This window comes from Triturus cristatus, chromosome 8 (genome assembly GCF_964204655.1).
Source record: "Triturus cristatus chromosome 8, aTriCri1.1, whole genome shotgun sequence".
NCBI lineage: Eukaryota > Metazoa > Chordata > Amphibia > Caudata > Salamandridae > Triturus > Triturus cristatus.
Window position 1 is genome coordinate 607512027 of NC_140591.1, and position 72089 is coordinate 607584115.

Here is a 72089-nt window from a genome sequence, read left to right on the forward strand (position 1 = left end):
CGTTCATACTTTACAAGCATTAGAGTTTCAATAGTGACCATAGTCTCACAAGACAGTGTGCTCTGGGTGTCCTAGAGGTTATGTATGTTTTAGCAGGAATAGTGGGGAAAAAGCCAATGTCTGCTGCTTGCTGTGCAGTCTTAGGGCCTTATTATGACTTTGGCAGTGTGGGAGTGGGACGCCATGCCAGCACCCCGCTCACACACCACGAAAGTCATATTGAAACCACGCTCCAGATTCCGACTGGTGTCCACATTTGGCGGTTCTGCGGCGGCTGACCTACGGCAGTGTAGTGCTAAACTCATACGTGAGCCTTAGCAAGGCACCACAATAGGAACGCTCCTGCAGGGCATGAACTGTCACGTCCATGCCCTGAAAGAACTGGGTATGCATGCAGATAGGGGGAGCCCACTGAATGCATCCCCTGGCGCAGAGGGAACAGGGGGCCCTGTAGGGCCCACTTTGTTTCCTCACTGCCACACTTTTCATGGCGGTCGCACTGCCATGAAAATACTGGCAGTGAGGAAACTAGTAATTGTAAGTCAAGATAAGTGTTCAAAATTCCACAATTATGCAATATTAGTGTGCGCAAGAGATCAAGAGCTAAATAATTATTCAGACTTATTTGATACTGAGTTAAATTAGGCCATTGGGCCTCATTCACATTGGCCGGATATTACAGGCTGCATGGTCTTTTATAATATTTGCACATTCTATTGTTACTGCCACAACTCCCTCTCAACATAAGGGTTCAAATGTTGGGGTGAAAAAACCTTTCTAGTTCATATTTCCCTCTGCTGTTAATTACTACAGGCGTCAGAAGGAAAGGGAGGAATTTTGGTAATCTGTGTAATGTTGAAGTAATGGTCCAATACCCTTATTGACTCAGATCGTATTGCAGAAAGGCCAAAGTACCACAAGGCTGGTGGAAGTGGTAGTAGTAGCAATACTACTACATCTGCAACCACTAGTAATGAGAATAATATTAATAATAACGACAACAATAATATTAATCATTACAATAATACTAATAACAACAATAATAGTAATACAAACAATAGCAATCTTAATAATAACAGTTATTATTATCAGTCAAATTATTGTTATTAGTGTTCTTTTTATTATTAATGTATTTATTTTATTTATTAATTTATAGTCTTATAAAGCACAAAGCTACCCAAAAAGGGTTTCCCAATGCTAAGTACAGACAGAGAGACAAGAATACCAGCCTAATGCAGGGAGATCTAGAGGGGTTTGCCGGTGCTAGACCAAAAGAGGCCAGAGTAAAAACTTAGTACAACTAAGTCTTCAAACCTTTGCAGAAAGACAAAAGAGAAAAACAGTTTCTTAGTGACTCGGCAAAGGAGTTCCACAGTTTCGACATAATACTGCAAAAGAACGTCCTCCCATCCGAGCCAATTGGAATCTAGGCACAGTGCATAAAGCCAGGTTCGCAGTTCTCAAAGTATGTTCAGGGGAATACGGTTTCACTAAGTCATGAAAATATGCGGTCCTATCCTTGATTTAGCCTCAAATTTATAGACCAGAGCATTAAATTGAATTCGTTTTATAACAGTAAGCCAATGAAGCTTAAAAAAGAAATGTGAAATTAAAGAGTGTTTTGGAAGCCAGAACAGCAGTCTGCTACTGAGTTTTGGACCATTTGAAGACATTGAATAGACTATTCCCAAATACAATATGTTGCCATAGTCTAATCTGGATAAGATTACATCTTGGATCACAGTCCTTTGGGTGGATTGGTGGATCGTCCAAATAATCTTCTTCATTCATTGAAGCACAGCAAAACAGGTGGAGGGGACCTTAGAAGTTCTTAGCCTTGGGGAACAGATTAGGAAGAGATCCTAGGGAGTCTGGCCAAGTTGGGGGCCCCAAAGTTGGGGGTTCTTACCCAGGACGGTGACCTCCATCTTCTCACCATTGAACCTGAGAGAGTTAGCACTCATCCAATTCGCCACTCAACTCAAGTCCAGGTTAAGATGAGATTATCCGTGATCCTGTGCAGATAACCAAGAAAAGATAATTTGGGTGTCATCAATTTAGGAAAAAAGGGTCAAGCCACAGCTCTCCACTATGTCTGTTTGTGGGCAAACGTAGATGATAAAAAGCAGAGGACTTGCACTGAGCTCTGAGGGACTCCAGAGGTCAAAGTACACGTTTCAGATTGAACAATGGTCAAAAAAACTCGAAACATATGATCCTTTAAGAAGGATGTGATCCAAGCTTAGGCTGTTCCCCAAAGACTAAGAGATGTCAATCTTTGGAGCAAGATGGCATTGAACACAGTTTCAAAGGCTGCACTATAATCTAATAAAATAAGCACTGCCATTAGCCCCTCCCCCCATCCAGGAGTTGTCTGAGATTTTCAGTAACTCCCAGGAGGGTGGATTCAGTACTGTGTCCAGCGCTGAATCCTGACTGTGAGGGATGAAAAAACTTGGAGCCTCAGCATGGGTTGTAAGCAATACATTCACTCATTTCTCCAGAATTTTCAAGAAACCAGGCAGCAAGACCCATCGGAGTGGAAAAACCATAGAGTGCCTCCAATGGAACAAGACCCTCCTGTAAAGAGGCGTTCAGGAGATTCAACACCACCTGCAGTAAAACTGGATCTAACAGATAAAGTTTAGGGGTAGTAGTGAGTCCAGTGGAGAGCTCGATCTGAGGGACTGTGGGATAGAGAAGTCGAAAGGTGGCCAAGAGGACAATATAGGAGTAGCATCAGAAGTCTTCACACTGTCACTATACTTTGGTTGTATAGAATTGAGGGAGTGACTTATCACAACCACATCTTTCAGTAGTCAGTTGTCCTTAGACAAATGAAGATGGATAACTGATACCTTTTTGACAAAAATTGTGCAAGTTCCACAATCTGAGATGGCGAGAGAGCTTGAGAAGCTTTGCACGGGTCATAAAGTTCTCTTACCACCTTAAAGAGCATATTAGGACAGCTCTGAGCATTGATGACTTTTTCAGAATATAAAGTGGCTTGAGCCATTCTGCAGTCTGTGATCATTTTTTATCGCTAATCTGTATTAATATTATTATTATCGTCATCATCATATTAGTAATAATAACCATCATCTCATCCACATATTAATCCATTGCCTTTACATGGAAGATCATACCCCACTTTTCCCATTCCTAAGTAAAGTATGTCATTGGTGTTACTACCAACCAAAGCAAAGGTACTACATGTACTTTGCCTCAGAAGGATGAAAGGCTGAGTCTGTCTTGCTGAGATTCAAACTCGTCGCCTGGCGATCATCGCATTTTGCAGTGGCAAGCTTTCAGATTGCTGAGCCATTCTGACAGAAATGGGAATGAAGGACAGTATAAAAATTCTATCTAATGTTTGTAATATTACTGGTTATGAAACTGAGTAATATGTAACTGTATACATTCACTGACTGAGCTAATCTTTTGCACTCATTACACCTTGATGCCACCTCATTAGTGTAAGCATATGAGATTTAGACCACACATAGCCAGGCCATGGTACAATTTGCTGTTCCATATTATAGTGTATCTGCTAAAAGAGATATTCAAATGTGGAGGCACTGAGAATGTAATAGCTTCCCATGCGCTCTATAGCTGTCCAAGGTAAAAAAAAAACACTGCTGGGCAGTGTAGAGAAAATAAAGTTTTCTGTTCAATCACCCTGGTAAACCAATCTAATAGTAAATGTATGGAATAACTAAATAAGTATATGAACATGGCATGGCAGGGCTCAGGCTACTGCCACCAAAAAAGCCAATTCTCACTCTGTCACTCTGTGAGGGGTAATACACATACCACAGAGCCAGAGGCTGGCCCAGGATTTGCAAAAGAAAGAGATTAAATGGACCCTAAGGGGCATACACTTTACTATGTCTAGTCGCATCCATCACTGTCAAGAATCATAATAATCATAATAATCAGCTGGTAGGAGAGCCTTGAGGCAAATAAATGCCCATGTATTGTGCTGCTGGCAGACAGTCATCCAATCCTATATCTGCAGTCATGTACAATACATTGCCCATGATCATAAGACGTGGTAAGCAAACCACTCTATCATGTTATCCTAAGGTGACCCACACCGCAGTAAACAAAGGCACCGCACTTTGCTGTGACTGACACACAAGAAGCAACACAGAGGACACATCAGTACCGGCATGCACAAACTACGTTTCTCCCAAGAAAGCAGACAGAACAAGTCAGGTGCTAGGTGGCGATCTACTTGATTTCACTAAATTCTATATAAAGAACCTTGCAAATGAGGTTCTGCCACACCAGAGGCTGCTCACCCAACCTAGTGAATCTCTATTTCTAAGTAGGTTGGCGACATGTGTCATGAAGAAGAAATTTTCTCATTTTCTTCATGTCAGTACTTCTTGAACACATGGGCCAGCAAGAGAGGAGCTATTTGAAACCATTTCTGTTATTTCCACTATTTTCAGGGAGAACCTTCCAAAATCTTGCTATTTACTTTCTTTCCTGAGAGAGACAATTCACTATTACTTTAGCCAGCAATTTACCACAACCTATCGGTGGAATCATTGGTCAAACCAACAGAACTGGCACACTGGAATTCCTCTTTATTGATTGTCACAACTCTAAATTGGTATTTATTCGGCTCTTGACGAATGACCATATCTGCTTAGAATTACCATATCTGCTTAATTGTGGGTGTATTTTAATTTACCACCCTTCTTGCCAATTCTACTTCAAATCCCAACTTTCAGGGCTTGTCAACGGCCCACAAACACACTCAGTCCCAACCAACGTAGGATTCCATGACAACACCATTAACTGTCTTCAGTTCTAGCCAGTCCTAAAACCATACTACCATACAATACCTTCTGAATAAAGGAAGCCCACACTAGAAAGCACAACAATCAGTAATACAACCTAGAGCACTTACCTATACTAAAGTAAGACAAACACACAATCACCTGTGTCTTGATCTCGCTTGTGCAAGAAATCTTCTAAAAAACACATACCCTGAATGTACCCTTACATGGCCTGATTCATAAAGGTAAGTTATATTTTTGAATAAGTATATTACTTTTTGGCTGCTCACAAACTCCAACACTAAATTTATTCCAAATTTGTAATTTAAATGTCTCCACCAAATTGACGGACATGGGGGCTATTCATAAACTGTGTGTTTTAGTACGTTTTGTACTACGACAATAGTACTTCAAATGTATTACAAAATGCTGTTGATAAACTGCATTTAAAGTACATTTTGTAGTACTACAAAACACACAACAAAAGGCAGCTTTTGATTAGTCCAAAAGGTGTAACACTTACACTTGCAAAAACCTTTTAGGATTGTAAAATATATACCTAAATAAAAATGTGAATACATGAATAGTTATATCCTGGACAGCAATAGAATCGCAGTTTGAGCAGATAGAGTGGCAGCTGACACAGAATTTCTTCGCTATCAGTAGCGCATAATGAAATCTACTTAGTTCCTATTCATCGCACACCAGCTTTTCGACAGGTGTAATGCAATATAGCATAAACAAATTAAACAAATATCCACAGTAATAATAATGGCCAGTGGGATGAAACAGGGCAATATTCATGGCACATGGAAGGCAGGAGGTTGCATTGGAGTAAAGGAGGTTACAAGCATCAGCAGAAACTCAATACAAAAATACTAATAAGGAGAGAGACAGCATGGTGTTAAGGTGGGTGGTGATAGATCTTGATAAGGGTGGATTGCCCATCCTTGCCTAGTGCAGTATAACGTACTCTATTATGGATCCCAAAACACTGCTGGTAGAGCAGGTGATAATATTGGACTTATTATTAGAATTACCATGTGGAACTGCCATCCCATTTACCTGCCATTATGAGTTTCAAGCCAGAAACGAGAAATAGCATGTGGGTCCTGGAATTACTGGATGATTCATCGGATGATTTTTCCAAATTCTGAGTCCTTTTCCACCCACATTTTCCCACTACGTTTAGCAGGGAAATTATGTAAGAAGACATGCAAGTGGTATTATCAGGTGCAATTTCACACCTTGTAATAGTACCATGTGGGGTGGTAATTCCTTGCAACACATGTGGAATTTCCTGTACGCACAACTCCTATTGGAAGCCCGAGGTTACCCTTCGTCATGGAGAAGCATTTACATCTACCAGATATGCTGGTGGTCAGAAACCCTGTTTAGGATAACTGGCAGACTAGTATGTTTTTGGGAAAAGGTACATACACTACCCCTAAGATGCTGGGTTATATCACTGACCCTCATATGGACACTACTAATGGTACAGGCTGTGTAATTCCACTTTGGGTGCTATGCCCTGGTAGAATTCTCAACAGCATTGACGGATATTGGTGAATTTTTCACTGAAATTGTCTCTACGTCATAATATGTTCTCCCATGAATGATACTGCTATTTTGGACAAGAGGCTTCCACCTTCCTGATAGAACATCCCTAAATGTGACTGATTTCTGCTTACATGAGAGATGGAAAATTCTCCAACCCAATTCGTAGTCAGAGTGCTAGTTTCCTCGACTTACTTTATTTTCAACATATTTTTATCAACAGTTGTATGAACTTCATTTCTGAGGCACTAGAATAGGTTTTCGTGGAAGGAAATAACTTTTACAATGACGTCTTAACCACAAATTACCTTGACCTCGAATAAGTCTTTCCCACGAAAGTCGTTACGTCTTAACCACGAATTACCTTTACCTCGAATAAGTCTTTCCTACGAAAGTCGTTACCACGAATATGCCTTTCCTACAATTTTACTACAAAGCATGCCTTTACTACGCATTATCTGTGTCTACACTTACCACACATGCCTTTACCATGAATTCATGTGTAAGTATATAGGCACATATATAGGTGAGTATATGTTATGTATAGTTTTAAAATATTAATCAATACATACATTTTAATACTATTATTATAATTTAAAATAGTTTTTACAACAGTCACACTAACATTTAGGGATAGGGTGCAAGGGGTATAGGGGTATAGGGTGGGGAGCGTATTAATACTCGGGTATTAATTTTGTATACCTAAATTTTAATGTGTAAACAATGAAATACTTAGTCATTTATATTAATATTGATTAATTAAGATATTTGTCCGTAATTGTAAACTAATTAGGGGGATTGGGAGGGAAAGTATATTAATACTCGGGTATTCATTTTTATACCTGAATATTAATATTGATACATTTAGATATATAGTATTTATTTTTAGTAATATTAAATTAACATATTTCTACATAATTGCAACACTAACTTTTAGGGATTACATGTAAGGGATATAGGGGTATTGGAAGGGGAAGCACATCAATGCTCATGTATTAATGTTAATATTTGAGTATTAATATGTAATTTTTTTAAAATATGCTGATTAATTTTAATATCAATTAATAAATACAATTTAATTATTTGTAACTAACATTTATGGAATAGATGCAACATATATAGGGGTATTGGGTGGGGAAGTGTATCAATACAATTTTAATATCTGCATGTTATTATTTATACATTTAAATATTCAGGGCCCGATTCACAAAGCTAATGTCACAAAACTTTATGACTTTCAGTATTCACATAGGGCATTTATGAGTAGAGAAGTTAGACTTTTGTCTCAGTTACATTTAAGTTTAGATCTTACATTTAACTGAGACCAAAACTGAGACAAAAGTCTAACTTTACTTCTCGTAAATGCCCTTTGTGAATAACCAAAAGTCATAAAGTTAGAATTTCATCTCAGTTTACCTTTGTGAATGGGGCTCATAGTAATTGTTTTTGGTATTTTCAAATTAACATATTTTTTAATAATTGTAACACAAACTTTTAGGGATGGGATGCATGGGATATAGGGGTATTGGGTGGGGAAGTGTATTAATACTCTGGTATTAATTTTGAAAGCTTGGTATTTTATATTTATACTTTTTAAGCCCTATTATGATGTTGGTTGGAGTTGCCTCCGAGCTACACCGTTTCTGTGTGAGAACCAACCAACCATAGGTCGGCGATTCTGACCAGACTATTACAATGCCTATCGCGATGCAGAAACCCATTTCTAGTTTGTGGAAATCCCTGCACCGTGTGGCAGGCACCTCATGGTACCCCCATCGAATAACCCCACAAACCAATTCAGAGCAGGGATTTTAAAGAGGGCACCACAGGTGCCCTCCAGGCCCACAACCATAGGCCGCGGACGGATGGGGGCCCTGCCAGGGGCCCCCCAAAGTTGCTTTCTGAAAGCCTTTCCATGTCGGAAAGGCCAACATAGAAAGGCTGTAGGAAACCAACATCATACTCCCAATGGCAGAAACAGGTCATTAAGGTATTATGATAGGTCTCCAACTGGCCGACGGGCTCCTTGAACCTGTCGGACCACAATCGGATTGACCGGCCAGTTTACACTATGACTGCCGATATTGAAATACGGCGGTCAGACTGTAAACCTACGGTGCCGGCCAGTAAGCCTCCAACGAGCAGTTGGAGGCTTACCGACAAACATCATAATGAGGCCCAAAGATAGAAAGTAATTATTTTTACCAATTGATTAATTAACATTTTTTAAAGTAATTATAACTAATATACTAACTTTTAGGGATGGAATGCAAGAGATATAGGTGTCTTGGGTGGGGAAGTGTTTTAATACTTAGGGATTCATTTTAATATACGAGCATTAATTATCATAGACAAAACAATTAATTTTAAAAGTTGATAGTTAATCTAGAACATATTGAAATTAATTAGTAAAAAACCTAAAATATATTTTTTTAAACCAATTTTAGAAACAATTTATACACATACATTTTTGTTATTAGCAATTATAACATAAAACACAAATAATAACACCACATTTGTATTTCACAATTTTATTAAAACAATATTTACACATCTGAAATACATTTTAATAAATGGGACAAAATATAGTATATTTAAAAAAAGAAACAGATTATATTTACAAAGTGTTTTATTGACTTCAGTGGAGAAAATTGACCTTTTTTCCTTTTTACATTAGATGGAGCATCATGGCCAAGATCGGAAGAAAGAAAGAGCTGCAGTCAGGTAAGAACAATTTACTTTACAGTTTTAAGTATATAGGTGGTTACATTTATTGTAAGGAGAGAGGGAGGAGGCAGTCATATTGTGCAGAAATGTGTTTTTGATGTTTTAACCACTTTTTCATTCACATACAGGTTGTGTTTGTATGCCCACATTGGACGATTGGTTTTCTTTCAATCTTGGTTTAACAAGGTTTTTTTAAAAAAAAAATGTTAATTACTTTTTTAAACCTATTTGAATCAAAAGCAATATTTTGTTTGGCGTCATGTTGGTTAAACTGTTTGGGGATTACTCAGGACAAAGACCTCATGGCTGCTGGAGAAATCAGATTTAGTGGATCGCTTACTGCAGGATTATTTTGGGGGAATTTCAATATGGAAATTTCATTTTTTAGGCTCTGTTTTTAGAAACATATATTTCCTTATGGATTGTGAATTTTGGGATTGCTGATTTTTACGAACATGGATATCCATTGGAATTTTCCCTGCAATTACTTTTTGATAATCGTTTTGTGGCGTTTTTTTCCATAAACGTACTAGCTTTTCGGGATTTAGGGCGCTATTACGAGTTAACCCGTGGTGGTCCGACCATCCACACTGCGGGGCAGCCTGCAGTATTATGAGTGTGGTGGTTGGACCACCAAAGGACCGCTGCAATCACTGAGTATCTAAGATCCTGTGACGATTCCACAGCAGTAAGGGCCACTTATATGTTGGTGGTGGGTCCCTACCAGGACCCCATGCCACTCCTAGACCTGGGGGTGCATGCGGGGGGACACATGTAGTGTCCACCTGGTTTTGAACCCCCAGTTTCTGCACAGTGTGACATGTATGCCACACCATGCAGGAAGGTGCAGTCGGCGCTCTGAAAGCGGCGGTCTGCAGGCTCTTCAATAAGCGTAACAGACCGCTGCTGTCAGACCACTGCAGGCCAGCCCACCAGACCAGGTTTTAACTTCTAATCTGGCGGGTGGTCGCACCATGCTTTTGGTGGTCGTACAGTGGATGGCACATTGCGCCATCTGCTTTAGGACCGCCAAATTCGTAATAATGGCCATAGTTTTTGTATTTCATTTTTTCTAATCAAATTATTTTGATTTCCTACAATTGGCTTGAGGGAGATGGTTTAGAGCATAATATTTTTCAGGAGTTGGTCTTTTCTTTGGATGTTGGTGTCCCTGTATGGATTATTGGAATACTTCAAGCTCTTGTTGACTGGTGTTTAATAAAAAAAAGTCACGAAAAGTTGAAGAAAGAAGACAGCTACAGGTAGGAACCCAAAAAGTCCTTTATTGTGTAAAATTCAAACTGAATTTAATAGTTTTGTTAAAACAGACAAGTAAGTCAGAAAAGGAATTAGTATGTTTTAGAAATGTAGTATGTATGCACAATTGTCTAGATCGTCTGAAGCCACCATGAACAAAAACTGTTGAATTTTTCCCAATAGTCGCTCAGACATCTCTGTACATTTGTTAGATACATGTGGGTTCAGACTATCTGACAATGATTGCACTATTCTAATTTCTTGGGAACCTTGTTCCTTCTTTAAAATTTCAAAAAAATGATAAAGGTTTGTGGAGGTCTGCCAATTTCTTTATTTAAGGAATTATGCCACCTCTGAAGGGCATTATTAGGCTTTGCAACTCCCTCTAAGCAGGTTGCATAACAGTTCCACCCGTCAATGGGGAACCTTGGCTTCTTCCTGGGACCCGATTTGCTTAGATGGCCAAGACAAATGTCTTCAAAGTAATTTAGAAGTGGGGCCAATTTGTCTTCATTTTGGGTAAAGAAGTCTGATTCAGTGATTGATGTGTATAACTTATCCACACACTCTGGAGGTACGAAACATAATACAGATAGTATTTTTTAATTCATACTGGAGTTTACTGTTTGTCATGTAATCCACAACTAAGGATGTTTTTTTCCAAAGTTTGATCAATATGCCTGAGTGAAAAGAACATCCTTGATCAGGGTACATTTTAGAAATGATATTAATCATTGTCAATTTGAAGTAAATTATCACTTTCCTAGGACATTTATTTATTGTTTTGGATTTTATCACTGTTAAAAATTCAGTGTATGTTGAGGATAGCTTGTCAGGGATTAAGCTGTAAACTAATGGGACAGTAGTATTATTTTTGTTAGCATGAATAGTGTAAATGTGGGTGAATGAACGGGGTGTGGACTTAAATGTTTCATCCATCATCCAAATTTCACTATTCTCAAGGGTTACACGGCTATGGATTATGCGAAATATTAGTATTCATTTCTGAGGGTTTTTGTTGTAATTGAAAAGGAAAGATTCATCAGTGAAAGTAACATTTAGGTCCGGGGAATGTTAATTTCTGAATAGGTTTGTGGGGTTATTCGATGGGGGTTACTTGCCTGTTTTGCCTCTGCAACATTCTCCTAAGGCTGAGTATGGCAGTTATACTACTCGGTACATGCATGGGAATGTTTTGGGATAACTCCCTCAAAACTGTGCCACAGGGCTCATTGGAGGTGGATGCAAGTAGTTTAATTAGTTCTCACAAACTTCAATCTCCATTGTAGAGGTAGAGGGGTTATGCTCTATGGTCCTTTCCACAGTGTCATCCAGAGTAGCCGCTCTACCTGTCCAATGGGATTAAAAATTCTACACACACCTCCAATAACATCTGGTGCTCAGTTAACCTCTCCTTACAATGAAGACAGCCACCATACTTTAGGAGCCTATTGCCTCTCTTACGTAATTAGCTTGACGAGCTGATTCCTTAATCATTGATTCTGCAAAAAAATGAAAAGCACTATAAGAATGTTTTTTACTGTATTGCTTTTCGTTGTTTGCTTTCCTGTAACTAAGAGATATACAATAATTTGTTGTTTTTTGGCCACTCTGTTGAAAAAGAAAAATATTTAGATTAGATGATCTATTTAATTCACTTTTTTTTTTTACAAATGTATTAGTTATTTTGTTAACCTTAAAATAAATGTTGACAGCTATGCTAGGATAAATGGACTGTGAAGCTTGTTTTACCTGGAGATTGCTCTGTTGTGGATTTTTGAAGGAAGAAACTGGCAGCTGGTCTTTGACCTTTGGCGTTGTTTTTTCCCAGATGGTGGAAATTTCTGTTGCTTTTTTATCTGCTTAAAGATAGAAAGATGACATCTGCTGATTGTTTTCAATTTTTTTTCATATTGTCATGCATGACTTGTGATTTATACGTTTTTTTCCATTACGTACATCTGAAATGGTGATTTCTGTGTAGAATTTGTTCTGCAGCTTGTAGAATTTTCTATATTCTTGTTGGTATATGTATCTGTTTGAATCATAATTTTTTTTCTCCAGATTTCAGGAGTTATTTTACCCCCAATGCAGTCACTGCCCAGCACCTGTCCTGAGGTAAGCCCCCAGCGAAGTCAGAAAAGTATTTTTGCCCCCGAGTCACTGGTCAGCACCTGCCCTGAGATATGCACCCGGTGGAGTTAGAATAATAGTTTTTGCCCCCTAGTCACTGTCCAGCACCTGCCCTGAAGTATGCCCCCGCCGGAGTTGAAATAGTATTTTTGCCCCCAGGCACTGTCCAGCACCTGCTCTGAGGTGTGCCCCTGGTGGATTTAGAATATTTTATAGACCCCCAGTTAAGTGTCTTATTGTTAGAAATGAGGTCTCTAGTAGGCAGTGGTTTGCAACTTGTCTGAGTGGGAACCCTCTCTCTAGTCAGGGTAAGGGAGTCACAGCTAAGTGAGCTCCTGCTCACCCACTTGGTAGCTTGCACAGAGCAGTCAGCCTTACCCAGAGGGAATGTGTAAAGTTTTTGTAGACACACACAGTAACACAGTGAAAACACTACAAAAGAAGTCCACACCGGTTTAGAAAAATAGACAATATTTATCTGAGTAAAACAACATAAAAATGACAAAAATCTAACATACTCAAGTCAAGATATCAATTTTCAAAGATTTGATAATGTTCAGTTCTTAAAAATCAAAACGATCAGGACAAGGTACCTTAGATGCATCAAAAATCAAAGATGATGTGAGGCCCAGGGGAGGTGATGTGCCGAAAAAGCAGGTGATGTATAGGTTTCTTACTGCTACAGGGGAGGTGAGGTGTCGGTTTGTTACTAAGGAGATGTGATGCATCAGTTCCATACTGTCACAGGGGAGGTGATGCACCATTTTAGGAGACACGTGACTTCGGGCCATTGCTGCGGTGTGTCAATGATGCATCGAAAGTCAAGCCGTGCTGCATCGATTCCTCAGTGTTAAAGCAGTCAAGGCGATGTGTCACAGACTTTGGTGATGCAGTGCTCGAGACTCACGCAGTGGCAGATCTTTGGAGGTGTTGCGACAAAAAGCTGCATCCTGCGTTGTAAGCTGCGGTCGCTGTGCCCAGCGGGATCCACACTCCGGTGCAGGCAGCAGTGATGCGTGAAGTTTTGCGCAGCGCTGAGCCAAGTCCGAACAACATTTGGGATCAATGAGTGGATTTTCTTCTTGGAATCAACAGAACTCACTTTCAAGGGCCCATGAACTGCATTATGCACCACTTGGCAAGACTGGATGCTCAGCAGAAGAATCCAGGTGCTGGTAGGTGAAGTATTTGATGGCCATGAGACTTCTTAACAGGGGGCAATTTCAGCTCAAGCCCTTGGAGAACCTTGGAAGCATGATGTAGAAAGAAAAGCCCAGTCCTTTCACTCCCAGGACAGAAGCAGCAGGCCAGCACAGCAAAGCAAACAGCAAAGGGGCTGTCTCTCCTGACAGCAATCCCGCTCTTCTTCATGACCAGCATGCGAGGGAGCTACTTTTCTGTCATATGGGTACTATTTTTCTAATTGCATTTTCCGGTGCTCTCTCACTCTCTCTCTCTTTCTCTCTCTCTTTCTCATAGTCTCTCTTATTCTCCGGCTGTTTCTCTCTTTTTCTCACTTTCTCTGTCTCCTTCTTCTCTCTGTCCATATCCTCCACCCTGAAGTCAATTTTTGGTTCTCCAACTCTGACTCTGTATTGCTCTCTCCCATTCTCTTCTCCATTGGAAACAAACACTGTGAATGTTTGTTGTCTTTTTGTCTCTCCCCTCCCCAGCCACTGTTTTCCTACCCTTGCACTCTTCCAGCCGTTTGCCACTGCTAGTATTGACTTTGCCAATAACAATAGAATTCGCTCAGCTTTGGCAAACCCAACAGTGATTGTTATACTTGCTATACTTTTAAGATGGCTGCCATGCTGTGAAGGCACCCACTACTGATGTAACAAGCATCTAGGAATTATATAAATTCACAATCTAACATGGCCGTCCATCAGTCCTGGTTTCCTTACCATTTGTACCACAATTCTATAAACATAAGCAAACCTATACTGGTAGCTAACAAGCATTGGAAAAGCAAGACTGATTAGCTTTTCATTGTTTGTTCAAATTGTAACATGAATCACATAAAAGGTGATGCTTGCAATAAGTCTAACCACTGGTAATTGCTCAAAGTATCATTCCAACCCATTGTTTTTTTGCCCACCATGCTGCCTCATTTTGGACCCAGCCATATGCAAATCAGTCTTGAACCTTCTTCAATAGTAACAGTCCAGCTTCTGGACCGGAATTAAAGTAATCCATCACTCTTTTTTTATTGTAGTTGTGAAACTCTCGGGCCAGATAGTCCTAACAAATACCGTTGCCTTGCCATTGCTGTTTATGGGCAGAAATATGTTGTCTTCCACAGTAAGTAAGGATACGAAGAAAACCCTTCTGTCTTCTACATTTTTAACATCGCAATAGGAAGATTGAAATAAAGCATAGAGCAAAAATCTTGTACTACACAGTCTTAATCTGATTTGGCCCTTCTTGATGAAGCGCGATCTTCATCATTTAAAGCATCTCTACTTCAATTGGTTTCTTAAAAAAGTATCTTGGTCATGTGGTTAGATGATTAGATTCAAATGTCCACAGTTATGATCAGACTTCACAAAGAAGCATACTACAAGAGATTGGTGAGAGTCCAGTGTCCTTATAAAAAACATTTGGCCTTAACATATCAGTGGACGCTTCCCTAAAAGGAGATATGTCATAATATACCAATCACCATAGATATAGTTTCAAGGAATCAATAACAACGTAGGGACTAGGGTGCTCAACTTGTAAGCATCCTTTCTTTCGAAGGATGCACTATTGGTCCTTGTGCAACAAATTTTGACTCAATCCCCCTATGTTAGTAATGAAGTTGAGAATATAACTTTTATTGCAGACATGAGTAAATTAATAAGAACATTACAGATTGAAGCTAGCAATAAATATGAGTGGACCCCTTCAAGTCATATCTATATACATAACAATATATATAAAGTAACAAAGTACTATTTCAAGAACAGGAATCGCTGAACAACAGAATGTATTTGTGCAGTGTGCATTTAGATAACAAAAGTTAGAGTAATTCTTAATTAGTGGTGAACAAACCTTTTTACTATTATTTAACCCTGGGCGTAGTTCGCGAAGTAGCACTTCGCGAAGCTACGCAAAATGCGCTTCGCACTACGCGAGCTACGCGTAGCACTTCACGAACTGCGTAGTACCCTGTTCGCACTGTGCAAGATGTCGTTTTCAATGATTGCACAGTGTGGACAAGCAACCGGCACTGTGCAACCATTGGAAACGGCATCTTGCACAGTATGAGCTGTAGTTTTCTGCTGCTCGAGTAGATTTTAACTCGAGCAGCAGCTTTCTCAACGCGGACTGGTAGCTTCTCATCGCGAGTGGTCGCGATCATACGCGACCACTCGCACTGAGAAACATGACCTCCTCGCGTTGAGAATCTCACCAGGAAGTTTATTTTCCAAAATGACCGCTGCACTACGCAACACTACGCTACGTGTGTTTGCACTGTGCTACGTGCAATTCGCGTAGTGTGAAGTAGCGCAAACTTCGCAAACTATGCGAGTGTAGCGTAGTGCTTTGCCCAGGCTTACTATTATTGCATAGTTGAGTAAAATCAGGAAACGTCAGCCCAACTTGCTGCGGTAAAGTAACAGGACACACTGGAGCAGGATATCGGGGAGATCAGGCAGGTCACCAGAAAGAAGTCCAGGGTACAAATTCAGCATGGAACAGGGCAGTATGATGCAGGCCTTGGATGGCATGATAATGCAGGGGAGGGTGTTTGGTGGGTAGCAGAAAAGTAACATACCAGCAGTGGCCATAGTGAGGTGAAGAGTGGGGTTAGAAGCACATTGTGGATGGATGTCCGCAGTTAGGAGCTAACCCAGTAATGAAGCATGCTACAAGATGTTCGTGAGAGTTCAGCCTCCAGATGTAATCCTCAAAAAGTGTCAGAATGACTTGCATTCCTCCTGACTTTGTAGACCGAGAGCATGCATGACAATAGTGAAAGAACAGACGTCAAAATGCTGGAGCAAATCTTTAGAAGTCATCCACCTACAGCAAAGAGTGATGAAAGCCCGAGGGAGGAACAATACCATCTGAAAACACAGAACCAAGGCAATATAGAGGAAGGAGCTGGGGCTCACCTCTGGAAGCCCCGCCCCCGCACATACCACAGGGGGGTTGTGGCTTTCCAGGTGCATGGAAGGTTAGCCTTGGCATACAAAAACAAATCCATGCTGTGAAAACTCAGTGGGCTACATTTACATTTCTTCAAGGTTTGGAAAGCAAAAAGAAGGGTGACAAGGAGAGTGGTAACACAGGGCCTGATGCAAGGGAAAAACAGCATACAAACCTTATTGAGATTGGTATGGGCTGGGGCGTGAACAAATATTAAAGAAAGAAAACACAAGCCACTAAAAGGAAGAGAAAGAGGTGGGAGGGAGGGGACATTAAGGTAAAAACATAAAGAAACAGAGAGAATATTATGAATTAGGAAATAAGAAAAATATCAACAAAAGGAAAGAAGACATAGAATATAGCCTAAAGCACAGTGTGATACAGCTGTGAGTTTTTTTTCTCTTTTAATATTTTACTTACCTAATTCTTTACATTTCTCAAGGGGCTTCCGGAGTGCAGGTGAGCCTATGCAAGAAGGGTGGAGCAGTCAGCAGCCAAAGTTCTGACAAGGACAATAGAGAAAACAAAGGGACTTACTTGTTTAAAGTAAAGACTTGTTGAACCTTTCAGAAAGAAAAGGGAAAGCATTTTGGACAATTATTTGGTGATATATATTTCTAATTAAATAAAAATATAAATAAAATTCTCTTTCGTGAAGAAAAAATTGGTGTTTTGGGCATCAATTTGGTAAATGGAATTCCCACCCTCTACAAGTGGTCAGAACTGAGATTTGAATTGGCATCCGAATGAAAGCCTTAGTCCGCCAACTAGTCAAAGGCCATAAGAAACAGGAATGGCCCTTAGAAAGATAAGTAAAGAATGCTGAACAGGATCAGAAAATGTCCAGCAAATATTCAGAACCAAGAACAACTTAACCAAGTGGGACTTGCTCAGACCCCCACTATGGATAAGCTGATGGATGTACTTGCTCAACCCCGAGGCAACACTTCTACACCCATTGGTTCTGATTTTTTTTGTTCCAGGAGAAAGCCTTGATTACTTCTTCAGTAATTAAAAAAAAAAAAAAGCAGCCAATTCACCCTCCAGAAAAGTGGAGAAATTGTGTGGGTCCATTACTTGTGGGAGACATAAAAGTCTTCATGGAACAACCTATAAACTGAAATTAAGAAAAATATTTTAGAATGTATGGGTATAGACGAGGAAACATATGGACTATGGTTCCAACAAGAACACTGTATTCCTGGAGATAATCTCTGTGCCTTATTTTTTAAAATGAAAGACTCAGGGGATAAATGGCTCAAAGCTAATTAATCCACAAAAGAGGAGATAGTGGAGGAAATAAGTTTAGAGCAATTTTCCAAAGTCCTGCCCTAAAGCATTGAAAGGTGACTTAGACAACGTAATAAAATACATTTATGTGCCACCATTGAAAAGGCTAACACTTTTTACAGAGATCAAGAGGTTGGAAATCAGTGGAAGAAGGTATAAAGAGTCCCCTTCTCTTAAAGCCTCCAGGAAAACTAGAGCACCTCCCTGCCTCAAAGCTTCATGGATAGTTTGGGAAAGAAATATCCCAACTTCCCTAGTACTAGTCCACCATGCTTTGACTGCAGTGAATGGGTCCATGTAACCCATTTCTATTATAAATAAACATATAGATGAAAAAGAGCCAATAGATGTCAATTCTGATTCCCACCAAGTGTGTTATGTCGGAACCAATCACTAGGTTGGGCAAAATGTAAATCCCGAAATTACACCATTATGCCACTTTGTGGAATTATGCACCATTTGGGGTAGAAATGTACTGCAAATTATGACATTTGCAGTAGAACTTTATTGCACAAATTTGCAAACAACAGAACATGAGTGGCTCTTGTTCATGGAGCATTTATTTTATTGCGTTCTCGCACCAAAACTTAATGCAAGGATGTATTTTGTGCTAATACATAGCACACAATTACAGATATCGATTTCACTAAATAATGCGTATGTTGGCCATAATTTCAAATAATTACACAAAAGCAAACTACGCAAATTTTACACACCCCTACCAATCACTAGAGATCATTTACACATACAAACTAATGGGCTTTCCCTTCAGACCTTACTGGATAATGGGTGGATGCAGTCTGCAGAACAGGACACCTTTGTTCGAACTGACCAAATACTTCCTCCACAAAAGCTCCTGCTAAAGTGCATACATGGGCTTACCAGGGAATATCCCGTGGTCAAATTAAAACTTAACAGGCCCTCAAAGTGTATGTCAGTGCAGTCTCAAATGGGTGTGGTCCTCAACATTCTTGAATACATGATTATTGGAACTGACGCCCTTCAATTTGATTCCTTCTCAACCAAACAATTACATGGGGGACACTTAGAATGGGTTACCCATCTCTTTTTTCTCAAGAGGAATTGACTTGTTGTGCTTCTAAAATCTACAAAAGTAGGAAATAAGGAAGTTTAGAAGAAAAAGAAGGGCCCATCTGAACTTCTGAATTGCTAGACCCAAGAACCAAGGAGCAAATCAGATATTTTAAGGTAATTCAGAGAAATTACCCAAACTTACAGATACCTGAGAATAGGTTACCCAGAGACAGAAGTAGACCTTATTTCCTTTTTAGGATCAGTTACTCTTCCTAGCATATACCCATTTGTTAGGGGAATATTTTGGGCATCAGAAAACAGAGAAAACCATTTCTGGCCAGGATTGTTCAGTCAGGTAATAAGAATCTGCAGAGAATGTCCTACCTGTCAAAACGTAAACCTCTATAAACCACCAAATGCTCCAGAGAATACCCTTTATAAATAATTCATTTCAAAGGTTTGGGGTAAATCTAGTTGAACCTTTACTACCATTTAGCAATGGATACCTCCATTTTCTGGTTATAGTAGATTATGCCCAACAGTATTCTGAAGCTATACCCCTTAGGCAAATCAGTACCACTCAAAGAGTTACCACCTTAACTAAACTCTTCTTGTAAATTGAGTTTCACAGGGAAATCCTCACTGACCAAAGCAGAACTTTTGTTTTGAAAGGAATTTAACAAAACTGTCAGGAACTAGGTATTAAAAAGTTACACACCTCTGCCAATCACCTTTAGGCCAACGGGTTAGTCAAAAGTTATAATGCTACTATGGAGTTAACTTAAAAAAATATGCAAAGCCGAAGGGAGAAATTGGGTTAATATGTTACAATTGCATTTTGTACCAAACTCAGGCTAGTCTAGGATGTTCCTCTTTTGAGCTCCTGTTTTGCAGAAAGCTCAGAACTTTGCTTTAAATGAGGGAAGAAGCCTGAGAAGAGCAGAAAATGACAGTAAATCCTTAATAAAGTACACAGCATGGCTACAAAGTCGGATTGGGGAATTTAGGGCTTGATTCACAAAGGTGAACCTACACTTTTGTGTAAGTTCATGATTGCTTGCTGCTCACAAAGGTATTTTACGAGTAAAATATCTTTAAAACAACTGTAGAGTCTCCGCACAAAAAAAGATAGGACAGTCCTATCTTTTTATGTGCTGAGAATCCACAGTCATAAAGATACTACTAGTAAAATTCCTTTGTGAATAACAAACAATCGTAAACTTACACAAAAGTGTAGGTTTACCTTTGTGAAACAGACCCTTAAGGAATTAGGGAGGAGAATTGAGAGAAAGCCCAGACAAGACAACAAACTTACTATGACCGTGGGACTAAGCTCTGAGCATTTCAACAGGACAATTGGTTGACCCAATGAATACACTTGAGTTTTAACTTTGTTGGCTAAATGGCAAGGACCTTATAAATTCAGACACAGAATAAATAGAGTAAAATACCAACTCAAACTCTCAGGGGAAAAAATGATTCCTATATTTTTCAAGTTAATCACCTGAAGAAGTGGGAGGGTATTTTTCTTGCAGAATTCCAGGTAGTGTTAATAAAGGAAATGAAAGCCCCCCTTCCCGTGAGCTAAATATAGCTACAAATGTATCAGATGCTGAATATCAAGGGATATCTAGGACCTTAAAATCATTCCAGGGTAACTTTTGCTCATATTCAGGTAGAACCCAGCTAATTGAACATTACATTTATACAGAACCAATAGAATTTATCAAACAGAAGCCCTATTGAATTCCAGAAGTTAGACGTAAGCCATTGCAGAAGAGGTAGAGAAGATGCTAAACATAGTGGTCATTGAGCCGTCCACCAGCAATTGTATTAGTCCCAAAAACCGATGAAACCATTCAATTCTGCATCGATTTTCAAAAGGTTAATCAACTTTCAAAATGTAATGCTCTTCCTCTACCTCACATCAACAAGCTGATAGAACAGCTAGGGGAGAGGAAATATTTCTCCATGTAAGACTTGTTATTAGCAGATCCCATTAAATCCCAACAAATGAGGAGAAAATAGCTCGTCCACCCCTGTCGGATTTTATCAATTCACTGTCCTTCCCTTCAGTTTACCTAGGGCTTCTCTGACTTTTCAAATGCTGATGAATCAGTTACTTAGCAAACATCAATGTAAGGCCTTAGCCTATCTTGATAACATAATTATCTACTGTAAGACTTGGAAGTAGCATAAAATCCACTAAATTACGGTTCTCACTTCCTTAAAAGAAAGAACCAGTTCTTCACATAAACCCAGAAAAACGTATGTTAGCTACAAACCAAGTGAAATATTTGAGGTATATTTGTGAGCTTTCTTATGTTTTGTAGGTTATTATAGGAGAGTTATTTGTCAATTTTCCAAGGTTGCAGCTCCACGCAAAAAAACAGATGCACCCCAACAGATCAAGAAAATAACAATAAAACTATAATGGCTTTTAAGGAAATAAAAATTATAATCTCCTCTAAACCCAGTTTACAGTCACTGAGTCCTCCAAACTCTTTATTTTACAAACTGATGCCTCTGACCTCGGAATAGCAGCAGAATTGTCTCACATAGCAGTAGAAGGGGAAGAGAAACGTGTTCTCTTTATCAGCCGGAAACTGTTTGAGCAAGAACACAAGTCCACTATGGAAAAGGAGTGTCTCACCATGAAATGGGCAATAGAGAAACTACATTATCATTTGGAGGTTAGGGTGTTCACTTTGTTACAATTATTACCCGAAGACTATGATGGTTTATAACATTATAACCTTATAAGTTCCAATTAAAATGTAGATGTTTTTCTCAAGGATCCCTATTACTCTTCCAAAACAGAAGAATTTTAAGAGTTAGGTGTGTAACCAAGGCTTATCTGATTACCTGGATGTGGTCCCCTGGTGCCATCTTGGTGCTCTTGATGCTGATTGGGGTGTATAAAATCTCCCTACTTCCACGGATAGAGTAATTCCACAGTTACACGCACATACACTCACCATACACTAGGGCCCATTTCACTAACATACACTCAAATACTCTACCAGCACTGAACCTGTGGAAAGAAAACTCCTAAACCTCCTAAACCCCACATCTACACCGAGGTCGATAAGACCTAGTTATTGCAATTGTCATAATCTAAACAAACTATACAACAATAATCAAAATAGAGTATTCAAAAATTGACAAGAAATAATCACCAACACCGTATTTAAAATTATGATTCTTTATCTAAAATTAGTCAAAAGAAATTAATCAGAATAAATCATTTTCTCATAATTACCTATTCTAGCTAAATGTCAAAATGGGTCATCAGGACAAGTCTCTCAGTAGAAATCTCCCAAGTCACCGTCCTCTCAGCATCGATCCTCACCAACGCAGGTTTGGGAAGCAAAATCCCGAATGCAATGACACGGACCCTCTCTAGTCTAGTATATTTATAATGAAACTTGCAATATTAAAGAAACATTAAATGTTCTACACATCCGCCGAACCGCTGAGCAGAGCGAGCAGGAAAGGATGTAGCATCGCTACATTTGGAAAGTCTCCGCTCAGGAAATCACAAAAATAAAAAGACAGAACAGGAACCAAAAATAAAAAAGTATCTTTTAGCGACCACATTTCCTCAGCGATGACACAATGCTCAGAGTTCTTTCTTAACAGCTCCTTTGTCCTCCAAGGCTGTCCAATACATCTGGAAACCTGCCCAGAACTGCTGCTGTCCTCACGGAAAGTTTTAACCAGGCAAGGACTGTGATCAAATGTCTCGTGATCATATTCAGCAAGGCCCTCTCATCACAAATTTCTCACTCGAGGCCAGGCTGCAAACGGCGGACATTTTTAGTTAGGCCAAAATGGACCATCTTAATTAAAAGAGACAAAAACAACGTTACCACAGCATAATGATTAAACAGTGTTAACCCCACTCATACCCTTATGTGTATGTAATTATCTAGCTTTTGCAACACAGAAAAGCATTAATTCAAAAGCGTTTCGTGCTTTAAAATAAACAGCACTCAGCAACGTTTATTTAATAAAACATGCACATTATCAATAGGCAACACATACGCGTTCCCACGTGTAGTTCTCTCTTGTTAATACATACATGTTGATAAGTAAAAACACTTACACAAAACAAATAATTAATAATTAATAATTAATAATGTTAACTTATGACAAATAGACAAACCAGAGCTTCAAAACCCAATAGATTTTTTATTAGAAAATCCTGCTCCAGCAATCCCCCCTTTGGTGATTTTATCACAAAATAACCCCAAAAAAAATTTTTGTGAAAATTTAGTCCCATTTTAGGAGAAATTGGAAATGTCTTTTCCCTCCTTACACAACACTACACACCAGACACTCTTTCATCATCCCTCTTTGTTTCTAAATAGACACTCTCCCTTAATTCTTCTAATTCAATTTCTTGTGGTTCTCTTTTCAACCTTTTATTTCTCTTTTCATTATTTCTTTTAATTAATTTCTTTTTCCCTCCCCTGTTTTTACAACACAAACACACCAATCTCAATATCAATAAAGCAACAATTATACAAGTTAAAGGAAACAATATCTTACCTATAATAGTACTACCTATTTTTGCAATAAAACTCTTAACAGCTATCACCTTATTAGCTAATTTAGTCCAGATACTTTCAGCTTCAAGTGGTACTAATTCTTCATGCAAATCAGTAATATTTTTGATATAGACCTTCAGGTCTTTGCTTTCATCTGGAATGTAAGTGCAACAATGTTGAACTTTCAGCATTCCACAAACTCCACCCTCCTTAGCCAATAGAATATCAAGAGCAAGTCTATTTTGCATAGACATGGCACGTACGGCAATTAATTCCGTATTCACCAAAAGAAACCCTCCAGCGGTATTTGTCGATAAGCGATCCACCACTGTTGACAGTTTCCGAATCCCATAAGCATTTAAAAAATTCCCACTGCTGGAATTAAAGCTCCAAAAATGTCACCCACTATTTCAGACCAAGTTTCCCTCTTGAAGCGCATTAGTAAATTAATATGTTCTACATCTTCTATTCTATCTATATGAAAAATCTTTGGAAAAACCAGGCCCACATAACACGTGCCATACCAATGGTCAGGCAACTTGTAATAAGCCTTGTTCCCACAAACATAATACACTCCTGGAAAAATTGTATCTTCTCCACCTCTGAAACCCCATCCTGTTGCAATGAAGTATGTATCATGACATTCACTAGTCCCAACAAAATATGTATCATATTGGGATTTCCCTCTTGTAATGCACAGCTTACCCTTCTGTGGTGCATCTAAAGCTAAAGTTGGACTAGCTCCATTTCTCAATTCTTTTCCCATCTCAATGTCCCAAATTGTCTCACTCACTTTATATTTCCCTGCCTTTTCATGCATGCTCAATCTCCTTTCCTCCACCATGTTCAGGAAAGCTTTCTCCTCTTCTTCCAAACTACAAGTTAAATTATTCTTAAAAATGTAATCTAATGTTAATTCTTCTTTCTCAATAAAAATCTCACCAAAAATGTTAGCTTCTTTAGCTGGATTCAGCTCTTTGTTCATTGGCAAGTGCCCAAAAATACTATCTTTGTTTGACATCTTATAATCTATTTTCCCTAACGAATAAAAAACACTACTTAATACACTACAAGAAATTCCATACGTAGCTGGTAAATGGTGATAAGTAACACCCTCTGAAACGGATGCAGGTAATTGCATACAAACGTAGCAATCCCTTACTTCCATTGTTTTCACATATTCGTATAACAACTTTGAAAAAACATTACTAGAAAAATCATTAATTGACCTATCTTTATGCATGTAAGTATTACTAATTCTAGTTGGAACTACTTTTTGCAAATTCTTCTCTGCATTTGTCTTATTCTCAGTATGTATTTCAAATGTACCTATTGAAACTCTAAATGTAACTAATAAAGCTAAAATACCCCATAGTAGCATTAATAATCCAGTACAGCAGCAGCACATTCTACACCATCTTCTTAAAAAGGCACATCTACTTTGATTATTCTCTATATTAGCCATTTTATTACTTTGACCTTGTCTTTTGACTTAGCCTCTACTACTCCACTACTGTAATTTCTCAAACTTTGGATTACTTCAGACAGCTGAATTTCAGACTTTCTCCTTTTCACTTTCTCCAAGTGATTTCTTCAATTCACTCAATTTGGATATTCATCACTTTTCACTCCTCCTTCTTCAGCAACATCAAATTGTATCAGATCATCAACAACATCCTGTGCATCCGACTCTTCTCCAATGTCAGTCAGAATAACTTTTAAGATTCCAACAGATTCTTCCTTTTCCTCAACCACTTTTCTCAAGATCCCCTCCGGATTATCTCGAGTCACTGTTTCTTCTTCTCCTTCTTCAGACAGTGCCACATAAGACCATTCCGGTGATCTGTACTTTTGGTTGGGTCTTCTAATTCTTTTTATTTCCTCAGGTTCTCTTGATTCCTTTTGCTCCTTTCTTTTTACTTCGTTTTGACTCGACACTTCATTCACTTGTTCAGCTTTCGATGTATTCCCTCTTATCAGTCTGTATCTCAGCCTTTTTACTCTGTTGTTAGGCCAAAAATCTCCTCTTACGACCTTTTTCGGTCTTGTTTCTGTATTATTTCTTTCTCCAATCCAAGTTCTCTTTCTCAGAACTCGACCCTCTGATTTTCCATTCTCACTTTCATCCGATTCTGTTTCAAATGCCTCTTGTTCTTCAACAATTTTCTTTCGCTCTTGTTCTTCAGCAGTTTTCTTTCGCCCCACAGTCTTTTTCACCACTATTTGAGACTTCCCTACTTCTTTCCCTCCTCGGGTCTCCAACACGCAATCTTCTTGCTGTCTACTTGTCCCTTCACCTAGCTTATTAGAAGTGTTCCCTACACCTCCTCGGGGGTCTTCCGCAATCTGTCCCTCTCTATCTTCTTCTGACCCTACTTCTTCAGATATAATCTCAAGTTGTTCTTCAATCTCCTCCTCTTCTTATTCAGGAGTAATTTCTGTGGAACTGCTCTTTTCTTTTCTTTTTCCTCCACTGCTTTTTGGAACTTCAGGCTCTCTTTCAGAATCAGATCTCCTTTCTGAGATTCTCAATGGTTCTCTTGAACTTGAAGCCTTTTCCGCTTCTTTTCCTTAACTTTCATTTTTTCTCACTTGTTCTTGGTCTTCATCATCACTGGAATCTGACTCTTCAAAATACTCTCTACCAGTCCCATCCTTTGGGTTTGGAACTCTCAGAGTATGACTCGCATGCACCCAGTTTTTCACACCAGCACACTTCACTGCAGTCGTCGTAGTTAGAATGACTTGTCTTGGTCTTCCCCACCTCGGAACCAAGCAATTTCTTCTTCTGCGAACTTTAATCCTCACCCAGTCTCCTGGACTCAGATCATGAGCTTGCTTCTTCTCAAGTGTAGTAGCTTCTTCTCCAATCTGGTGAAACACAGAATGAACTGCGTCAGCCAGGCCTTTACAGTAACCCAAAATCATGTCATCAGTTATTGTCATCAACTTATTGACAGGTACATATGCATGTCGCATTGCACGTCCCATTATTATTTCGTGCGGACTTAAACCAGTAGTTCTATCTGGAGTAGATCTAATAGTCATTAGCACTAGAGGCAAGACATCCGGCCATTTCATGCCAGTGGCTAAACACATCTTACCAATCCTGTTCTTGATTGTGCCATTTATCTGCTCAACAACACCAGAAGCCTCTGGTCTGTATGCACAATGTAGCTTCTGCTGTATACTTAATGCTTCACAAATCAAACTCATGAGTTCATTATAGAAGTGTCCACCTCTATCAGACTCAATCGTTACCGGAAATCCGTACCTAGGAATCAACTCTCTTAACAGTAACTTTGCCACTGTTACTCCATCATTTCTCCTAGTCGGATAGGCCTCAACCCATCTTGAAAACAAACAGACTACCACTAGTACATATCTCAGTCTGCTCACTTGGGGCATTTCAATGAAATCAATCTGCATTCTTGTAAAAGGACCTCCTTCTCTGCCTATTGTTCCCAGACTCACCACTGTCTTTTTCCCAGTGTTAAATTGCTGGCAAATCAAACATCTTTGACAGATACTTTCTGCAATTCTCCTGAACTTTTCATTCTACCAGGTTTGCTTAAAAGACCTAATCATCGAATCCCTTCCCAAATGTCCCTGGCCATGATACATCCTTGCCATTGCTGACAGCATGGAGTTCGGCATTACTGGTCTGCCATCTCTATAGACCCAAACATTGTCTGTCTCTCTTGGGGCACAACCTGCCTTAATCCAATCTTTCTTTTCTTCCTCCTCTGCCTCATCCTGCAACTGTTTCACTTCATCCCATGTCTCTAAGACATTAGTAAACATCACAGAACAAAAAGACATTTCTCCTTCTCGTTCCCGATTAATAGACTGGTTATTTTTGGCGCAATATTGAGCAATGTCATTTGCATAACGGTTGCCCACTGTCACAAAATCATCTCCTTGTCCATGAGCAGCACATTTTACAACTGCTAATTCTTTAGGCAGCTGTATCGCCTCAAGTAATTTCCCAATCACTTCAGCATTCTTTATTGGAGTCCCACTCGACGTCAAGAAACCTCTTTGTAGCCAAAGTTGGCCAAAGTCATGCACAACTCCAAATCCATACTGACTATCAGTCATCACAGTCGTTCTCAAATCTTTCCCAATTTCACAAGCTTTTGTCAATGCCACTAATTCAGCAACTTGCGCAGATTTCACTCCTTTCAATGATGATGTTTCCATTACTTCTGAAACCTTACACACTGCATATGCTGCACATAGCACACCCTCATCATTCCTCAGGCATGATCCATCCACAAACAACACATGATCACTCTCATGCAAGGGAAGATCCCTTATGTCTGGTCTCGGTTTTGTACAGAAATCAAGCACATCCAAACAATTGTGATCATCTTCTGTTTTCACACCCACATTTTCAATATCCGGCAACAATGTCGCTGGATTCACATTCACACATCTCTCAAGAGTCACATTTGATGCTCCCAGAATGACTTTCTCATATTTAGTCAACCGACTATGTGACATGTACTGAGTTCTGCTTCTCGTCAAAAGAATTGCCACATTATGAGGTACGAATACCCTTACAGGATATCCCATTATGATTCCCTCACTCTGTTCTAGGCTTCTGCATGTTGCAGCCACAGATTTCAGACAACCTGGTAAACCCACAGCTACAGGGTCAAGTGTCGATGAGAAGTACGCAATAGGCCTTCTCAGTAATCCATGCTTCTGAATTAACACTGAAAGTGCACATCCATTTCTCTCACTGCAGTACAATTCAAATTCTTTTTCATAATCTGGCATACCCAAAGCAGGAGCTTCACACATTCTGCTTTTTAACTCTTCAAATGCTGCCATTTGTTCTCCATCTAGTTCCAATGGGTCTGTCATCTCACTTTTTGTCAGCTTAATCAGTGGCTTTGCTATCAACGAAAAATTAATTATCCACTGACGACAATAACCCACCATTCCCAGGAACATTCTCACCTCTCTCTGGGTCTTTGGGGCCTTCATTTCCCTGATAATTTTGATCCTGTCATCAGTCACTTTTCTCAGACCTTTCTCAATATTGTGTCCAAGATAATTCACCTCTTTCTTGCAGAATTGCAATTTGGCTGGAGATACTTTTAACCCTCCATCAGCCAGATGATTCAGTAAAGCTATAGTATCTACTTCACAAGCTTCACGTGTCTTTGACGCCACAAGTAGGTCATCAATATACTGCACTAATACTGAGTTTTCAGGCATGATCAAACTCTCCAATTACTTTTTCAACAACTGATTGAATATTGAAGGACTCTCTGTATACCCCTGTGGGATACGACACCATGCTAAAATACGCTGGCCAAATCTAAATGCAAAAATCGGCTGGCTGTCATGATGCAATGGAATTGAAAAGAAAGCATGACACAAATCAATCACTGTATACCACTCAGCATCATGTGGAATCTGATACAAAATCACTGATGGATTTGGCACAATAGGACAACATGCCACCACAATTTGATTAACTTTTCTCAAATCCTGTACAATCCTGAACTTCCCATTAGGCTTCTTTAGCCCCATTATCGGTGAATTACATGGACTACTCAGTAGTTCTCTCAGAACTCCCTGCTGAATCATTTTCTCAATTATAGGAGTTATTCCCTCAATTATTTCTGGTGTCATTTTGTACTGAGGAATGTTAGGATAAGTAATTCCCTCTTTCACTGAAATTTTCACAGGATCTACATTATTCATCAATCCCACATCCTCTCCAGTAAAATCCCAAACTGTCCTTTTCACTGTGTCTCTCAGCTCTTGAGGCAAATCCTCCGGATCAAACACAGCATATGCACCAATTAACTCACTCTCTCTATTTTCTAGAGTCATTCGGTACAAAACATCCTCATCTGGTGTTTCAAAAGCTATTCCATCTGGTGTACAAAAAATTGTACAATTCATTTTACAGAGTAGATCCCTACCTAACAGGTTCACTTGACTTGTGTCACAGACAATAAATCTGTGCATGTCTGAAAATTTCCCTATTTGTACTCTTACTGGTTCAGTAAGACGTGTTCTGATTTGTGTATTAGCTACACCAACTACTTGGATTGCTTCATCCGAGAGAGGAAGATTTCTAATATCTGTTGACCTGACAGTTGATCTTGTCGCACCTGTGTCTACTAAAAAAGTAACACCTTCTTCATTTATTTTTCCATCCACAAATGGTCCTGCCTGGTCTATTTCTAGAGTTGCACCAAGTATGCACTCTTCCTCCTCTCTTCGGCACCGTCAATAATCACCCTCAGATTCACTTCCTTCATTCTTTAACAAGTACTGTTGTACCTGGTTAGAACGCCTTGGTTTGTTTACCTGCTCATCATTGTAGAATCCTGAATCCGGATTATACTTTTGTGCTCCTCTATTCTGCGGCAAGGGCGGTTTTGGCTCTTGACTCTGCTGTCTCACAACTTTCTGCTGTTGCTGCTGTTGATTATTCCCCTCGTTCTGCACCTGTTGATTTAAGGATTTTCCCTCATTATTCACTAATGGTGGATTGGTACACTCAGATCTCCAATGTCCCAGTTGGCCACAGTTGTGACATGGGAACTTTTTTTTAGCTTCTTCAAGATTCCCCTTTCCTTTCCCTGCATACCTAGGTCTATTCCCTGCATCATTTCCTGCATTATTCGCCTGTTCCACCAACTGTGCTTCCTGTCTTTCCGCAACTTTCACTTGTGCCCACATTGCTTTTTCTTTCAGCTTTCTCTGTTTTGCTTCAATCTCATCACTGAAGTATTTTGCATGTCTCAGAATCTCATCTATTTTCTTACTCTGCCAATCCACAGTATGCTCACGAATTCTTTCACTAATCTCAGGTCTCAGGCCATATACAAATCTGTATACAAAATGACTCAAATCCTTGTCACCCAGGTGTTCATCTCCACTGAATTGCTTAAATGCCAGTATCAGCCTCTCGTAAAAAGCATGAACTGATTCTTTTGCTTCCTGATGTGCTCGATCTATTTTAACCCAGTCTGTTTCTTTTGGAGGTACTTTATTTTTCAGGTATACAATCACCTGCTCATATTTTCTCATTACTTCTGGATCTGGTGCTCCTGTTCTCTGAACTCTTGGATATTCCTCAGTAGGCCAACTCACAACTATTTTACACTCAGCCCACAAGTCTGCTGGAACAATTATATCAAACAGACTATTCAGGTCAATCCACAGCACTTTTGACAATTTCACAAACCTATCTACCTTCCTATACCACTCGACGGGCTTTTCTCTCAATCGAGGGAAATCATTCGTAAATGATAAAATATCCTGTCTGGTCCATGGAACATGTACATATCCTCCTCCAGGTATTTCTCTCATAGGATAAGTATCCACTGGTTTTTCCTTTTCTCTCACAGGAAATGCTGAATAAGTCCTATCCCCTGATTCTTCTCTCTTTTTGTACCATCTATCCTTCCACTTCTCAACATCACCCCATTTTCGCAATAAAGCGATCATCTCTTTAATCTGTCCTGTTCTACCAGTACCATTCAGATTCTCTATGTCTTTGTCTGTGAAATCCATCCTGTAAGACTTCTGCAAAACTTTCACTTTATCAATGTCAACTCCATAGTCATTTGCTATTGCTCTTAATCTGTCATGTGTATTTCTCGCTCTCCAGGTGATATTCTTACACATAAACAATAATTCACCATCATGATGATTTTTTAGAATTTCTGTTGGAACTGTCCCTGCAACAAGCTCTTCTAATTCTACACGTAACCTAGCAACATCAATTGCTTGTGAATCTTTATCCCTCTTTTGAAGAACTTTCATCCATTCATTCAAATCTTCAGCTGTTATTTCAGTAGATTTTCTCACTGGAACCACTTTCTTCTGCGGTTCTAAAATTGGCATCCCTGAACAACTAGCTTCACCAGCATCCAGTCCTGAATTAGACTCCTCTAATCCTTCACTACATGTGTCATGTCTAAATTTTCCTGCCCTTTTTCCTGAATCTACTGAAGGACCAGCCAAACTTGTCAGTCTATTCCCAACATATGGAATAACCAAACCATTCTCACCCGTCCTCTGCTTATCAAAAACAGGCATAACCGGACCTATGGTTACGGGTACCGTAACAGCGTCTAGATTCTTTGTCAGCTCTTTGATCTTTTCAGTCAACTCCGATGTAGTTCTGGCTAATTCTCTCGTATTTTCGCCACTGCTTCTATTCTCTCTTTCCCTGAAAGGATTACCACTTCTTAACTCAGGTGTCACATTTTCTGTCTCAATGATACGCACTGTATCTCTTATCGGAGAAACAACTGGTGTACTCTCTTCTGGTTCCGGTCTATATGGAGGTGGTCTTTTGTAAATCATGTCATTCAAAACCTCATCCTCATATTCATTAACTCCATATCTTCTCACTTCTGCCTCAGGGACCCTTTCTGCTCCCTCTTCAACTGTTCTCACAGGATATAGTCCCTCTGACATACTAGCATCTCGCCATCTCGTCATTCGATCATGATGAGTTTCACGACCATGTCTCCTCCCGAACATAAACCTATAGTTGCCTCCAGACCTCTGTTTCTCTCGCTCATGTACTTCCTCTTCCCATTCCACTAAAGCCTCGAACTGTGTCGGCCTTGGTCTTGGGTCAAGACATAACATCTTTTCCCGTAAATTTTTCAACACGGCCAGATTAAATGAACCATGTTCTGGAAATGCTAAAACTCCATCTTCTTTGGTATACCTAACCCAATTTTCCAACCATATACAGGTATGATACCCATATCTCGCAGCCATGAAGGATGCAGGCGTTTTCGATGGAGGTAACAATTCACCCTCTCTCGTTTTAACATCTTTATCCTTGTCGAACCAATTTTTAATCATTCTGAACAAAGATTTTTTCTTTTTCTCTTCTTGGTAATACATTTTAACGCTTACCAAAACTTTCTTATCCCTTCCGCAATACAACTGCACAATATGATTTTTTTAACCAATAACAGCGCGACTCACACTAACGCACCAATCCTGGAACGTTACGTCACTAGAATAGCTCCACCAATCCTTGCGCGGCTCACACCAACGCACCAATCTCAGCGCAAGCACTATTCTGATCTAATATCCAATCAGAGCGCGGTCTGTCTGACGTCAGCAGTCGCTGCAGTCGCTTCTGTCTCCTGTCTCTTGTCACTCGTCTACCCCTCCTTTACAAAATTTCTCAGTAGACTCCGTGTCAAATTTCTACAAAATCTATTAGTTACAACATATAAACATCTCCATTGTCTGCTTCGCTAACCACAGAATAGTAAAGAAAATCTATTTCACAAGAATCAACGGGATTCTTTCATACATTCCTTAATTGTTTCCTCTAGGACTTGTCCAAAGAGTCTTACAATCAACTAAATATACAAACATTCACGCACATTCATACAAGAAAATATAGTACATACACACAGAATCCTGCTTTTCCCGAGAACAGCGAACAATCTGCTCTACTACAGAATTATAACACACATTAACCAAGCAGCTTGCTTTTACCCAGTTTCTCAAACAAGCTCAGAGAATACCTATTACTTCTCCCGCGATAAGCTTTAACGGCGAACCTTACGGATCCCTGGGACTTAAAACCAGAGTTTCACATATAGCCTTCACTACCATACGCACTCCTTATATACCAGAAATATTTCTAATAGTAACAGACAACAATGTCACTTATTCCGAATCCAGACAATGTGACGCGCAACTTCGATTGTCACACGTTTTCTTTTTCCTGCATACATACAGGACCAACAATCCCGTCTTTCCCGAGAGCAGCATATACTTCCCTCTGCCCTACTACGGAACTGCTACTAGCTCCCAAGTTCCAGAAGCACTACATATAACTCAACATGACGACTCCAACATATAGTATTAGTACATATACCAACATCAATCAATAATCAATAATCAATAAGCTAATGTACAAGCAATCTAATGAGATCAAGACAATCATCAATAACCATCATCACTCTGCTACCAGGAACTTGATGCAGATTGGGGTGTATAAAATCTCCCTACTTCCACGGATAGAGTAATTCCACAGTTACACGCACATACACTCACCATACACTAGGGCCCATTTCACTAACATACACTCAAATACTCTACCAGCACTGAACCTGTGGAAAGAAAACTCCTAAACCTCCTAAACCCCACATCTACACCGAGGTCGATAAGACCTAGTTATTGCAATTGTCATAATCTAAACAAACTATACAACAATAATCAAAATAGAGTATTCAAAAATTGACAAGAAATAATCACCAACACCGTATTTAAAATTATGATTCTTTATCTAAAATTAGTCAAAAGAAATTAATCAGAATAAATCATTTTCTCATAATTACCTATTCTAGCTAAATGTCAAAATGGGTCATCAGGACAAGTCTCTCAGTAGAAATCTCCCAAGTCACCGTCCTCTCAGCATCGATCCTCACCAACGCAGGTTTGGGAAGCAAAATCCCGAATGCAATGACACGGACCCTCTCTAGTCTAGTATATTTATAATGAAACTTGCAATATTAAAGAAACATTAAATGTTCTACACATCCGCCGAACCGCTGAGCAGAGCGAGCAGAAAAGGATGTAGCATCGCTACATTTGGAAAATCTCCGCTCAGGAAATCACAAAAATAAAAAGACAGAACAGGAACCAAAAATAAAAAAGTATCTTTTAGCGACCACATTTCCTCAGCGATGACACAATGCTCAGAGTTCTTTCTTAACAGCTCCTTTGTCCTCCAAGGCTGTCCAATACATCTGGAAACCTGCCCAGAACTGCTGCTGTCCTCACGGAAAGTTTTAACCAGGCAAGGACTGTGATCAAATGTCTCGTGATCATATTCAGCAAGGCCCTCTCATCACAAATTTCTCACTCGAGGCCAGGCTGCAAACGGCGGACGTTTTTAGTTAGGCCAAAATGGACCATCTTAATTAAAAGAGACAAAAACAACGTTACCACAGCATAATGATTAAACAGTGTTAACCCCACTCATACCCTTATGTGTATGTAATTATCTAGCTTTTGCAACACAGAAAAGCATTAATTCAAAAGCGTTTCGTGCTTTAAAATAAACAGCACTCAGCAACGTTTATTTAATAAAACATGCACATTATCAATAGGCAACACATACGCGTTCCCACGTGTAGTTCTCTCTTGTTAATACATACATGTTGATAAGTAAAAACACTTACACAAAACAAATAATTAATAATTAATAATTAATAATGTTAACTTATGACAAATAGACAAACCAGAGCTTCAAAACCCAATAGATTTTTTATTAGAAAATCCTGCTCCAGCACTCTGACCTAGAGACTACAAGAGAAACAGAAAGAGGGCTATAAAAGCCGGTCTCTGTGTGCACAGGAGGAGAGTTGCGAGGACACCCAAGAGAACAACAGTGGGAACTGTCCCATGCAATCGATTGGGTTTAGCCAAACTCTCAGGTAAGCAAATAGCATATTGTATCACAAACAAATGTCAATGTTGGCCCCAATCTACTCAGGGCAAAGTCAGATAAAAGAATATCACTTAGGCCCTCATTACGACTGACCCTAAAGTTCCAATCCTTGCACAAACATCTGCTTGCTCACAGATAGGAATAATAAATTATGTGAACTTTATCATATCAAATCATTACTAAGCGCAATAAAGTCCAAACCATGGAGATACGTTTTGGCTGATTAAACCTGCCAGAATTTAACATTGGGAAAATGCATGATAATTACCAGCAGTGCAGTATGAAGAGAGAACCCACTGAATCCCCAATCCAGCAGTTATTATTAGGCTGAATCAGGAATGCGTCGGTCCCTAGTGAAATATGCCGAGTTGGTTCTGATATGTGCAGCAGCAACATGCATGCAGTGAGACTTTTTTATATTCTCTTTCCTCTTATGCCTAAAACAAAGGGCAACTCTAAAGGGACATCAGCCCTCCTTTTTTTTTAGTATAACCCTGGCTGGAAGCTATCAGTAGCTGAACACATAGGTGCCAATGCAATGCGGAAACAAAGGCCTACAGCTTATTATGAATTCACAAGTATTTAAGAGAAGCTACGATTTGGAGGCAGGTTTTTGGCTGTGCAACCCTTATACTAAGAAATATTCATGCACTGTAAGAATGTCTGATGAATCAATACGTATGAGTAATTACACAAATAATTTAAATAGTACTTGCTAATTTTTTATTTAATACTTTTAAAGCTAGCCATCCCACTGTAGGGTGTCAGAGTGCTATACATCACACAGCCACAATATACATTGACAATAAATCATGCAGTGTGTGTAGTGCAAATCAATGCACAGGATTTTACATAAAAAAGAGGGTTTCAAGGCGTAGGAGTCACTGGGGGGCGTGGCCAAGCCAGTGACCATTATAGCCGCAAGGCGTTGAAGCCCCAGCAGAATTGGCCGATACTACTGCTGGAATGTGCCCCAATCTGCCTCAATCCCAGGTGTGCTCCAGCTCCCTGCCACCTGATGGTGCATGGCTGGAGGTGATCAGGGGTGATTTTGTGGTGCGATGACTAAACAAGCAGTTGAGTAACAAGCGGTTTGTCCTACACCTCGGAGGCCGCTCAGGAATAGGGGCCACAGGTGAGCCTAAGGTAACGAGGCCACCAGACCTCGCAGGGTCACCCTGCTCTTCCCAGGCACTTATGAGGACGCCAAACTTGCCCTGCCCGGGACCACCTTGTTTCCCGGGGCCATGCACCTGCCGAAACACTCCAAGCCTGTCGCCGAGTACCAGATTATGCATAACGAGACTGGGGCTGAGTCACCCATCCTCCTTTTGCAGTGATGGTAGATTTTGTGCCCAACTGGCGTCACCTGACTGGGGTATCAGACTCCCTGACTCCCATTGGTGCATCACATTGATGCCACATTAGTGTCCCCGGGGTCGCTACATCGATCAGCAAAATGCCTACTATATTCCCCTGCAGCTTCCGGAGTGCTTCCTGGATGGGCTGTTGGCGGGCGCTTTCTCTTCTTTTCCCAGGGATAACGGTCCGACTGATGCTCATTGCTGCAGACTAGGGACAGGGCCCACCAAGGCTGCTGCGCGCCAGTTCCTTCATGGATCGATTTCGGCTGGGGTTGCATTGCTGGTGAGACTCTTGCATGCCTGCCGCCTGGGATGAGACTTGTGACAGTAACTGCTGCATGCTAACACCTGTTGCCTCTTGCTGACACTAACCCTCATTGTGAACTGTCCCCCAGCCTACGCCACTTCCTCTTCACTACTTCCTGTGACTAGGCCTAAGCATCACACTGTGAATAGCAACACAAATACCATGCTGTCCTGGCTACCCAGGATACCCCTCTCATGATGCTTGGGAGTTGTCCAACGCCATCATGTGAGGTCTCCTTCATCCCCGCAGTTGCATAAATTCAGGGGGATATCAGCTGCTTGGTCGGACGGCAGTTATGGACTTCAAGCCACACCCTGTAGCGCCAGACAAGCTGGACCCCTGACACCGCTTGGTCTAATCAGCTGCCCATCTGGCAGAATCTCAGAATAACATTTACTCCTCTGTATCTATCCCCATTCATTGTGTGTGGGGATCCTAAACATTGGAGACTCACTTTTGACAAGCCTGAGCAGTCAGACGCTGCAGAGTCCACACCAATTTTTTGTTTAAATCTTTTCATTAACATTTATATTTTTAACAGTACAGTACAATAATAGTCAAATAACCACAAATGCCAGGTATGAATATGTCAGTAAAACATATGGCACGGTATTAGCAGCGAAGGCGGGAGTGTACTGTGTCGGATATGGTGTAGTAAGGTTATCAACAACCTCAGAACACTTGAGAGGAAGTGTAAGCAAATGTATAGCCAACGTGCTGCGTATTGTGATGTTATACTACAGGGACTGTGATTCGCCGGGGCGTGTGAGGATTGTATGAGGCAGCCCCCTTTATGGCATCGCATTAGCGGAAGTGGAGTGCCATCTTGCCGCTGATGTGACCTCCACCTCTTCCTGTGTGTCTGCTGTGGGTGTAGCTGACTTCTGCAATTCAATCACCATAGCCCCCTATTCTGTAGCAAGAGGGAACTTGCAAAGTCCCAGTATGTCCTCACTCTGCAGAGCCATGCCCTTTGCCTTGGCCCAATTGAGCATAGAGCGGCGCCAGGCCAGCGCATGAAGTGCAGCCAGAGCTTTCCATCTTTTGGTGATCAGGTGCTTTGCCGTGATTAAGCCCAGGTCTAAGAATCCTGTGGTAGCCTTGGCTGCAGAGTCCACACCCATGCTGGAGTAGGTGGTGGTGGCGGCTTGGAGCCTGAGCAATGGACTGGCATGGATGCCATAATGGCAGATTTAAGGTTGGACTTTTGAGCCATTGATACCAGATTTGATGCCCTTGCTGGGTACCTCGATAATATGGGTGAGCGGTTGGATAGGCACAATGCAAGGTTGGATTTGGCTGAGGAGTGAATATTGGGCCTCGAATATGGAACAACTGCTGAAATTAATGGCCATCAAGAATGAAGATCTTGAGGCGTGCAAAAACATATGCATTCTAGGGGTTTTGCAGAGTTCACCCACATAGGATGCCTTGATCTGTTTGTCGAGGTATTGTTGACTGACTTGCTAGGCAGACAGAACCTTACATCTACCTTTGTAGTTGAGCAGCCTCATCACTCTCTGGGCCCGCGGCATATGCCTGGAGACCCCCTGAGATCGATAATCGCCAGACTGCTTAATTTCTGGGACCAAGATGTGGTCCTCAGGTTGTACTATGCTACGGCATGCTTCACCCGGCCCGCCTCAGAGTGAATGTGGACAGGAATGCTCACTTTTTCGACACCCCGAGGGGGCCCAAGAATTCTGCAAGCAGCACACTCTGAACCGTGCACCCTAATAGCACTCCACTCCAGAATGATCCCCCCAGATTTACACTTGAGTGCCAGTGTGGACCTATTACCCACAGGATGACCCAATGGGTCACACTGGGTGACTCCAAAACATCTCCCCACAATGGTGCTGTGCGCTCTAACCCCCAGCCCCTCTGCTCTCATTACAGCTGAGAAACGCTCTTTAACTTTGGCACGACCTTTATCGATGGAGATTATCAGCTGCGTATCATCAGCATAAGATATTACTTTGAATCCAAAGACTCTGATGATCTTGGCAAGGGGGTCATTTGGGTGTTGAAAAGCGTCAGGCTCAAGCATGAGCCTCGTGGCACCTCCATGTCAAGGTTCAAGGTGCAAGATTTAAAAGAACCCAAAATATTTGTTTGGTTCTATTGCTAAGAAATTTCTTGAACTATTGTAACACTAAATCGTGGATCCCAATCTCCTTGTGCTTCTGTATCAGCCTGGGATGAGACAGAGTATTGAATGCTGAGGAGCAGTCCAACAGCACAAGCAGAGAAGGAATGTCGGGTTCGAGGGAGCATCTAACGTGGTCAGTGACCGCAGCCAAAGCTGTCTCATTGCTGTGAAAAGGCAAGAAACCAGAATGAGACGGGTTCAAGATTTTATTGACCTCAAGGTAGGCCATAAGTTGCTTATTTAGCTGATCCTCCAAAAACGTACTCAATAAAGGAAGCAAATAGATTGTTCGGTAATTAGTTAGATTCACAGGTGACAGGTTAGCCTACTTTTGGATCAGCATTGCTTGAGCCACTCTCCAGACCAATGGAATCATTCTGGTGTTGACAGATAGATTAGAAAGTGAGCAAATTACAGGAGAAAGCTGATCAAATAGTCTAGCAATGATCCCAGGAGGACAAATGTCAGAAGGAGATCCTGACTTCGCAGTGGCTAATATTCGCTGAATTAACTCCAATGAAAAAGGGCTAAACTTGCTAAGTTTGTAGCACAGTTGGAAGCAGATGAGTTGGCATTAGTCTCCTTGGAGACTAGGTCAGGCAGACTAGGGAAATTTTGTTAAATTAATGATGTCATCAATATAATTCGCAAGGGAGTCACATAATTCTTGTGATGCAGGTAGTTCTGCTGCTCAGGCACAGGGGTTGACAAAATTGTTAAGAACCATACAAAGCTCTTTAGAGGAGTTGCCCGCCTGCCTAAGTTGGTTGTAGATATGGTCCTTCCAGGCTTTTTCAATATTACGATAGAAAATCATTAAGGATGCTCTTTAATTCAACTTGATCAAGTGATCTCCACCCTTGTCTTTCCATTTTTTTACAAGAGGCTTTCTCTGCTCTCAATTTAGTTGTATACCATGGTGCATGAGTGCTGTGTTTGAATGGGACACCGAATTTTGGAGGGGTAATTTGTATCAAATGCCTGATTTAAAGTGTTATGATAGTTTCAGAGTATTTGATCCACTAGATTTACTGTGATATAAATAGTTATCTAAAGTGGTTTATGTAAAAAAGATATTGGGAGATGACTCCTACAGTTCTGCCGAGTGTCACACAACTGGTGTTATACTAACACATGTTAAGGGTATTTCCCACATTACCACAAGTGCATAAAGTTATCACACTATTAATTTAAGTCACATGATGTCTCCCTCTACCTTGTTCCCAACGAGTTCATTTCCAGTTGCTTGAAATAGTCTTCCTCCATTGACCAGTGACTGATGAGGCTGAGGATCCCTACAGCCAATAAGATTACACAGCATATGTCTACAATGTCTACAATGTTCATTGGCCTGAGCTGTTGTGTACCACGAGGCTTTAGGGCTCTTGATTGGATAATCTTTGGTGACATGTGCCGCCTCTGGAAGTGGGAGTTCCTCAGGGATCTATATTGAGTCCGATCCTTTTTAATATCTATATGTCCCCTCTGGCTGCGCTAGTCGAATCTTTTGGAGCCCAGATTGTTTCTTACACCGATGACACCCAGCTTCTTTTCACGTGCAGTAAAGATATGGATTTCAATGGAGACCGTATGAAGAGCTGTTTGGCCGCGGTCTTTACATGGTTCCAATGTAATCAGCTAAAATGCAACTCAGATAAATCGGAGGTTCTTTTCTTCGGTTGCCCTCCTGATCCATGCTGGAGGTCTTGGTGGCCTGCTGATATGTTTCCCCCTGCTGATGTGGCCTCGGTGGCTAAAAATCTTGGCGTTAAGATGGATAATTGTCTCACCCTGAAACCTCAGATTATGAGCCTAGCTGGTCAATGCTTTGGTATTTTAAAAATGCTAAGAAAATGTCTTCCTGTTCTTTCCATCGCCCACAGGAAGATCACGGTGCAGGCCATGATAGGCTCTAGGCTTGACTATGCCAATGTCCTGTACCTGGGTCTTCCCAAGTTTCTTCTCTCACGCCTACAGGTTGTGCAAAACTCGGCCGCTCGGGCTATCTTTGGCCTTAGCCACCGTTCCCATGCCACTGGACTACTGCAATCTTTGCACTGGCTCCCCATTCAGAAGCGCATTGAATTCAAGGCACTTACCATGGCGTTTAAAACTCTTCATGGCATCGGCCCCCTCTATATGAGAAAGAGGATTGGTTTTCATCGACCTACCAGAGCCTTGCGCTCTGCATCACTGTCCCTCACCGTGGTCCCGGCAATCAGGCGCGCCCGGATCGGAGGGCGTTCCTTTAAATACCTAGCGCCACTCGCCTCGAATGCCCTCCCTCTGGCGCTAAGAAAGTGCGACAACTTAACGACCTTTAGAAAGAAGCTCAAAACTCGGCTGTTCAGCCTGTAAGTCTTCCTCCCCGCAGAAGCTTTATGGTCTTGGGTCTGTCAGCGCCGGGACACTCTGCTTGAGTAGCTGAGCGCTTAACAAAACTCTTGATAACATAACATAACATAACATGTACTCATTGGAGCACGGCCCACCCTCCTCAGGATCTGTGGCCCTCAATTGACATGATGACTGTAAACATCAGAGCAGTGCATGTGCAGGGAGAGGCCCAGACCAACATTCCAACACAAAGTAAGGAGATGGTTATGTTTGTTCGACTTCAAGGTAGGAATCGTTTTTCTTTTAATAGCAAAAGAGTACTGTTTGTGTGCAGTTGTGGTGCAGGGGCCCACTTATTGCGTACACCAGATTTCCCTCTCCTGACAGTGTTTTAGTTTTACTTCATGTTTATGTTTATGTTTATATGTTTCTAAAGCGCTCGAATGCCGAGGCGTCTTGGCGCTGAAAATGTAGTGGCAAGGGAAACAGATACCGACCGCTTATATAGTTGCAAAGAGCTTAGTTTTTAGACTTTTCCTGAACATCTGATGTTTGGGTTGAAGCCTTATAGTCTGGTGCAGCTTGTTCCAAAGTCTAGCCACACCGTATGTAATCGTCCGGCCACCCCAACCTTCTCTTCTAATCTTTGGCACTCTAACAAGACCTTGAGTAGCCGATCTTAGAATGCGCGACGGCACATAAGATACAAAGAAACTTTCCAGATCCTCTGTGGCACCTCCATAGATTGTCTTATGTACAAGTGTAAGCGACTTGAATTCTATGCGCTGTTTTATAGGCAGCCAATGGAGAGATCGTATCCCGGCTGAGGTGGGCTGTCCTCTACGTAGGCCCAATACAAGCCTGGCTGCTGCATTCTGTAATGATTGCAATTTCAGCAGTTGAAATGTGTCGATCCCCAAAAACAGGGCATTGGAATAATCCAACTTCAAAAGAAAGAGAGCCACCATCACTGTTTTTTGTGAATCCTGAGGTATAAAAGGGAAAATTTTTCTCAGCGTCTTCAGGAGAAAGAAACACAAGGACATGAGACTGTTAACCTGTGCACCGAAATTAAGCTTATTATCGAAGAGAACGCCCAGATTTCAGACCTTCTCTACTGGGGATGGACATTCTCCCGCCTCTGATGGCCACCACGATTGGTTCCACAGGGGTGGACCCGACCCAAACTCCATCACCTCTGTTTTGTCTGTATTTATTTTTAAGTAGTTCCGACCCATCCAGGACATGATTTCCGTGAGAGAAGAATGAAATCTACACGCTGTGGTTTCGAGCTGATTGGTGGTAGATATAATGAGTTGAGAGTCGTCAGCGTACGAAACCAAAGCAAAACCATGTTTCCTGACAAGGACGGCCAGAGGTGTAACATATAGATTAAACAGGGTTGGAGTTAGGGCTGACACCTGTGGAACTCCGCAGGGGAGGAGAAAGCTGTCGGATTTCATACCTTCCCAAAACAGCCTCTGCTCCCTATTTTCTAGAAAGGAGGTTAGTAGAGATAGATTGGTCCCTCCTATCCCTATATCCCTCAGCCGCTGCACCAGAACCGTGTGGTTGATGGTGTCGAAAGCGGCCGATAAGTCAAGGAGTACCAGGACCGCCTTCCCACCACCATCCACTGCCCTGCGAATCTCTTCGTCTGTCTTGACTAAAGCTGATTCTGTCGAATGGCGTGGCCGAAAGCCATGTTGGGAGGAGTCTAGTAAGCCATTTGTATCGAGATAGACTGTTAGAATTTTATTCAAATGTTTCTCCAGAACCTTAGGTGCAAAGGGAAGGCCAGCAATGGGGCGGTAGTTGTTGGAGTTGCAAGGGTCCAAGCTTGGTTTTTTTAAGAGAGGGGTAACGGCTGCCCTTTTCCAGGCTGAAGGATAGTGTCCAGAAATTTTGATTTGATTTAAAATAGGAATGAGGTATTCACAGATCAGACCTGCTGCTTGATGCATAAAAGACGGTGGACAGGGATCAGTGGGTGCCCCTGATTTTAAGGAGAGGAGAACTTTATTAACCTCATCTTTGCTCATCAGCTGAAAACTGGTCAGCTTACAACTGAGGTGTGTAATGGGCACTATCGTGTCCTGAGATTTTATAGTATTTGGAAAATTATTGTAGATTCCTTTGACCTTCTCTTGGAAGTGATCCGCAAGGGCATTGCAGAAGCTTTGGTCTGGCTTGAATGTACTAACTTGCTGGGGTGTAGCCAGCAGATTAACCGTTTTAAACAGTTCTCTGGTGGAATTGCCCGCATCCTTAATGTTTTAGCAGCCACTATTGCCTCCTTATATACTCGGATGGAGTGATTATATAGGGTTTTCTTTTGACTATCATAGTCTATCCGCCAGAGACGTTCCGCCTTTCTGCAGTTAGTCTTTAAGCTTTTGAGTTCAGGAGTGTGCCATGGGGCTGATGTCTTCCCTCTCTTTATTCTAACTATTTTTACTGGTGCAACCTTATCAGCTGCTGACAGTATCCAGTCATTAAGCTGCTGCAATGCCTTATTGTTGTCATGATCTTGCACAGTTGGACCCGGACCAAGGGCTAACTCAAAAGCTCCTTCCTTAATTTTATCCCATTGCCTTATTGGAAGTTTGATTGAACTTACTTGTGCTTTAGGCTGTATCTGAGAGATTTTAAAATTAAAATAAATAGCCTTATGGTCGGTCCATGGCAAGTCCAATAAATTGGAGAAGGTGATATCTAAATCATTAGTGAAAATCCCATCCAGCGTGTGGATAGGGCCAATTACCACTTGTTTCAAGTTAAAAGCCGCATGATTATCCAGGATTGTTGTTTAATTCTAGATAGTAGTTGAAATCTCCCAAGACCGTAAGGGAGTGGGGGTTAGTGTGTGATTCCAGGAGTGTCAACAGAGCTTGCGAGAAAGTCCCTCTGGGACCTGGGGGTCGATATATCAGTATACCCTGGAAGATCTGCATATTGTTGAGTTTTATTCGGAATGGCAGTGCCTCTGCCGGGAGAGTAAGAATCGATTCCGTGTGTGCAGTGCAGAGGCCCGTGTGTTCTATGTATTTGTGTGTAGGCAGTTTCAGCCAGTGCTGGGCCCACTTACTTTTGTTTTACTGGTTCGGCCTGCAAGTGAGAGGGACTCTGCTTGGCTCATGTTCTCCCTTCTCTTTGCTCTGCACAAATACGGCAGATAATGGTGTGGTGACCCATTTCTGTCTCTTTTAACTGTCGGACTATGTGGGAATCAGCCCTTCTAACTGCAAAAGTTTGGGAACCTCCTCTCCCCTCAGGTGCTGTGTATTCACAAATAAAACCACCTACTGCCAAATTCCTTGTGTGTCCAGGAGTTCTCAGGCAACAATAAAAATGTCAAGATGACTCTCGTGAATAATGGAGCGAGATCACCATTTTCTCTGGTGGCAGTTTTCACCCATCATGAAGTAGCACAAAGGGTCAAAGTGCCTGCTGCAAAGAACGTGAACCAGGCAGATCAATAAAATGTATTTTATGTGGCCAGCTCAGTGGGTTACTGCTTTTGTCACAGAGATCCTTTTGTTACTTGCAGTTCATAAGTTACAATCCTAATATAGCACTAATACATATGAACTGCCATCAAAAAGCTGCATTCAAACAACCTGGTATAGGTCAGAACGCTATTTTTATCCTTCCCCCTCCTTTCATTATCCTCATGTTGCTAAAAGGTTTAGTTTGGGTAGAAACACATTGTTTTTATCAAAACCAATCACTGTGGTACATTTTAAATCCTAAGTGTGTGCTTCTCCAGACCAAACACTCTTAGAATATACTGCCTAGTAGTATGAATGAACTGTGAATCTACAACTTGTAATCCTAATGTCTTATGTAACATTTCCTTTAGACTGATTTACACACATATGATTCATTGTCTCTCTATAAGGCGTGTATGATGTAAAGTGCTCTGACACCCTACACTAGTATGAGCACTGCTATAAAATAAATGGAACACATAAAAGAGAGAAATAGTGTCCTTCCATTTCAGGTGCTTTGCAGCAGTTTCAAGTTCCTCTTACAGTTTCTTGTTGCTCATATGGGTGTAAATGTTGCTATTTATCTGTTTCCATGGACTTTATTACTTGATTTTACTCCTGAGAAAGTGTATCTTTCAAGTGTCCCACATTGGTCGTTGAATGTCACTCATAAATACACTGAAACTATGAAAATGTCACACATAAGCAATCTCGAACCTTGGCAGCTATGCCCCTATGCCGTTCCACAGATCAAGTCACACATTCATTTAATGTACTTAAAAACAGCTAACGGTGCAGTACTGTGTTTGGGATAGGCTATTTTAATAAAAAAACACAGGAATCATTGGACTGGAATTACTAGAAATCCTGTATTCCAGACCCTTGCTTGTACTAGGAGAGGATGTAGCCGTCTCTGTGACTCTGGGAGAGAGTAAGGGTGCTCTTTTTGAGAAATCCACTAACCAATCAGTTTGAGAATGCCATGAATAGGAGGAAGGCGACATGCAATAAACATTATAATGTAAAGCCGATGCGGTCTCTCCTGTGACTCTCTCCCTTATCCCAAACTAGCTAAAAGGTAAACAACGTTTACCCCGAAAGTTTTAAAACGCAGGGAATCACAACGCGGTCGTTACAACGACTGCGTCGTGATTCCGCATACAATTACTCCGCAAGTCGTAACAACGACTTGCGGAGGCAACAATTTAAAATCCAACACCTTCCCTAGTGTCCGCACAGACTGGAGTTGGAATAGTAAATTATACTATTCCAACATCCAGCGCCCCCCCTCCGCAAGTCGTTGTTCCGACTTGCGGAGTAATGGTATGCGGAATCACAACGCGGTCGTTGTAACAACCGTGTTGTGATTCCCTGCGGGATAAAAGGCGGCGGAATAAGGTCATACATTCTAAAAGGTAAACAACGTTTACCCTGAAACTTTTAAAATGCAGGTAATCACAACGCGGTCGTTACAACGACCGCGTTGTGATTCCGCATACCATTACTCCGCAAGTCGGAACAACGACTTGCGGAGGGAGGGGGAGGTGTTGGATTTAAAATCCAACACCTTCCCTAGTGTCCGCACAGACTGGAGTTGGAATAGTAAATTATCCTATTCCAACATCCAGCGCCCCCCCTCCACAAGTCGTTGTTCGACTTGCGAGTAATGGTATGCGGAATCACAACGCGGTCGTTGTAACATTCGCGTTGTGATTCCCTGCGGGATAAAAGGCGGCGGAATAACGTCATACATTCTGGCTAAAAGCTTGCGTCTATTCACCATGACTCAAAAGTATCAGCTGAAAATAATCAAATGGCCCTGAAATTTGCAGGTATCAGCTTACACGTGACAGATAAAAAGTCAACCACTTTTCTGTGAAATAGCGCGCTCCCACAAAAATAACATTAAATACAATATGTCACACTTTTTTCCTGGGGAGCAAAAGGAGATGAGTGAGGCCTGCCTCTCATCCCAAAACAAATCCTGTCACAGTAATCCATCATGGTTAATTTTAAACCGTCATTTTCCAATCGCCGTGTTCTGGTCACTCACTGTGCCTTAATAATATCGACACTAAATAAAATCTTGCGTCGGACTTTATGATTTTTTGTACATAACCAACAACGGCGTGCGCAAAAAGTATTTTATGTACACATAAAAAATAGTCCGGGACTTTTGTAGAAATTTGCTGAACAGGGGAGCACGCAGTTCTGAATAAAACACCGCGGCTTCGCTCTTCCCCGGTAGTCGGTGCGGAGCAGCCATGAATCATTCATGCTCTCCCAGCTGAGAAGGGCTTCAAAGGGGGCGGATTCTGATTGGGTGTCCTGAGTGTATTGCCACGCGGCGGAATCCGCTGCACCCCTAGCACTGGAGGATTGAGCAGGCACTTTCATGTGGGCCCCCAAAGTCTTTAGGGTCACAGTTCACCGGGAGATAACGATGTCGATGTACATTCAGAATGAGCTGTAGCGGTACCTGTGTGGTGCGGTGTGAGAGCGCGCGCCAGCCAGCTCCCCGGTGGACGCTGCGAATCAATTACTGCCTTCTGAATTCAAGGTTGGCTGCAGGGGATAAACAGATGTCAGTGAAATTTTCCCTAATAAGACCCCGGTAATAGAAGAGAGCTGTCAAATTCATTTTACATGAAAACAATTAATTTCCTCTTTATATGGCCCCTTTTTATTACACCTCCGAAAAGATAGTGTGTGTGGCAGTAATTCTGTTTCTTGGATAGACATGATCTTAAGACTTCCTATATTTGATTCGGAGAAATAAAAGAACAAGCAAAGAATCCATTCCTCAAAAAGTGCCTCGTGCATTAAAAAGAAAATCTTGTGGTGGTAGGTGATTTTGCTGAATCATTTAAATGAGATAATTATAGGCTTTTTATTTTTTATGAATAGCTAACTACGTGTAAATGATCTTAATGTGGAAATTGAGGTCTCACTCTAATTAAAGACTAGTTTTCCTTCCCTTTACATTCGGGGAGATAAAAGCACTGGGCTGGCTGAGTGAGAGCATTTTTAACTGCTTAGTTCGACTTTGACATATTTGTAAACAATGCTCAAGATAATATCGTTTTCAACAGTTCCAAAAATATCTGTCCTGTTTAGGTGCTCAATGCAAAGTAGAAGAGAAGGGGAGATATTTAAAGGGGCGGCTGCTCTGCTAAGACAGAGGAGCGCCGCCCCCCTGCTCTTGGAGTAGTGAAAAAGGGAAAAATAAAATGATAATTACAAAGTTATTATTATTTGATTTTTCGTTGCTTCAGGGCTCGGGTGGGGCTGTGGCTCAGGGAGTAAGATTGGTTTGTGCACACTAAGAGCGCATGACTGCTTGACCAGCCATCTTGGGCCGCCCAAACAGTCATGCGCACTTTGCATGTTCCCCACCAGGCTGTAATGCACAGGCTCCCTGCCTCTGGCTGAGCGCCAATCCGACTGACGGAAGCACCCACTAGAAGCATCAGTGCATCTAATCTCCAAACGCCATTAAGCGCGAGGCAAGCTAAGATGCAGGGTTGCAGGGATAGATGCAGATCACATCCTGGTCAACATCCCTTGATGGATTAAGTGCCTTTAACTCTTTACCCCAAACAATTAGCACGACCATTTTGCAAAACTTATTGCAAAGCAAACTACCTGTTGTTCTCTTTCTAGTGTTTGACTACAGGGACCGTCCCTCCTCCAAAACCCTATGTTGCTTTGTAGGTAGACTGACACTCTTACCACTGACACTATTACACTGTAATTTTCATTTTAATTGTATTTCTTCATCTGTCTATTGTGCCTGTTAATTGTAAATATTTGTGACTTTATGAAATTAGAATTGATGCATTCAGGGGTGAACCGCATGGCTTGACATGCTTTAACTCACTCTAAAGGGATATTGTGCTTTAGCAAGAGGACATCCAACATGGAATGTCTGATAAGTTAATGACCATATCAAGGAAAGTGTCCTAAGTATGGTCTGTATTTTTGCGTGCATGCTTCCTTAAAATTGTTATGGATGCATTGAAGTAGGTTGGAAAACTAAACCACACCACGCCAGAGGTTTGGGCAGTGGATGCCTTCTCACTAAAATGGCCAGGGGATCTACTTTCTGCTTTTCCGCCCTCCTTTGATTCCTAGGGTAATACAGGCAGTGATATCAATCAGATCAGGCCTGGGTAACCGTAGTGGTTCTAAATTGGCCTGGGAGTGATTGGTTTCTTCTTCTGTTGCAGTTGCCAGTGGCTCCACATTGGGTTTTACCTCCATTCTCTTCTGCTATTGTCACAAGAGCAGAGCAGAGCATTTCTCAAGAGATTGCAATTGACAACCTGGAACTTGAAAGGGTAAACCTTCAGGCCTTGGGTTGCTCTGTTGAAATGGCAAAGGCAATTCAACAATTCACAAGTACGGCAACCCTTAATGTCTATGACAGATTTTGGAGATCGTTTTCAGGTTGTTGTTTAACGAAATCCTTGTCCCTGGCAGAGTGTGATCCAATCAAGATTCTGGATTTAATTTAAAATGGTTTGTATTTCGGTTTAGCGGTATCTACATCGGAGAGTCAATGGGCAAGTATTAGGGCATTTAGGAGATCAGACATTGAAGACCTGGCACCATTGATGTCCAGATTACTTAAAGGTTTTTCCCTTAAGTGAGTGGTAGTTCATTTACCTGTGCCCTCATGGGATCTTTCTTGGTTTTAGGGTTTTTGTAATGTTGCCCTTTCGAGCCTCTGGAGTCAGTGGATCTTAATTTTTGTCATACAAGTTTTTGTTTTATTTTTGGTTGCTGTTTGATCAGGAGTAAGAATTGGTAAATTAGGGGCTTTATCATCTTTTGGACCATTTCTTAATTTCTTTTCAGATAAGGTTGAGTTGAGACCTAAACCATCTGTTGTGTCGAAGGTAGCCACAACCTTTCATTCCTTTTGAGACTTGGTTTTACCAGTGTTTTTTCTGAATCCATATACTCCAGAAGAGAGATATTTGCATTCTCTTGATGTGCATTGAACTTTATCTGTTTACATGTCAAGAACAGCTTCTTTTAGAAAGGTGAAATCTTTGTTTGTGACTTTTGGATTATCTGGTCAAAGTTTACAACTGTAATTGGCAATTTTAAGTAGATGGTTGAAATAAGTGACAATTTTGGCTTAGGAAGCCTCTGGGAGTACTTTGTCAGGTGCTGTTCAACAGAGGTCTTCCAGAGGTATGGTAGCATCTTAAGCTTTGCTGAAATTAACCTCCTTGAGAAATATTTGTATGGTGTCCATATATGCTTTCTCCACACATTTATGTCAAATTACCTTTTGGTGGTGGCAGAGGGAGTGTCTTCTGCTTTTGGTCAAAGCGTGCTTCAGGCAGTGCATCACAACATGTAATGTTCAACTGTCATGCTGAAAATAAAGGTCTGTTGAATATAGCATCAATTTGTGACTGCTTTTTCTCTTGCTTGGGTAACATTTCACCCAGTTAGGAATGGAATGAGGAAGACGTACTTGGAGGCAATGTCCCAGTTACTTACTGGTAAACTTAATTGCTCCAGGTTCAGGTCTTCCCCGTAACAGTCCTGGGTCCCTCCTTCCCTGCCCAGAGGAGGAGAGACAGAGTATTCCAGGAAGTTTGTTTCGCTTTAGCATTTCCAGGAACTGACTTTGGCTAGCTTCCCCTAGTTGTAGGTCACAAGAAGGGGAAGTTGGCACTATTGGAAGTTTTAGTTTTTGTTGTATTTTTTAATACTTCTGTGTGAGATCAGGAAGTGGGACAGGGAAGACTTGGAGTAATGAAGTTTACCAATGAGTAACTTGGATGATCACTTGCCCCTTAGCTAAGTTATCAAAATGTTTCTCTTTCTGATAAACAACATTTTCCCAATCATGAGCTTTAGCTATAGCCATTCGTATCTCAAGGTGTCACTCTTTAACCTAAGTTATAGAGTGCATCAAAGTGAATATTTTTGGAATGTGGTGTGCAATAAAAACAAATCTAACAAAATTATGAAATAATTTGAGGAAGTAGTTTGAGGATGGTGAATACTGTAGAAAATAGCACTGTCTAAACACTATTTCTAAAGCAATTGAGCAACCTTATCTTTTTTCTGGCATTGCATGGAAAGGTGGGTTTTTAGGTGGCAGCAAATGATAGATAACTAATATATCTTAGACAGCTGAAGCAAGTGGGGACTATTTTGTAGAAAATATTTCTAGCTGTTCAGATTCCTACATTCCACCACCACTCAAATTACTTTCATATTTTCACTATACTAATTCACCACTAATCCTTTATGGGTTCCAGAGTAGCATACTACTCACCAAAAAAAGATATTCAATGCCTCGTCAGGGGTGGTAAGCACTTTATAAATGCAATTATAATACAATACAATACAATACAATACAATACAATACAATACAATACAATACAATATGTTAATGCGATGAATAGTCACATTACCCCCAGGTCCCCCTTGTCCTTGTCCCCTTCATCACAAGTGAGGTGAATTCACTTTGCAAGGGGCTGTGCACAAGGCCTGTCTTAGGGAGTCAAAGGCTTTCTGACAGGCCTCTGTCCAGATCACCTTCTTGGGCTTCTTCTTGGAAGTCAGCTCAGTCAAGGGGTGCCATATCCCCTTGACAAACTCCCTGTAGGATCCATTGAGGCTCAGGAAGGCCCTCACCTCTGATTGAGTTTTTAGGGGTTTCCTGACCAGGATGGTCTCTATTTTGGCCATTGGAGGCTGTAGCTTGCCCCTGTCCACCAGGTGTCGCACATACACCACAGACCCCTGCCCTACCTGGCACTTACTGGCCTTGATAGTCATGCCTACCTGTTGCAGGGTTGAAGCACTTCCTGCTCGTGAAATAGGTGCTCCTGCCAGGTGCTGATGAAGACAGCTATGTCATCTAGATATGCAGCACTAAAGGCCTCCATCCCACCTAAGACCTGGTTCACCAACCTTTGGAAGGTGGCAGAGCCATTCTTGAGTCCAAAGGATATCACTTTAAATTGAAAGTGTCCCTCTTGGGTAGAGGGCAGATTGCCTTCAGTCAGGGCAATCTGTCAGTACCCTGAAGTAAAGTCAAAAGTCCTCAGGAAGTTGGCGACACCTAACCTTTCGATGAGCTCGTCTGCTCAAGGGATGGTGTGTGCTTCAGTCTTGGTGGCTGAGCTGAGTCCCCTGTAGTCAACATAGAATCCGAGTTCTGGGGCGGTGCCCTGTGGGGCTCCCTTTGGTACCAGCACAACTGGGCTGGACCAGGGACTACTAGAGGGTTCAATGACCCCAAACCTCAGCATCGTAGAAACATCTGCGTTGATGTTTGCCCTCACTTTGTCAGACAGCCTATACATTTTATTTTTAACTGGCATGCTGTCTTCAGTGTCTTTAACATCGGTACACAAGTGTGTAAGCCAAGGAGTGAGGGAAAAAAGGGGAGGCAAACTGTTCCAATAACTTGTGACAGTCCCTCTGATGCACTGGGGTCATTGTAGGGGAGAGGTTGATTCCCTCCACTAAACCATCCTTCTCTTTGGATTACAGGAGATCAGGGAGAGGTTCACTCTCCTCCTCCCCTTCATCTGTCACCAGCAGCATAGTGACCTCAGACCACTCATAGTGGGGTTTCAGGTGGTTGAAATGGAGTACCCTTAAGGAGAGCCCTTGACTCCACTGGCTCAATCACCCACACTTTTTGCCTCAGTTGGAATTTTACAATGGCAGTAGCTTGGTTATACCATTACTACATTACTTCCTGGCTAGCATTCACGTTCTCAGAAGCTTTCTTCCAGAACGTGGCCATCTGGTTCCTGAGGGCTAGCATGTAGCTAACCACACCCTGAGAGGGGTGGGGCTTTTGGGAGCTTTCTCCCATTCATCCTTGACTAAGAGGTCCTCTCATAGGATGCCCATACAAAGGTTCAAGGGCTAAACCCCACTCAATTCTGTGGTAGTTCTCTGTAAGCAAAAAGCAGGCATGGTAACAGGATATCCCACTTTAACCTCATGGGCTCAGGTAGGCCCATAATCATGCCTTTAAGGGTCTTGTTGAACCTTTCAACAAGCTCATTGGTTTGTGGATGACAGGGTGTGGATATCTTATAGGTAACCCCACACTCCTTCCATATAGACTTCATGGAGGCAGACATGAAGGTGGTGCCCCTGTCTGACACCACTTCCTTGGGGAAACCCACTCTAGTAAATATCCCCCATCAGTGCCCTAGCCACTACAGGTGCAGTCCTCAGGGGAATGGCCTCTGGGTACCTAATGGCATGGTCCACCAAGTCTAGGATAAAAGCATTGCCTAAGGTTGTCTTGAGGGTCCATGGGTTCTACAATACCAATGCCCTTCCACTCAAAGGGTGTGCCAACTACAAGCATAAGCATCAGGGGAGCTTGTAACTTTTTCCAAGTCTTCCCACTAGCCTGCCAGGTAAAAGTGCTACAACATACATCAGTAGCTGTCCTCATCCATGGGCAATAAAATTGGGTGACAAGCCAGACAAAGTTCTTGTCCTGCCCCGGATGTCCTGTTAGGGGTATCTCAAGAGCCAGCCCCTGTAAGAAGGCCCTGTAAACATTGGGGAAGTACCAATACATGAGTTGCCCCATTTGCAGGAGCCGTAGGCTCACTCTACAGGAGGTCATTCTCCCAATATATGAGGTGATCTCCAGAGGCGTCACCAACTGACTGGGTTTCAGCTTGCCGCCTCAAGCGTTGGACACTCCTGCTGTGCCTTGCAGACTGCCTCCCTGGTGGATCCACCTTCTACTTGCCATCCAGGCTGGGGGCCAAGGAGGCAATATCCTCCCAAGTAGGCTGTGGGGCAGTGTACTACGGCACTCTATCCACCTGTGCTAGGGGACATTCAAGGCTGGTTTCCCAATGACCCATGCCCCTTGCCCAGCCCAGGACTGGTATGGGAGCTTGTGGCTGCCCTGAACATCTGACTGTACCTCTCAGGGGACAGCCAAACTCAGCAACAAGGTTTTGCTTTCATGGGGGCATACCTTTTATGATCCTCTGCCTCTAGTGTGAGAAGTGTATCCCTCCCACTGTGGGCCTGTCTTTCCAAAGACTACCCCTCCCCTTAGTATTCCTCTGGGACCTTGGGTACCCTTAGTGCAACTTCATGAGCAGCAAATCGATTGTATATACCATATCCCACCACAAGTTAGGCACCAGCTCCTTGGGTATACAGACTCTCACCTCTCCAGCAGACACTGTTGGTACACTGTCACCATCACTGTTGGGTCCTGCAGGTTGCCTTGCCTTTAGCTCCAGCTCACTCATGTTTTTTATGTGCTCCATCAGTATACTCTTTTCAGGTAAGACCCTCTGAGCCTCAGTCTTCTCCTTCTCCAAGTGTAGCTTGGCCAGCTTCAGCATGAGCTTCCTCTCCTCCCTCCTGTCTTCCAACTCGACTTGCGACAGACCCATGGAGGACACATTGCTCCCCGCCCCATCTTGGGAATCCTGTTTTCTCTCCTAGGGGAGTTGGGCTGTCCCTGTAGGCCCGGGTCCCTCTTTTGGTTCTGCTCCTCACTTAAGTCCAAGTAATTTTATGATACTATACAAACACAAGTCCTGATCCACATCACTGAACACCAATGTGAGAAATTGGTTTGTTGGTTGACTGGGGTGTGAGCACTGGTCAGACCACATGCACAATCCCTTGCAGGGTAAACCACAAAAAAATAACGAAATTAACCTATACTTAACACTGGGTAGCTTGGAACAAAACACAGTCAGGCTTAACTTAGAGGCAATATGTAAAGTGTATGATGGAACACACGAAGCGTAATAAAGTAAAAGCACAAAGCAAGAAAAATCCCAAACCAGTTTGGAAAAATAGAATACATTTAATGCATTATTTGTCACCAAAATGAAAAAAATCCAATTAGTAGAACTGGAGTTATGAATTCTTCGTGGAAACTAGCGCCTAAAACATTAAAGTTCTAACCGCAAACATCTACTTGCTCGAGACGGGTTCAAAGTTGAAAAGTATGGCTGACCGTGTTGGAGCGTGGTTCGGATACAATAAGTAGATTGGGCCCTGTGAGTGTTTTCCTTTGGACTTGGAGAACATTTTGAGACAAATGTTATGAGAAGGTAAAGTTTAGTGGGACAAGGCTGCAGGAGGTGTCTGAGGAGGAAGCTTTGTAGTAGGATGGCCTTGTGTCACATCTGCTGTTCTCAGAACAGTTTTTTTTCACAAAGCATTTTTTAAGTCCTCACTTTTTGATTCTGGCTATATGGGCACCTTTAGCACCACTTCCAAGGGTGCAGGACCAGAAGGGCACCACTTGGAGGGTCAGAATTCCCCTAGGCTCAGTCTAAGTGTGGTTTTAAGATGTAGGAAACCTTTTGTGCCCCTGTGGCACTGAACAGGCGGCCAGCAAAAAAGCCCTTGTGAGCCACACTGAAGGTCCTGGGACAGTTGAAGAACCAGTCGGCAAGAATTCTCTTGCAAATTTCGCGGAGAGAATCAGCAAAAAGAGCAATTAGACAATTGCACTGGCTTCCTGTCTTAGAAAGGATTAAATTCAAGGCCCTCTGTGTCACGCACAAGATCATGGCCGCGAATGGCCCTCTAATCCTTCAAAGGATAGTTTCTCCATACCATCCCAGAAGGCACCTTCGCTCTGGAAATAAGCGCCTTGCTATAGTACCGAGAATTGTCAGGACCAGATGTGGAGGTCACTGTTTCTCTTATGTCGCTTCTAAGACATGGAACACCCTCCCAGACTCCATCCGTTTGGAGGAGGAATACCTGCCCTTTCGACGGCTTCTGAAGACGCATCTTTTTCCTACGGTATAATTTAATCTGCCTCTGGTCGTCTGGTTCTTAGCGCTGGGAGGCCTTAGGGTAGCCATGCACTCTATAAATGCCTCTTTCATTTCATTTCATTTCAGTCCTGGTCCCCAGGCAGAAGGTAGCAGAGCAACAGGACAATCAGGGCAGCAGCCCAGCAGCACAGCAGTCCTTCCTGGCAGAGTATCCACAGGTCCAGCAGTTGTTCTGAAGAGTTGGTATCTGATGTCCTTTTATACCTTGGTGCCCTGGTTCTGAAAGGTGGGAACAGCTTCTGAACAGTGGCTTTGAAATGCATGCAATTTTCTACCTCCCATGCCCTGGTTCCAAAGATGGAGAAAGGAACTCCTGCACAAACAATTAGGGAACTGGAGAAGGCCAGAATCGAGGGTTGAGAATAATGCTGATGTCCACATATAACAATATTGATGGTGAATCAGTGAATAAATGGAGGGTACTGACAGAGGATTGTTTGATAAACTGATTGGAACCCTTATTAAAAATGCAAAACATAAAAGGATATTCATACTGCCAAGAATGAATTACTTATGAAGGAATTGGAGAGGATTAAAGCATGAGAATGAAACCAGAACATGAAACGCGCATAAATTCAACAGGGATAAATTGGATTACCAATATGACAGAGTTTATAACTTTGTTAGAAAGTTTGAAACATTAAGAACAAAAAAAAAGATTGAATCACGTTGGCCCTGTGAATGGTGAAGTCAGTGAGATGGAAGTGAGCTCGGGCCCTGGATCGCCGGCAGATGAAGGACCCAAAGAGAAACTGGATTTTTATGGAGAAATTAGAGAAATTAGGCGATTGCAAATGAGTATTCAATGGAGAGGATAAGGAAACTGAGGGAACAGAGGACACAGAAGAAAAGGACGAGAAAGGGGCAAGTGAAGGAAAAATAAAAACAAAAACCTAGATATGAATTGGATTAATAACCATAGAATGGATTAGAACCCATTGATAATAAATATATCCCATGTGAAATTAACATCAATACAACAGCACATTTTAAATTATGGATTGGGCTTCTGACCTATGTCATGCCTCAAATATATGAATTTGAGGATACAAGCATGCAAGTTTATGAGAAAGTTGAAATTGGGTACATTTTATGATATTAAATCAACGAAATCACAAGCTCTTGACCCTGAAGTAAATCCAATAATATCTGACAGCACTATTAGTGGAATACCAGAGTTACGAATAATAGGAGAACTACAGGAGAGAATATGGACCAGAAGAGAATACACACATGGGAAATATCTGTGAGAACAAAGAACTTGTAGAAATGGGGTTCTCCACAGATGCACACATTTCAAGTAGTTTAAAACCATGTGGAAAGTTCTGTGCACAAATGCAAGTTGGGAACAAAATAGATACAATTCATGAAATGATAATAGAGGACATGAGCAAATTGAGGGGAATCCCGCCCACTATTTAAATTGCCTGCACAGAGCGAAAATGTGCGCCGCATGCAAGGGGTTAACACCAAAGGAGTGGCAGGTATTGATGCTTCTAAAGAATAACAGTTGAATAATCATCATTGTCATGGGCCGAGAGCAATACATGTTGACTGCCGAGAGACAATTTCAAAAGTTGGAAAAGTATGAGATTATGTATTGCCCCTTTGAAGAAAATGCAACAAGAATATAATCTTATGTTACAGGATTGGTATAAATATGGTCTCCTAGATTATGAGGAATACGTAAATCTTAAAAGGGATCATCCCATTACGCAAACTATCTATTTTGGTCTGAAAATCCATAAGGATAAACAAAATCTGCTTGGTAGGCCCATTAAAAGTTCCATTGGATCATTCACGGAAAATGCAGTGAGATACTTGGATCTTTTCTTGTGTGAATATGTTACCACATAAGCATGGTATACTAAAGAAACAAATGATATTATGGGAAAGATTAACCACATCCCATGGAAGAATACATACGTCATGATAAGAATGGATGTGGTCTCCCTTTACACATCAATCAAACACAGCCTTGGGTTGGGTGCATGCATGTACTTTTAGAAATTTCGATCAATCGATTATCTACAACATGCATAAATGATCATGACCATGCTGCAATTGTGTTTGACACACAATTTTTTCTTGTTTAACAGTGAATATTATTTACAGAAATATGGCACAGAAATGGGGACCTCTTTTATTCCCACATAGGCACATTTATTTATGGAATGTTGGGAGAAGGAGGTTTCCTGGGCAGAAAAATATGATGATTGCATGGAACAAGTAGTACTATGGGCACGCTTTATGGACGACAGATTTGCAATTTGGGACAGTGAGTTGTCCACATTAAAGATGTACCTTGATGAGTTAAATGGGAATGAATCTATTATTCAACTCACCTCATTATGGAGCAAATGGAAAATTGACTTTTTGGATGATACACTGTATGTAGAAAATGGTGATTTAAAACAAAAATACATTGGAAAGAAACAGCAAGTAACACACTACATGCCAACAGTGGTCATCCAAAAGCATTAAAGTAGAGTATTACATATAGCCAACTAGTGAGAGCATGCAGAATATGCACAACAGATGAAAATTTTGATGAACAATCAGTGTTGATGATTATGAGATTTTTAATAGAAGTTACTCTAAACAGATACTGCAGGAAGCACATAATTGAGTGTGCAATAAGAAAAGAGATGAGCTACTATATGGGAGGCAGCAGAAAGAAAACTCAACTGTGAATACAAAAAATGCAGGAAGGATTACTCACATTAGACGTTTTCATAGATTACAATAATAAACATGAAAATATAAAATCAGTACTTGAAAAAACTGCTTTATCCTGCAACATGATGAGCATCTCAAATCAAAAGTGAGATCCCACCCCAAGATCACATATAGCAAAATTATATATTTGTGTGATATACTCACAAGTAGCTTTTAACAGTCATTAAAAGAAAGAAATTGGTTGACAAATAAAAATAATGGCTTTTCGAATTGTGGAAAATGCAAAGCATGGTCAAATTTGTTAACACAAAGGAATTCAAGACATTTGAATGGAGAGCATGATCATCACTGAAATAATTACATGCAACTCTGAATATGCTATATATCTGCTAGAGTGTACATGTCAGAGGAGATGTTGGAAGTGTGTTTAATAAGGTTAAAATTAGGATCATACAACACTTGAGAGCTATCAGGAAAGAACATACCCTATCGCAAAACATTTCTGGGAGGTACATAATGGGGATCTGACGGGATCCAAATACTATGGAATAAAACACATTAAACCTCATCCACGAGGTGACAATCGTTAATTAGAATTAAGGAGATGTGAATTAAAGAGGATCCTCTTACTGGGGGCAAAAAAACCTTGGGGACATAACTTTGAAGCAAAACTTCATGTTCATTTCTAATGTCCTGTATCTAATTATCTCCCGTCATGGCAGTGTTGCATTTGGAACAGCAACGAATTTTGAGTCCCCATTTTATTGTGCTTGACTTGTGTATACAAGCCATCTCATGATTTGAGATTGGGAGTGTATTTATATGAGTATAAAGATGTTCCAAGCGCTCTTGTCATGTCACTTACTTCTGCCACATATTCGAAAGATGTCAACAATTTCCACTAGAAAGTATTTAATATGCGTAATTTTCCTTGTTTGCAATTATGTGTGGATAAAAATCAGTGGATGAGATTGGTAATTAATTATTTAATTGAATGATTTTGTTTATAGTCAAGATTTAATCTATCTATGATTTTTTACCTAAGTCAACTCACAGTATACTATTCCGAAGAGATTTAGCCATAGAGAAATTATCCCTAGCTGAATGCAGGTAACCAGAGAAGTATGTGCCTTTGAGAACAGATGCACTCACTCTCCCGAAGAGGATATGCTTCCTCATTGGACTGTGCTGCTCTCAAGGTCGGCACTGCAATGCCTGGCAGACCACTCTAGAGGGCTCTTTGTTAGCGATCTTTAATAAATTCACTGAGTGAGCACAATAAGATAGGGAATGGTAAGTTCAACAACGTGAGAAGATTGGTGAAAAGTGTGAGGATAAAATGAACTGTCAACCAGATGCCACCAAAAAACCTTTAATGTGATATTCCGGGTGATTTTGAGCTTAAAAAGAAGGCAGAGAAACTCGGGATACAACGGTTCCTGTATCTGCAAGTGAGAGTGTGTATCAGTCACCTACTTATGTAGTCGGGAAGCGATCTGGTGGCATTTCATCAGGACCAACAATGTATACAAACACAGAAGCCAACAAAGAGCATGACTTGTCAACTCTGGACAGTGCCTACTAGCACTACATCCCCACCTTCGCAGTTGGATAGGTCGATTTGCCCTGAATTGCTGTCAGGATTACTTATGATTCCCCAGGAGCGATATGACAGATTACAGGTCCCTACATCCCACCAGTGGCTCACCGCACCCAACTACGTCAAAGAGCCAGTGGTAGACCAGGGGAAAAAGGGAAGAAAGCAAAAGGGAGGTGTTGACCTGTGTTCTCAATTCAGGCACAAAACTCAAGTGTTTCATAGATACTTTAAAAGGAAATGAGAAAATAACATAAGTATTCAAAAAACAGAGAAGGAAAAAATATTAATAATGGATTTATGTTTACTAAACTACCTCAAAATTTCCCTTCTTCCACCTATTTCTTGTTCTACTGGTTGGTGAATGTATTTGGCATCTTCTGTGGAAAGAGAGAAAAAGTGTGATAGTGCTTTAGAGGCTGAAGGCTAAACAACAACAAGAAAGATAACATAAACTATGTAAAGAAAAGGAACTGTTGCAGGGATTCTGTTTTTGCACAGAACTATGCGCAGGAGACCAGGACCTCAGAGAATTGTGGTGTACCAGAAAACTCCCCTCAGAACCCAGAACCCCTTATCCGAATAGCTTAGTATCTCATTCGTTAACCTAGATCTAGCTAGGTGGTCCCAATGTATAGACAAACCAGAACAAGCGACTTAGATATTTCTCAGGAGTGGTGGGAATCCGAAATACCTGTTCGTACTTATTTGTTAGTCCACAACATAATAATACAGACACGGTAAAGTTTAAAGAGTTTATTTTATAAACCTCGCGTCCTAAGATGCAGTACTTTGGCTAACACTAGCAGAGTAACAGTACAGATCAGAACCATAAGCATTATTACAATACCATATATAATGAAAGGAGCAATCATACTATTAATGACAGTGGTATACGGCCACACTCCTTTCACTATAATCTAATACATTATTATTAGACTATTAAAAGGTCTCTTAGGCTAAAAGGGGGGACCCCATACCGTATAGATCAGCTTAGAAGAATCACATCAAAGGATCAGCTCTCACAGCATGCATCAGCTCTTCTGTTCGAATGAATCTAAAACCAAACTGTTCTGCAATATTAAAGACGCTTGTCCTTCAGATATTGGCAGCTGTATGCATGATATGTCTAACAAGTGGTACGATCAATCTAAACACAACACTCTGTACCTTCTAGTGACCCAGACGCGTTCTTTGCATGATGTACAGACCAAGGGCACATTTCACGGTTAAGAATGTGAAACAACAGTTTGTTATCCTGTAAGGCAAAGTCGAGTCAGCATTTCTAAAATGAATAACACATAACAACAGTGTCGTGTGCAGCGCAGCAGAAACGACAAGCTTGCTTGCTAACCATGATCTTGGTTATGCTAACTTAGTGTTGTAAATAGGGCGTGGCTTAATCCATCTCACACCCCCCCATGATCGGAGCACTAACCAATAGGGTTACACTTATCAAGAACGCAGAGTTCAAGTGATTTAGAACGGAACCAAGGGCATATAAGGTAAGTGTAAAGTCCGAGAATAAAAAAAATGTTCGTTTAAAAAATGAAAAGTTATGTGGTAAAAAATAAGCAAAACTTTCGTAGAAAATTAACAATTCTGGATGCAAGCTGTATTGACAATGTCAATCAGTCAATCCATGAAGGTATATGCACCGTAAGTTGCAACTGCTTCCAAGAGAAAATCATTGGAGCGTTCCGCAAAAGTATCTGCCATCCAATTGAGCAAGGGAAAGGAACACACATGTTCATCAATTATCGGAGAATCCAGCACCATGATAGGACAACTGTCAGTCTCCTCAATATAACTCCTTTCAAGGAAATCAATAGCTGCCTCTCCGATATCCCAGTTTCCAAGGACTCCGTGTGCAGCACCCAAAGCCATAAACCCGACACCAGAACAGTCGAATTCATGAGCCACTAAGGGACACATTAGTTCATCAAAATCCGGGTCAGGTGACGCCAAGTTTGACAGGCACAAGTCCAGAGCCCATTGGAAGGGACAATCTAGGCAATGAAAAACAGCTTGCACACACGTAAAAAAGGGAAACCGGAAAGACAATCCATACTTGACGCTTAATACCGCCAGTGGTAAGGTGCCGTAGAAATCAAGCATCCGGCTACGAAGATGGAGCAAGCGCAGCATTCTGTCTTGCAACTCCCGGTGTGCAGCCATATCAAAGTGCGCAAATCAACAAGAGGATCCCAGCCACCAAAGCGAGGAGCAAGGGGAACCCTCCGAAGACACTTGAAAAAATAGAATGTAAAAATCGGGGATCACACCAAAAACAATCTGGAAAGATGTCACGAGGCCCAAGCCCACAATTTTAAAAAGTGAACAAGGCCAGTCGTAGACGAAGCATTAAAGATAGTTTGAATCAAGGTTCCAAAATGGAGGGGGAGGTCGGTATTTAAAAGAGCTTGTACCTCAGTGCGTGTGTTCGCAACATTAAGAAGAAATGTTTCACGGGATGAAGTCAACGCAACCTCTTTTTTAGACAAAAGAGCCCTTATTCTGCTCATCCTATTGAACTCTGCGTTCAAGGTTGGAATCGCTGGCCAGATGGATATGTCGAGTCGGCATTGCGGGGGCGGGAAAAGGACGTTATTACAGCAAACTACTTTTTGTGAAACAGTCACTATGTAAGGAATACCCACTAGCATCCCACAGCAAGCTTCACTATTTAAAAGCAAATAACTACCGTTGGCAAGCAGCTTAAAGGAAGACGTTATAACTGGCATTGGAATCCCCTTTAGGACACAAGCTAAATTAGGAGCGTGTATATTGCAAGCGCCATGTAATTGTATATGTCTACAAACCACAGAGTGATCAGGAGCGGAATTGCATTCTTCACCTTTTAAGTAAACTTCCTTGCCATCCCTCACGCATCTGTAAGTGAACGGAAGTGACCAAACTTCATGCAGAAACGCATCACCAAGTTGTTCATATCTGCCGATAGCATAATGTTTCATGCACGAACTAAACTTGAACAAACTGAACGGTAAAGTTACTAATCCGTGAATTAACCACACGGCTGAATTTAACTCAGCTACAGAAAAAGGTAAAGGTTCTAATTTTTCAATGTGCAGCAATGCATAAGTTGCATCTTTCATGGACATGAACTGCTGTTTTTCAGTCAAATTAAACGGAATGAACAATGATGAAATATTCATGTAATCCCAAGGGACTTTCCCTGCCTTTAACGTTTGCAATGTCCATGCAAACTGCATAATTGAACGCAACTGATTTTGACCATGATACAACACAGATACATCATCTTGCACAATGTCTACGACAGAAGAAACAATATTATCTAATGTATAAATTCTAGAAGACAACGTATTAATACTATTATCTATCACAGCCAATACTTTTTCCATATTGGCCTGGTCAATAGCACGTAATCTAGAAGCAGCTTCAATTTGCGACAATTTCCAGATTTCATTGTAAATAGCATAAGCCCATCGTTTTTAGACCTGCCATTTGCAGGACCCTTAATAAAATCATTTAAATCTATGTTGTCATTTAAGCGTGATAAATGAAGCTTAACTGAAGTTAACGTGGAATGTTGCAGCCATGACTGACATAATTTACCTACAGAGTAGGTAGGCACTGTGTGTGAAGATGTAAAACGAGGGTCAACCCTAAGTTGTGTATATCCTGGAGCCAAATCCAGCAACCGACGTTGACAGGAATCTGAGCTTGTTTGCCATACCAACCAACCCTCAGGATTCAATGTCGAAATATTGAAGGTGCCATTGGAAACAAGCGACTGCAACATAGTAAGGGACAGATCTGAGTGATTTTCCCAACCAGGATAAGCACTCAGATCAGGGATCGAGGGGGAAATTAATTTTTTAGATATAGCCAATCCAAAACAGGTGGTCTGAAAAATAGATGAATTTAAAAATAAGATATGGTTTGGGATAAGACAGGGACGATGCAAAGCTTCTGTTCCTTGTACTTGCCACGGTTTAGTTCCCCAAACCGATTTAAGATCGACAGTAGCTTTCCATACGTCATAACCTCCAATAGCCAATTCATCCATAAAGGATTTGGAATATAATAATTTTGTGTGTGTCAGTCTGACCTTAGAAGTGGGTTCTACCTCTACCTTAAAATAAAAAGACTTAGGGTTTGACACACTAAAATCCGAAAAGTATGTGAATTTTTTCAATAAAGTGGCAGAGCTGCCGGGCAGAGGGACAGGACAATGTTCCCATTGAGTGAAATTAACAAAATTTCTAAAAGTATTTGCTCTGTGTAGGAAATGTGTGCCATAATGTTGAAAACAAAACTGCTCATCATAGTTTGCAGTATTTAAATACAGATCTTCAGTATCAAATGCAGCATAATATTTTAAATCAGAAAACAGTGCTTCTATTGCTTGTACATCCCAATCATCTGAGCGGATGTTTTGTTTAACTACATCACCCATAGAAACACGAAAAACAGTTGGCACATTAATAACTTCTGTGGGACCATGAATTTGAAAGTTCACTGCATCCCAAGCAATCCCATCACGTACAGGCCAGGCGGTGATGTTCACAAACGTCTGGTCTCTTTTCATGATGTGTGATGAGGAATGGGGGGCCAAAGTTCCATCAATTGAATTGTAGTACGCTCATTCAGGTAGTGTCCATTGATAAGTCTAAAAAACACTACCACAAAGCCAATTGTCATGAATAAAAAAATACCAATCAGCACCAGCCAGATGTAAGTCCAAGGTGCAACCAAAAAATGTCTCTTGAACCAGGCAAAAAATATAGAAATTTTGGAAGGGGTAGTGGAAGTCAATGATTCAGTTTCAAAGGAAGACTGGGACTGGGCAAGTGTTGTTGTATGTAATAGGAGCAAGGCGACTTCTGCAGGATAAGCATACTCAGGATCAGCGGGCAAACCACCAGCAGTAGGTGGCGGATCAGTAACTGTAATCATCTCAACGGAAATCTCAGGCACGATGATAGAGGGTGTCAACACAACAGAGTTTCTCAGCATTGAAGGGCAGGAAACCGAAGGTATCATACTATGGAGAATCGGCCACCCTGTGTAGCTTGACATTTTCAATTGAAATGTACCTGTTTTCCTTGCGACCAGGAAGTGGTGGTAAAACAACTGTACGTTTACCCAATACTCCAAGCACCGGGACTGGTGCACGATAAGAGGGGCCAAACTCCTTCTTGTTCTCCACCTTCTCACGGACTAGATCACCAACTCGAGGCAGCCAGCCGATCACCGGAATCAGGAGCGCTTCTTCAGATGTAGAGGGCATGTGTTCCTTCGCTAGAGTGTCTCTTGCTTCTTGTAGATTCTGTAATACAGCACAGTGGTCATCGAGGTCAAAAGGCGCGGCAGCTGCCGCCATGTCTAGACCATCAAGGTCCGGAACAGACATTCTCACTCCAAAGAGCATCATGTACGGGGTCCGCCCACCCAGAGACCTTCTAGGGAGATTATTAAGTGCATGTTGGACGTCATACAAGTGGGCAAGCCAGTTCCGGCCTGTACCTAACACCTTGGCTGTCAACGATTGCTTTAGGTCACGGTTCATCCATTCCACAACACTATTGCCCTCAGGCCGGTATGGAGACGAAAATTTGACTTGGACCCCCAAACTTCCCATTGCCTCTTTGTAAGCCTTAGAGGCGAACGCCGGGCCCTGATCAGAGTGAAGGGTACCACACGCAAAACTCCCTATAAAGACACGCAATGCTTTGATGAAAGTCCTGGCATCAGCACTCCTTTGTGGCCACACCCACAGAAAACGTGTGCATGAATCCACTGCAACCAAGATGTACTTGTACGCAGTATCAGAGGTAAAAGGACCGCAGTGATCTAGATAAACACACGCTAGTGGTTGATTAGATATATGCAGCTGCGTTGGAGGTGGACGCGCAACAGAAGAAGGTTTGATCTGCTGGCAAATGTCACAATTAAGTACATAAGCCCGCGCTTGTTTATACAAACCGTACCACCAGTAACGCTGCTGCAAAAGAGACACAGTTGCTGACACTCCAGCATGCGCAGACGCAACACCTTCGTGGGCAGCTGTTATCAGATTTGGTCTGCAGTCCGCGTTGGGAATCAATCTATCACCAACGTCGTTAATCCTCACTAATGGGACGTTATCAGGACTTAAGTGATAATGGTATCAAGAAGGGAAACCTCTAGGGAAGTTTGTCCCTGTCTCAGATGCAGCAATAGCTGCTAAGATGTCTGCATCTATCTTAGATTTTGATCTTGTAACTGCCGCTACTAAATATGTTGCCACTGCTGTTTTAGCTGCCTCATCAGCCAAACTGTTACCGACAGCATGGACACCAACTCGTTGGTGTCCAAGAGTGTGAATTACATCCACAAGTGGCAGACTCACTTTGAGTTCCGACACTCGAGCCCAAAGCGTTTTATGCTTCACTGCGCTACCTTTGGAATCACGAAATCCATTCATAATCCAAAATAGCAAATTGTCGTTGTAAGATTGAACACAATAGTAAGAGTCACTCACTGTAAGAGTAGTGACTCTGTGATCAGCAAACTCAAGTGCAAGCACCAGAGCACGAAGCTCCGCCAGTTGCGCGGTACAATCACCCAATGACTGCGTATGCACTGCATCAGATTGGAACTCTCCATTCACGAAAGTACCGACTACAATTGCGCAAGCTGCTGAATAAGCGTGCCTTGATCCAGTTGCGGGTTGCGCCGACCCGTCAGTGTATATGACACAATGGTATTCCTCGATGGGGCGCAATGACTGTGGAGCAGGATGAACAAATTCATACTCCAAACTCTCTTGAGTCTGCAACGCCGCGTCAAAGATGTATTCGACGTCAGGCAAAGCTAAGGAGGTCGCCCATTGTATCCACCTTGGATGCAAAGCCTTAGAATTTGGTACACTAGCTTTAGTGACTGCTTCGAGAGCAGGAAACGGTGTTACCACCAGCATGCGTTTTCCCTGTGATAGCGCTAGTTCTTTCAGGATCGCCATTTGAAATGCTGTCAAGACTTTTTCAACAGTGGAAAATCGCAGCTCAGCCGAAGTGTACAGATGAGATTTGTAAGCAATGGGGACTGTGTCACCCTCATTGAACGTTAAGTACGTGAAACCTTCCACGCCTGGAACAATTCTAATGACCAGGTTGGTGTGGTTGTCACGAGTTTTTAGATATTTAGCTGTAAGAAGATCAGTTTGCAAAGTATATAATGCCATCGAGTGCTCTGGCAGCCAGCAAGATCTGGTATAAGTTGGTTGTATCAAGGCATAAAGTGTCTTGATACGCTGGGCATAATCAGGAATGTAGGATCGACCGAAATTCAGAAAACCCAGCAAGGATTGTAGTTTTTTCAGTGTCGTAGGGATACGAAGGTTTGCGCATTTCTCTAGGAACTGCGGTGCCAAGCCTCGACCTTCATTATTGAGTTTGTACCCCAAGAACAACACTGTAAATTCAGCAATGTGCGACTTCTTAAAGTTAAACTTGTAACCGAAGTCTGCAAACATAGTCACTATGTTATCCACACGAGCAAGGTGTGGAAGCAACTCGTCGTCTGTCAGATAGATGTCATCGACATACGAGTATGCTTCCGGGTCTACCATCTCCAAGAGAGAGACCACGCGAGCGGCACAAACTCCAGAGCTGTTTTTATAGCCCATCGGGAGCCTCTTGAACAATTTTTGTTTGCCACCCGAGGTGAATGCTGTCCACTCATAACTGAGAGGGGCCAGATTATGGCAATAAAAGCCATTGGATAAGTCGAGCGTAGTTTTGAAACGTTTTCTCACTAGACTATCTACGAGAGCCGAACTATGAGTATTTTGTACCGCACACGTCCGGCAATGTGAGTTTAAATGCCGGTAATCCAAAACTAGGCGGTACGACCCGTCAGGCTTCGTTACAGTGAATAAAGGATTATTCATGGGTGACACACATGTCTCAATCACTCCTTGATATTCCAATTGTTCAAGGAAGGACGCGACGTGAGGTCTTGCCTCGCGACGCATGGGATATTGGGGTTGAGGCTGGGGATCGGATCGTAATGGAATCTCGTGATTGGGAGAACATTTATCCCAACCAACCTGATTACGATATAACGCAGGTGCAAGCACCTGTGCCCACTCCCCGGCTAACCTAGTAGACTCCTCCGTGGGCACTGCGTGCCCAAAGGAAGGAAGTATAACTTCCTCTCCCCTTGGGGCGTCCAAAATGAAAGCCGGAGGCCAATCTTTCTCCGCCAAAAGAATATCATATGTGGTGGTAAAATTATCCCAAAAAAACACTTTAATTTTGCGTTGTATGTCACCCTCAATATTAAGGACTATTTCAAATAATCTTTCTGGGGGGGCTACGCGAGTATCAGCAGTTTCAACTGTCACATAAATGTCAGTTGCTGTCGCCTCCAGAAACGGACGCAATGCTTCCCGCACTACTGTAACCTCCGCCGCGCTGTCTAGCAGCGTTAGTTCCCATGTCAGGTTCCGAAGCTGTGTCCTGACCATCTGAGGCATATCTCGCTGAGATAGCAGCAACTTTCTTTTTCTAAAAGGTGGACGTGGTCTGGCAGCGTCTTCCTGCTTGCCTTTACCGTCAGTCTGGCGGGGCTGGTCTCGACCTTGAGTGCCCCGTCCTCTTCCACGCTCTCCACCACCAGAGTGCGAAGTCGATGTTTCCTGTGAAGAACGAGGAGAGCGTTGTTCAGAAACCTGAAACCTATTAGGTGACTTAATACGAGTACGATCGCGCAAATCATAAGTGCGTTCACTATACGACTGAACTGGTGAGGCAGGACGAGAAACCTGTTTCTGTTGCTGCTTCTCTTGTTTTTTGGCTCGCCAACTTTGTTTAGGAAAGTTGGGCTTTTCGTCTTTTGTAGACGAACTCACCTTAGTTTGTTGCACTACATCGGGAATTTTGATGGTGGGTTTCACACCTAAGGCACTACGTCCAACCATCCTATAGGCTTTCGCAATAATTTTTGCGAACTCCCTAGGCTTATCGGCATCAGCCACAAGCTCCAGCATATTACCAACTTGGAACTGCATGGCATCTCCTTTGAGATTGCCCATTACCATGGAACAAATCACATCGAAACTGTTGACAAGCCGTAATCCCAACTCAATAGCTGCCTCCGCACCATGACTTTCTTGAACTTTCTTGATGACGGAGGGTAGTACAGCCATAGACGGAGTGCCGTAGCACTTCGAATATGTCGCAGCAAAGACCTTGCCCCAATTGTCACAATCAACAAGTTCAGGGACCAGGTCTTTCGGCAAAGTAATGGTGAGTATCCTGTGTTTAACCACAGGCGTAGTGTTTGGAAACACGGCTTCTAATTGATCAAATTTTCCCGCAAGCCAGTAAGGAAATTCATCCTTACTGAGGGGGCGTTTGCCGACAACAGCGTTAACCATAAAAGGGCTAATCACCACCGCGTGATGGTGATCCGCTCCGTGTCCAGCAACTGCAGGTGCTCCCACCTGAACTGTTCGTGACACATACTGCACTAAAGCCCTATGGACCGTAATCACGGCTGTGTGTAGCGTTCGTAAATCACCCACTCCCACCGTCAGGTAGCGTGGGTGTGGAGTATATCCGGCCAGTACCGGCCATGTAGCCCCTGCAATTGACAACGGGCCCATTCTCGCCGATACGACCTCATGGGGGAGGGCGCCATTAAACCAAATTGTATGCTGCCAGGCAGAAATATGAATTTCCAGAGTCCGATATGGGGCATAAGCCGCAGGTACAGCCGAGGCTGTATATTCATGGAACAAATTATCGTCTGTATCCACCTCCGCAAAGGTCACCCATGAGTAAAACAACTCATATGGGTAGGTGGTATCAGCACTGACCACAAAGACTACGGACATCCCGTCATCAGGTACCCCATACGCCCTCAAATGAGCGCGCAGAGGAACCCTACTATGAGCGGGAATATTAACCGCCATAAGGACTCCTTAAAGAGTAACAACGATATTCACAGTAGCACTTGGGCTCAACAATTATAACCTTTTTAATTTTCAAGCTTGATTGAACCTTTAGTCTAAACCTAGGTAGGTTAAACCGTCACTCAAGTTTGCCGGAAACGAGAGTGAGGGTAGTTGTGGACTAAAACTAGTACTACTAAACCGTCTCAGATCATAAGACCAAACGTTAGGTGCGCCATGTTGCAGGGATTCTGCTTTTGCACAGAACTATGCGCAGGAGACCAGGACCTCAGAGAATTGTGGTGTACCAGAAAACTCCCCTCAGAACCCAGAACCCTTTATCCGACTAGCTTAGTATCTCATTCGTTAACCTAGATCTAGCTAGGTGGTCCCAATGTATAGACAAACCAGAACAAGCGACTTAGATATTTCTCAGGAGTGGTGGGAATCCGAAATACCTGTTCGTACTTATTTGTTAGTCCACAACATAATAATACAGACACAGTAAAGTTTAAAGAGTTTATTTTATAAACCTCGCGTCCTAAGATGCAGTACTTTGGCTAACACTAGCAGAGTAACAGTACAGATCAGAACCATAAGCATTATTACAATACCATATATAATGAAAAGAGCAATCATACTATTAATGACAGTGGTATACGGCCACACTCCTTTCACTATAATCTAATACATTATTATTAGACTATTAAAAAGTCTCTTAGGCTAAAAGGGGGGAACCCATACCGTATAGATCAGCTTAGAAGAATCACATCAAAGGATAAGCTCTCACAGCATGCATCAGCTCTTCTGTTCGAATGAATCTAAAACCAAACTGTTCTGCAATATTAAAGACGCTTGTCCTTCAGATTTTGGCAGCTGTATGCATGATATGTCTAACAAGTGGTACGATCAATCTAAACACAACACTCTGTACCTTCTAGTGACCCAGGCGCGTTCTTTGCATGATGTACAGATCAAGGGCACATTTCACGGTTAAGAATGTGAAACAGCAGTTTGTTATCCTGTAAGGCAAAGTCGAGTCAGCATTTCTAAAATGAATAACACATAACAACAGTGTCGTGTGCAGCGCAGCAGAAACGACATGCTTGCTTGCTAACCATGATCTCGGTTATGCTAACTTAGTGTTGTAAATAGGGCGTGGCTTAATCCATCTCACAGAACACACCTAAATCAATCTTGAGAATAGTCTTTAGAGGGAGAGTCTTCAAATATGAGCAGTCTTTAAAACTAATACCAAAACATATAACGTTGTCCCGTTATATTTGCTGGGGTGAAACGAAGAAGGTAACAAAAGGAGGCTGGTCTTCACAGAACAAGGTCACTCTGCAGATAAGGACAGCTCTGCAGATAAGTATTGTGCTTTTTATATAATGTTTATAGAGTCCAACTCGCAATGGGGGAACTGAAGTATTGTCTTGTAACTTTTTTTTAAATTTCAGGATATATTGAATAAGGTGTCCCATGCACCGCCGTGACCCAAGATCTATCAGGGAGAACCAGATCTCACCGCCTCAACCGGAGTTTCAAGGGATTGCTGGTACCTCTGGATTCAAGAAGATATCACCGCCGCAGCCCAAGGTTAATTTCAGTAACTGGAACTCGCCGCCGCAGCTGTCGCCAAAACCAAAAGGGAGTTTGCCGCCGGAGTTGCCAAGAGACGCTGCTGCTGCTAGATTGGCCCAGGGAGATCACCGTCGTGAATTGAGTAGCAAGATTTTGCCACACCCACAGGGGAATTATCACCACAGCAGCAGCCAAGATCAGGTAAGCATCGGGATGGGGAAACAGCAGGACAGCAGAGAAATGGCCAGAACCCGTTGTCCAAAAACTGGAAGTGCAACAACACTACCTTCCACCAAAACACCGGAACACGAAGCGTTTTGGTATTTGGAGCAAGGACCTTTATACCTCCTGACCATGCATGCTGCTGAACGAGGAGCATCAAGCACGACAATTGCAGAAGGGTTATCATAATTTTAGCACTTTATTAGAACAAAACTCGCCAGTGACAGTAAGGTGTCAGTCGGCACCTTGTCACCTGTGCACGGGCTTTGAGTCTTTGAGCTCCTCACTCTGTGGAAAAGATTAGGTCACATCTATCTGTTTGTATAAATTGTTGGTCCCGACGAAATGCCACCAGATCACTCCATGACTACCTAAGGCATGAAGCATGTTGACCTATGGCTTAGACCTGAGCTTACTAGCAGGGGATGTGGGATGGGTATGACCAGACATGGGTTTCTTGCTTGCTGTGCCACTGGATTCAAACTAGCCTGGATGATGAGGGGTGTTACCCTGAAACCGGAAGGACTCGGCTTGGCAGTTCAGGCTGCACTTTTTCCATGAGGAACAGGGTCAAGACTGATATGCATATGGCTAGGTCCAAACTGGGGTTGTTTAGTGAGCAAAAGAACAGTGGATTTCAC